This window comes from Schistocerca nitens, chromosome 3 (genome assembly GCF_023898315.1).
Source record: "Schistocerca nitens isolate TAMUIC-IGC-003100 chromosome 3, iqSchNite1.1, whole genome shotgun sequence".
Lineage (NCBI taxonomy): Eukaryota > Metazoa > Arthropoda > Insecta > Orthoptera > Acrididae > Schistocerca > Schistocerca nitens.
The window spans coordinates 91206771-91278859 of record NC_064616.1 but is presented as its reverse complement, the minus strand read 5'-3'; the positions used below and the strand labels follow the sequence as shown (position 1 = coordinate 91278859).

Sequence of the window (72089 nt, the reverse complement as noted above, 5' to 3'; positions counted from 1 at the left end):
CCAGGAGGCGGGTTACCGTAGGGGGAGGGATGAATTAATTGATCAATTTAATTAAGTTGTCAATCGAACTGATTAGAGTGAGAGGGGCTATTCCAATAACTCAGACCTGAAAATATACCTGTAGCAGCGAAAGGGAGGGGGTGGATTGAAGATTTCCTGAGGGTTGGGGTGGGGGTGGGGGACAATCGGATAAGGTCCTGTCAATCAAAAGGAAGGATCCGTTTAGCAGAACAATAGGTTAAGGACCTGTCAATCAAAGGAGAATATAGGTTAATGACCTGTCAGTCAAAGCAGAATAATAGGTTTGCCCCTGAGTGCATATCTCCCCTGATGTAAGCAACCCCTACTAACAAAATGCACCAAAAAAGGCCTTGTCCCCCTACTACTCTCATCTATTCGTAGATAGTGTGTTCACTTTTGGAGATTCGATCTTTGTGTTTGTTTAATAGTTCCCATTTGTCTGCATCTCTGAATATCTCTTCTAGTGTTTCTGTGGTAATTCGCGTAATTCGAAACGTTCCTCAAATACATAATCCCGCATCAGCAGTCGCCACTGTCAGCAAGCGAAACGTGCTGCAAATATGCTGGATAAGGGCTGTGCCCAGTTAGGAAGTAAACCACGCCACGGCTCGGATTGGCATGTTTCATCTGTAACTGCTCCCTGATGTTAGGGAAAAAGGTGTTCAGCCTATGACCCTAGTCACTTTGGTCCCATTCTCACTGCCAGATGTCAACCCATCAAAAGTTTAGTTGCCAGCCGGCCAAAGTGGCCGAGCGGTTCTAGGCGCTTCAGCCCGTAACCGCGCTGCTGCTACGGTCGCAGGTTCGAATCCTGCCTCGGGCGTGGATGTGTGTGATGTCCTTAGTTAGTTAGGTTTAAGTACTTCTAAGTCTAGGGGACTGATGACCTGAGATGTTAAGTCCCATAGTGCTTAGAGCCATTTGACCCATATTTAGTTGCCATTTTTGCTCGATATTTTCTGCTGTTATTTCCCTGACCTTATCGGATCTTCCCATCTTCAGTCTGTAGGATGCAGCTCGATATTTGGTGTTTACTGCAAAGAGACCCAATCTCACAAAGAGTGCCTCTATGCCTCTTCTTAACGCTCCCAACAATTCACGAGCACATTCCTCCGTCTGCACCTCACAGTTATCTTGCTCACCGCAGGAATGAGTCTATGTAGCCACAAACTTACAGTTTATTTGTAGTTAGTTTTATGTGATGGTTGAAGTAATATTTGTCATCAACGTCTATTCCCATGTATCATGTGACTGTTTCTCTTTTGATGTTTGGGTTACTTATTTTATCGGTGGGTGTCTACATCTACATCTACATACATACTCCGTAATCCACCATACGGTGCGTGGCGGAGGGTACCTCGTACCATAACTAGCATCTTCTCTCCCTGTTCCACTCCCAAACAGAACGAGGGAAAAATAACTGCCTATATACCTCTGTACGAGCCCTAATCTCTCTTATCTTATCTTTGTGGTCTTTCAGCGAAATGTAAGTTGGCCGCAGTAAAATTGTACTGCAGTCAGCCTCAAATGCTGGTTCTCTAAATTTCCTCAGTAGCGATTCACGAAAAGAGCGCCTCCTTTCCTCTAGAGACTCCCACCCGAGTTCCTGAAGCATTTCCGTAACACTCGCGTGATGATCAAACCTACCAGTAACAAATCTAGCAGCCCACCTCTGAATTGCTTCTATGTCCTCCCTCAATCCGACCTGATAGGGATCCCAAACGCTCGAGCAGTACTCAAGAATAGGTCGTGTTAGTGTTTTATAAGCGGTCTCCTTTACAGATGAACCACGTCTTCCCAAAATTCTACCAATGAACCGAAGACGACTATCCGCCTTCCCCACAACTGCCATTACATGCTTGTCCCACTTCATATCGCTCTGCCATGTTACGCCCAAATATTTAATCGACGTGACTGTGTCAAGCGCTGCTCTACTAAGGGAGTATTCAAACATTACGAGACTCTTTTTCCTATTCATCTGCATTAATTTACATTTATCTATATTTAGAGTTAGCTGCCATTCTTTACACCAATCACAAATCCTGTCCAAGTCATCTTGTATCCTCCTACAGTCACTCAACGACGACACCTTCCCGTACACCACAGTATCATCAGCAAACAGCCGCACATTGCTATCCACCCAATCAAAAAGATCATTTATGTAGATAGAAAACAACAGCGGACCTACCACAGTTTCCTGGGGCACTCCAGACGGTACCCTCACCTCCGATGAACACTCACCATCGAGGACAACGTACTGGGTTCTGTTACTTAAGAAGTCTTTGTATTGTGCCTATCATTAGTGTATAAACTGTTCTACATGACGCGATTATGATTTTTGTTTGTATTGCACCAATGTTGTATTGCGACTCTCTAATGCCGAGCTTGTGTCTGCTGATACCACTACCAGCCTGTCGTCAGCATAGCCTATAACTCCATATCGATTAGATGTAGGAGAGGTTCGAATGTGATATCCCTGAGCACGGGACCGCATATCAAGCCTTTGGGGCATCCTTTGTAGCCCTTTTGACAATACTGTTGGAGTACACCTGCTAATCTGCTACTCAGTTTATACAAAAGTCGTGGGAACTATTGTGCAGGGTTACGGGTACCTGAAGTTCACGGAGTTGCACTAACAAAACAGGCCACCAAAGATTGTCGAATGAGCCTGCAATATCGATTGAAATCGCTATTGTATATTTAGGTGGGGTGTGCCCTATAATCTGGAAAACGTTGTTTATTGCGTCTTCGGTTGATTTACCTGCTCTGAATCCGTATTGACGTGGGCTAGGATCGTAGAGCTCCCTGTGCGCACTGGAGCCGTTCCTGCACCTTAGCTAGAGAAATTAAAGGCTTATTGGCGTGTAGGATATGGTTCTGAAGGCTCTTTGTTGGCTGATTTTTAGTTATTACAGTACGAACTGTCGTCCACGAGTCAGGCACCCTGCACAGACGCAGAGCGACGTTAAATAAGTCTGTTAAGTGCAACTTGTTGTATTGTTTCTGAGTGTATTTTCTTTGTGCCTGGAGATTTCTTGTTCCTTAGTTTGGCTACTATTAATGCCATGTCCTCCATCGCGAATGCGAAGGTGACGGTTTCAGTTATATACACCGTGTTTGATTTGTCTCTTAGTTGGTGTTGCGTTGGTGTGTCTGTGGCTGGATAATCATATGATAGGAATGTGTATAGCAGGAGCGGCGCTGTATTTCTCCAACGTTGTGTTTTTGTGCCTTCTTCCCTCTTCAGTGTTGACAGAACTAACGGGGACTCAATTTTTTCCGCAGTTATTTTGTAGGGTTTGCAATTAGATGTAGATTACACTGAAGCGCCAAAGAAACTGGTATAGGCATACATATTCAAATACAGAGATATGTAAACAGTCAGTATACGGCGCTACAGTCGGCAACGCCTACGTAAGACAAAAAGTGTCTAGCTCAGTTGTTAGGTAGGTTACTGCTGCTACAACGACAGATTATTAAGATGTATGTGAGTTTGAACGTGGTGTTATGGTCGGCGCACGAGCGATGGAACACAGCACCTGCGAGGTCTCGATAAAGTGGTGATTTTCCAATAAGATCATCTCACGAGTGTACCGTGAATACTAGGAATCTGGTAAAACATCAAATCTCTGACATCGCTAGGGCCGGAAAAAGATCCTGCAAGAACGGGACCAACGACGACTGAAGAGAATTGTTCAGTGTAACAGAAGTGCAACCCGTTCGCAAATTGCTGTAGATTTCAGTGCTGGGCCATTAACAAGTGTCAGGGTGCTAATCATTCAACGACACATCATCGATATGAGCTTTTGGAGCCGAAGGCCCACTCGTATACCCTGGATGACTGCACGGCACAAAGCTTTCAGCCTCGCTTGGGCCCGTCAACACCAACATTGGACTGCTGATGACTGGAAACATGTTGCCTGGGTGGACGAGTCTCGTTTCAAATTGTATCTAGCCGATGGACGTGTACGGGTATGGAGACAACCTCATGAATCCATAGACCCTGCATGTCAGGAGGGGATTGTTTAAGCTCTGACGGCTGATGTGGCCGAGCGGTTCTAGGCGCTTCAGTCTGGAACCGCGTGACCGCTACGGTCGCAGGTTCGAATCCTGCCTCGGGCATGGATGTGTTTGATGTCCTTAGGTTAGTTAGGTTTAAGTAGTTCTAAGTTCTAGGGGACTGATGATCTCAGCATAGTGCTCAGAGTCATTTGAACCATTTGCTTAGAGCCATTTGAACAATTTGTTTAAGCTCTGTAATGGTGTGAGGCGTGTGCAGTTGGAGTGATATGAGACCCCTGATACGTAGAGAAACGACTCTGTCAGGTGACATGTACTTAAGCATCCTATCTGATCACGTGCATCCATTCATGTCCATTGTGAATTTGGACGGACTTGGGCAATTCCAGCAGGACAATACGTCACCCCACACGTCCAGAATGGCTTCAGAGTGTATCCAGGAACACTCTTCCGTGGTTAAACACTTCCGTTGGCCATCAAACTCCCCAGATGTGAACATTATTGAGCATATCTGGGATACCTTGTAACATGCTTTTCAGAAGAGATCTCCACTACCTCGTACTCTTAAGGATTTATGGGCAGCCCTGCAGGATTCATGGTGTCAGTTCCCTCCACTCCACTTCAGACATTAGTCGAATCCATGCCACATCGTGTTGTGGCTTTTCCATGTGCGTCACGAGGGCACTACACGATAGTAGGCAGGTGTACCAGTTTCTTTGACTCTTCAGTATGTGCTGAGACATGTTTCTCCCAGTACTGTTTCCTTGTCGTCTCAGTTCGTTCTTAAATATGTCCTCGGAGTTTCTCTAGTCCTGTAATCTTATTTGTCAATCTCTGGCTGTGACTGCTCCTTGTTGCCATTTTATCTTCTGTCTCATATCCTGTCTAAGTCTGATTAGTTTAGTGCTCCAAGATGCTTTTGTTCTTGGTCTGTTTAATATTCATGGTCTAGCAATGTTGTGCAGTTTGTAATATTTCAGCTAATGTGTGAGTCCTATAATCAACACAGCCAAAGGCCTTGCCGTAGTGGTAACACAGGTTCCTGTCAGACCACCAAAGTTCAGTGCTGTCAGGCTCAGCTAGCACTTGTATGGGTCACCGTCTGGGGCTGCAGAGTGCTGTCGGCAGGCGGGGTGGACTCAGCACTCGTGAGGCCAGTTGAGGAGCTACTCGATTGAGGAGGACTGTTTTGTTACAGCGACTCCGTGAACTTCATGTACCTGTAACCATGCCAGTGGTCGAGAGAGCAGTGTGCTGACCACGTGCCCCTCTGCATCCTCATTCGCTGACGCCTGAGGACTGACGATGACACGGCGTCCGGTAGGTACCGTTGGGCCTTCCAGACCTGTTCAGATGGTGTTTGTTTGTATAATCAATACAACTGGTTATATTACTGGTTCAAATGGCTCTGAGCACTATGGGACTTAACATCTGAGGTCATCAGTCCCCTAGAACTTAGAACTACTTAAACCTAACTAACCTAAGGACATCACACACATCCATGCCCGAGGCAGGATTCGAACCTGCGACCGTAGCGGTCGCGCGGTTCCAGACTGAAGCGCCTAGAACCGCTTGGCCACTCCGGCTGGCGGTTATATTATTGATTTGTTCCTCTTGTGCGTACATTCTCAATTTGTTTCATTCTGCTTTGCTGATAAAAAGTCAGTTGTGTGTGCGTGGCATCTATATTGTAACAGGAAAAGTTGGACAAGCTATACAGTAGGTTGATTTTTCGCTAATGCAGTGGCCCCTAGTGCACAAAGTAAGGAACTGCAACGTTACTTGACGTCAACACGATACAAGTTAATTATTTAGATCGCAGCTACATATGTGTGAAAGAAAAGAGAATGATAAGTTTCATGTTCACTACTTTCATTTAGATAGGGATGTTTTTTTATGTTAAATAAAAAGACAAACCTGCGAGTTTACGTGTTAACGGTAGAATTTTTTATTAAAACCCAAAAAACTTTCAAAATATAAGTGTAAGTTATTCCAGAATTCGAATCAAGAACAGCTTCCAACACGAGTAACGTAGAAGTAGGTATGCTCGGAGTAGTTAAGCAACTTAAATCACTTAGCAAAAGCAAGTATTCCAATCCAGATTGTAAACCAGCTACGTTCCTTTCAGAGTATGCTGATGCAATAGCTCCATACTTAACAATCATATACAACCGTTAGCTCGACGAAAGATCCGTATCCAAAGACTCAAAGACTGGAAAGTTGCACAGGTCACACCAATATTCAAGAAAGGTAGTAGGAGTAATCCACTAAATTAAAGGCCCATATCATTAACGTCGACATGTTGCAGGATTTTGGAACATATACAGGGCTATTACAAATGATTGAAGCGATTTCATAAATTCACTGTAGCTCCATTCATTGACATATGGTCATGACACACTACAGATACGTAGAAAAACTCATAAAGTTTTGTTCGGCTGAAGCCGCACTTCAGGTTTCTGCCGCCAGAGCGCTCGAGAGCGCAGTGAGACAAAATGGCGACAGGAGCCGAGAAAGCGTATGTCGTGCTTGAAATGCATTCAATGGTTCAAATGGCTCTGAGCACTATGGGACTCAACTGCTGTGGTCATAAGTCCCCTAGAACTTAGAACTACTTAAACCTAACTAACCTAAGGACAGCACACAACACCCAGCCATCACGAGGCAGAGAAAATCCCTGACCCCGCCGGGAATCGAACCCGGGAACCTGGGCGTGGGAAGCGAGAACGCTACCGCACGACCACGAGATGCGGGAAATGCATTCACATCAGTCAGTCATAACAGTGCAACGACACTTCAGGATGAAGTTCAACAAAGATCCACCAACTGCTAACTCCATTCGGCGATGGTATGCGCAGTTTAAAGCTTCTGGATGCCTCTGTAAGGGGAAATCAACGGGTCGGCCTGCAGTGAGCGAAGAAACGGTTGAACGCGTGCGGGCAAGTTTCACGCGTAGCCCGCGGAAGTCGACGAATAAAGCAAGCAGGGAGCTCAACGTACCACAGCCGACGGTTTGGAAAATCTTACGGAAAATGCTAAAGCAGAAGCCTTACCGTTTACAATTGCTACAAGCCCTGACACCCGATGACAAAGTCAAACGCTTTGAATTTTCGGCGCGGTTGCAACAGCTCATGGAAGAGGATGCGTTCAGTGCGAAACTTGTTTTCAGTGACGAAGCAACATTTTTTCTTAATGGTGAAGTGAACAGACACAATGTGCGAATCTTGGCGGTAGAGAATCCTCACGCATTCGTGCAGCAAATTCGCAATTCACCAAAAGTTAACGTGTTTTGTGCAATCTCACGGTTTAAAGTTTACGGCCCCTTTTTCTTCTGCGAAAAAAACGCTACAGGACACGTGTATCTGGACATGCTGGAAAATTGGCTCATGCCACAACTGGAGACCGACAGCGCCGACCTCATCTTTCAACAGGATGGTGCTCCACCGCACTTCCATCATGATGTTCGGCATTTCTTAAACAGGAGATTGGAAAACCGATGGATCGGTCGTGGTGGAGATCATGATCAGCAATTCATGTCATGGCCTCCACGCTCTCCCGACTTAACCCCATGTGATTTCTTTCTGTGGGGTTATGTGAATGATTCAGTGTTTAAACCTCCTCTACCAAGGAACGTGCCAGAACTGCGAGCTCGCAACAACGATGCTTTCGAACTCATTGATGGGGACATGCTGCGCCGAGTGTGGGAGGAACTTGATTATCGGCTTGATGTCTGCCGAATCACTAAAGGGGCACATATCGAACATTTGTGAATGCCTAAAAAAACTTTTTGAGTTTTTGTATGTGTGTGCAAAGCATTGTGAAAAATCTCAAATAATAAAGTTATTGTAGAGCTGTGAAATCGCTTCGATCATTTGTAATAACCCTGTATTATGTTCGAACATTATGAATTACCTCAAAGAAAACGGTCTATTGACGCACTGTCAACACGGATCTAGAAAACATTGTTCTTGTGAAACACAGCTACGGTAGCTCTTTGCTCACACAAAGTGTTGAGTACTATTGAGAAGGGATGTCAGATTGATTGCGTATTTCTGGATTTCTGGAAGGCTTTTGACACTGTACCACACAAGCGGCTTGTAGCGAAATTGCGTGCTTATGGAATATCGTCTCAGTTATGTGACTGGATTCATGATTTCCTGTCAGTTCGTAGTAATTGACGGAAAGTCATCGATTAAAACAGAAGCGATTTCTGGCGTTCCCCAAGGTAGTGTTATAGGCCCTCCACTGTTTCTTATCTATATACACGATTTGGGAGACAATCTGAGCAGCCGTCTTAGGTTGTTTGCAGAAGACGCTGTCGTTTATCGACTAGTAAAGTCAATAACAGATCAAAACAAATTTAGAAAGATTTAGGAAAGATATCTGCATGGTGCAAAAATTGGCAGTTGACCCTAAATAACGAAAAGTGTGAGGTCATCGTTATGAGTGCTAAAAGGAATTCGTTGAACTTCTGACACACGATGAATCAGTCCAATCTAAAGGCCGTAAATTCAACTAAATACCTAGGAATTACAATTACGAACAACATAAATTGGGAAGAAGAACACATAGAAAATGTTGTGGGGAAGGCTAACCAAAGACTGCGTTTTATTGGCAGGGCACTTAGGAAATGTAACATACCTACTAAAGAGACTGCCTACACTACTCTTGTCCATCCTCGTTTAGAATACTGCTGCGCAGTATGGGATCCTTACGAGACAGGATTAACAGAACATATCGGAAAAGTTCTAAGAAGGGCTGCACGTTATGAATTATTGCGAAATAGGGGAGAGAGTCTCACTGAAATTATTCAGTATTTGGGTTGGACATCATTAAAACAAAGGCGTTTTTCGTTGCGGCGGAATCTTTTCACGAAATTTCAGTCACAAACTCTCTCCTCCGAATGCGAAAACATTTTGTTGACGCCAACCTACAAAGGGAGAAACGATCGCCATAATGGAATAAGGGAAATCAGAGCTCGCGAGGAAAGATATAGGTGTCGGTTTTTTCTGGGTGCTATACGTTTTGCGACTGACGCCGGAGTGGGCCAGCCTGCAGCGATACGGGGCGCCGAACGCTGGCCACTGGCCTTTTCCGACCATTGCGCTTACATCTGCACGGTCCTCCTTCCGCCGAAATCTTGTCGCAAACAAGTCGCTGAGACGTGGAAAGCCTGCGAACGACGCCTTCCCCGCTATCGCTCGACAGTGACACGGTGGCTGGACTGCGCCAAACCGGCGATCCGGAGGACACTGAGTAGATACGGGAAGGACTTGGACGACTGGCATCGCAGCACTGCTGGCGTCTGTTATGCGGTTCTCCGTGATCTGGACACTCAGTTGCCAACACCAGACAACCATTGGGAATGGCAAAGAACTAAGGCGAGGGTAACTGCATTGCACGCCGGAAATTGCAAGGGGTGGTTTTACGGACGCGGCGCCACGATCATGCGCGTTTGGAAATTCCATCCGTGCATCATATAGTGTCCGACAAACGACAGCGTCGTTGGCAGATCATCAACACTCTGACCACGCCAGCAGGTGACCTATCAGAATGACATCGGTCACTCATTCGTCGAACACTACCGTCGTCCTTACAGGGAAGAAGATGCCGATACTGAAGCAGACGACTCCATTCTGCATTACGTCACGCGCATCCTCCCCCACACGGAGGCGGAGACTTTGACAGTGGCCGTCACACGAGACGAAGTCGACAACGCGTTCGATAAGAGTGCCGTCAACACATCGCCCGGCATTTACAGCTTACCGACTGAGTTTTACCGTGCCTTCCGCGACCTAATGGCACCGCGGTGGACGACTATGTATCGAGAACTGACGACATCTGACCTGGCAATCCCACCAGCCTTTGTTGAGGGCATCATCATTCCAGTCCTCAAACCAGCCCGTGGTTCGACGGTCACGAGTTACAGACCGCTCACCCTACTCAATGCCGATTACAAGATTTTCGCTCGTTTACTGGCAATGCGTCTCTGAACGATACTCCCTCATACCCTCTCCCCACAGCAAACGACGCCTGGGGGACAGGTTAACATACAGACTGCCACAGGGGAATGCCGCGACTTAATTGCGATGGCGGCGGCCTGCAGACTCCGTGCAGCGGTCGTCGCTGTAGACTTCGATAGTGCCTTTGATAGTGCCTTCGATAAAGTGCGCCATCGTTTCCTGTTTTCGGTGGCGGCTCGAATGGGAACCCCCCCCTCCGTTCCTCGGCGACCTCCGGCGTCTTTACGTGTCCAAGTCAATGGACGTTTAGCAGGGCCGGTACTCATCTACCGTTCCACACGGCTCTCTACCCTCCTGTATGCCACTTCCCTTGAACCCCTCATTGAGGACTTGACAACCAACCTCTCTGGCCTCACCCTTCGACAACATACTTTTCACTGTCGGGCATATGCCGATGACCTCCTCCTCCTCATTCGCTCCGGTTCTGCGATTCGAGCAGTCCTCGAATTGATCACCCGTTACGGGGCTGCCCCTGGCACCCCTGCCGCTTGTGCGGAGTACCGGTACCTGGGCATTACCTTTACTCCCACGGTCTCACGCACAGCGTCAACGAATTTCCGTCGCCTGTTACCCGTCATCCACAATGATGTCCGCCAGAACCTCCTGCGCCGCCAGGACACACTTCAACGCATTAAGTTTATAATTAGAATTGGTCCACATCGCGCAAGTTCTCCCTCTGCCAACGGCGATAAAGAGCAACCTTCAGACGGCCTTTGACTATTATCTCACGGCTGGTTCCATGTTTAAAGTCCGTTATGAGACACTTACCCTGCCCCCATGGGACGGTGGCCTCGTCACATGCGAGCTGCGGCCTTGTACATGAGTACCACGAGAAGTCAGTGGACCGGACGGGGCACATCTCTAACACACAGCTTGCTTGAGGTCCTCCTGCCTGCTTCCACCTCACCACCTCTCACCACCGGTGTCTGTTGGCCACATCGTGCCTCATTTGTCTGACATATCGACCTTTCTCGCGACTACAGTTTCACACATACCAAACACCCACATACGCACCCACTCAGGACTAAGGATTTTCACAGCCTACTATTGCGCCGTGATCCCTGGAATGTGATGGAGACCAAACGTCCCTCCATCCAGTGCCCCATAGTGTGAACTACGATCCACCAGCCCTTCCTCCCTATGGACGTCCGAGCACTGTGAATTACATGGTCAACAGGAAATTTGCCACGATACAGCGACTGCACAACGTTGGTGTGGCAGATTCCCCTCTTTGTCTCCTTTGCCAGCAAATGGACACTGACGACCACCGTCTGACATGCGGCTCTTCGCAAGGTGTCTGGCTGTTCGTGCAGCAAATCATTGCTTGCTATCTCCGAGTGCAACCAGACACAATCGATCCGTGCATGTTTCTATACCCAGAGGACAAACATTTTCCCGCCGCCAAATGTCATGCAATTACATGGGTCAAGGGGTGGGCGGTCGCTTATCTCTTTGATGAGAGACCTAAATCCCACCTCGACTTCTGGACCTATTTACGAACAGCCCATGCAGCTCTCGAAAACACGCCACGTTACCGAACATTATTTGCTAACTATCTTCGATGGGTCTTTGTTAGACCTCTGCTAAGATGGGGGATGCCTGGAGCTGAGGGCACCTACCCCTATCCCCGGCGGTATCTGAGTTGAAGCCACCTACGATAGATTCTACCTCTGAACTCGACGGATGGGAGAGCGCTTCGTAGATTGCGCGGATTTTATTTCATTTTTCTCTTCCTTTTTCTTTACCCAGAATTTATATTTTTTTCTCAGTCGCTGATGTATGTTCCACGTAATTTCATAATAATAGTGAATCTTACAAAAACAAAATGCAAATAAATAAACAACAATAACGTGTTCCACTTCTGTTGATTCCTGTGCCCCCACGGTCCACTATCCATAAAAAAAGCTATTAAGGCGAAAAAAAGGTCTTCTAAATCACGGGGAAAAAAAGAATTATAAGGCGACCACTGACGATAAGCAGGAAATCAGAGTTCGAGTGTTGGTCCAACATGTATTTTCATTGTCGTCATTCCATTCTACAGCTGATGGTTGTCCATATTCGCAATTGTGAATACATTTAATGTAACAATTTTCTCGTTCCACACTCCATAATGGATTTACTGAAACCGCACCTTACCTAAAAACATAGTTTCATGTTGTGAAAAGGGAACGTTTCGAAATTGTACAGTTTCGCCAACGACTTTCATCGTTGCGGGCCCCGCACGCGCAGTTCCTGGCAGCGCAGTTAAGAAACTTACTTTCGCAATTTAGTGTCTCCGGGTAAACTAGGCTTCAAGCTCTTTTTTAAAAAATTGGAGGGGAGTGGTGAGGACGAGAGCCCAGACAAGAGGAGCAGGGGTGAGTGTAATAGGAGCAGCTCTTTAGGAATCATCGACCAAACTCTAAATGTGCTGTCCACGATTTACCCGGTTAGGTCACAGTGGTTTTTTGATTTGTTGTAACATGAAAGACAATTTGTCGTTTTGGATCTCCCTACACCAGTGCTGCAGTTATGCTTGGGCTGTCTGGGGCTAGCATAATAAAAATTTAAAAATTCTTCCGAATGCAAGATTTCATGGCGACATGTTGTTGTTGTTGTGGTCTTCAGTCCTGAGACTGGTTTGATGCAGCTCTCCATGCTACTCTATCCTGTGCAAGCTTCTTCATCTCCCAGTACCTACTGCAACCTACATCCTTCTGAATCTGCTTAGTGTATTCATCTCTTGGTCTCCCTCTACGATTTTTACCCTCCACACTGCCCTCCAATGCTAAATTTGTGATCCCTTGATGCCTCAAAACATGTCCTACCAACCGATTCCTTCTTCTAGTCAAGTTGTGCCACAAACTTCTCTTCTCCCCAATCCTATTCAATACCTCCTCATTAGTTACGTGATCTACCCACCTTATCTTCAGCATTCTTCTGAAGCACCACATTTCGAAAGCTTCTATTCTCTTCTTGTCCAAACTGGTTATCGTCCATGTTTCACTTCCATGCATGGCTACACTCCATATAAATACTTTCAGAAACGACTTCCTGACACTTAAATCTATACTCGATGTTAACAAATTTCTCTTCTTCAGAAACGATTTCCTTGCCATTGCCAGTCTACATTTTATATCCTCTCTACGTCGACCATCATCAGTTATTTTACTCCCTAAATAGCAAAACTCCTTTACTACTTTAAGTGTCTCATTTCCTAATCTAATCCCCTCAGCATCACCCGATTTAATTTGACTACATTCCATTATCCTCGTTTTGCTTTTGTTGATGTTCATCTTATATCCTCCTTTCAAGACACTGTCCATTCCGTTCAACTGCTCTTCCAAGTCCTTTGCTGTCTCTGACAGAATTACAATGTCATCGGCGAACCTCAATGTTTTTACTTCTTCTCCATGAATTTTAATACCTACTCCGAGTTTTTCTATTGTTTCCTTTACTGCTTGCTCAATATACAGATTGAATAACATCGGGGAGAGGCTACAACCCTGTCTCACTCCTTTCCCAACCACTGCTTCCCTTTCATGCCCCTCGACTCTTATAACTGCCATCTGGTTTCTGTACAAATTGTAAATAGCCTTTCGCTCCCTGTATTTTACCCCTGCCACCTTCAGAATTTGAAAGAGAGTATTCCAGTTAACGTTGTCAAAAGCTTTCTCTAAGTCTACAAATGCTAGAAACGTAGGTTTGCCTTTTCTTAATCTTTCTTCTAAGATAAGTCGTAAGGTTAGTACTGCCTCACGTGTTCCAACATTTCTACGGAATCCAAACTGATCTTCCCCGAGGTCCGCTTCTACCAGTTTTTCCATTCGTCTGTAAAGAATTCGTGTTAGTATTTTGCAGCTGTGGCTTATTAAACTGATAGTTCGGTAATTTTCACATCTGTCAACACCTGCTTTCTTTGGTATTGCAATTATTATATTCTTCTTGAAGTCTGTGGGTATTTCGCCTGTCTCATACATCTTGCTCACCAGATGGTAGAGTTTTGTCATGACTGGCTCTCCCAAGGCCATCAGTAGTTCTAATGGAATGTTGTCTACTCCCGGGGCCTTGTTTCGACTCAGGTCTTTCAGTGCTCTGTCAAACTCTTCACGCAGTATCTTATCTCCCATTTCATCTTCATCTACATCCTCTTCCATTTCCATAATATTGTCCTCAAGTACATCGCCCTTGTATAAACCCTATATATACTCCTTCCACGTTTCTGCCTTCCCTTCTTTGCTTAGAACTGGGTTGCCATCTGAGCTCTTGATATTCATACAAGTGGTTCTCTTCTCTCCAAAGGTCTCTTTAATTTTCCTGTAGGCAGTATCTATCTTATCCCTAGTGAGACAAGCCTCTACATCCTTACATTTGTCCTCTAGCCATCCCTGCTTAGCCATTTTGCACTTTCTGTCGATCTCATTTTTGAGACGTTTGTATTCCCTTTTGCCTGCTTCATTTACTGCATGTTTATATTTTCTCCTTTCATCAATTAAATTCAATATTTCTTCTGTTACCCAAGGATTTCTATTAGCCCTCGTCTTTTTACCTACTTGATCCTCTGCTGCCTTCACTACTTCATCCCTCAGAGCTACCCATTCTTCTTCTACTGTATTTCTTTCCCCCATTCCTGTCAGTTGTTCCTTTATGCTCTCCCTGAAACTGTTATATCCTAGCCAGTAATGCCACCCGAGCCCGCTGCCAAAAGGTTGGCAGCATCAAAGTCCGGACGCCGTCCGCATAAGCAGCGCCAGCGAGACAGGAAATCGCCGCAAGTCTGCGCGCGCCACTGCTGGCTTCTGGCTTCTTAAGCGCTGGAGTCGCGAGCGCTAGGACAACGCAGCGTCCGCCCCCGCGCGGCCGCTCACATAGGCCAATCCTAACTGTGAGGCCAACCACTTGTTCCTGAGGTCCACACAGGAATAGCAGCTAGGACAGTTCTGTATTCGCCGCTCAGTTGTATACTCGCCACCGAATTGTGTACTTGCTAGTCAGTTGTGTGTTCATCGCAGCAGAGTTGTTGTTTGTCGTCAGCCGACGCTGACCTAGCCGCTCCGACTCGAACTAGACAGATTTCTGTAGACACGGAGTTCACTACTGCGTTCCTGTATCTTCGTTAATAAAGATAAGTACCGACTTTTATTTAATCAGAGTGTTTGGGTTTTCATCTTTCTGTTCACTGTTCCAGCGGACCGGTCGGCCCGCTATTAAAAGTGTGGCGGTGACTTCGTAAGCCGTTTCTACAGCGAATTGTTTGTCGCTACGAACGCCGCCACAAAAGAAACTCTCTACAACCTCTGGTTCTTTCAGTTTATCCAGGTCCCATCTCCTTAAATTCCCACCTTTTTGCAGTTTCTTCAGTTTCAATCTGCAGTTCATAACCAATAGATTGTGGTCAGAATCCACATCTGCCCCTGGAAATGTTTTACAATTTAAAACCTGGTTCCTAAATCTCTGTCTTACCATTATATAATCTATCTGATACCTATTAGTATCTCTAGGATTCTTCCAGGTATACAACCTTCTTTTATGATTCTTGAACCAAGTGTTAGCTATGATTAAGTTATGCTCTGTGCAAAATTCTACAAGGCGGCTTCCTCTTTCATTTCTTCCCCCCAATCCATATTCACCTACTATGTTTCCTTCTCTCCCTTTTCCTACTGACGAATTCCAGTCATCCATGACTATTAAATTTTCGTCTCCCTTCACTATCTGAATAATTTCTTTTATCTCGTCATACATTTCATCAATTTCTTCATCATCTGCGTGTAAGGGGTCCGCAGGCCCTTACTATTAAAATTTGCGATCACACAGGTCGACAGGGCAAATATCGAGTAGTGTGTGCAGGAAGCGCGAGCTAGAGGGGATTCCCCGGAGTGCCGAGTGGACGGCTTGGGTAGATTCCCGCGAGGCGGGAATAACTGGGCGGAGATGGTGGTTCAAATGGCTCTGAGCACTATGCGACTTAACTTCTGAGGTCATCAGTCGCCTAGAACTTAGAACTAATTAAACCTAACTAACCTAAGGACATCACACACATCCATGCCCGAGGCAGGATTCGAACCTGCGACCGTAGCGGTCACGCGGTTCCAGACTGAAGCGCCTTTAACCGCACGGCCACACCGGCCGGCTGGGCGGAGAGCAGTGAGAGTAGAGATGTGATGAAGTAAGGGTGTGTTAGGTTCCCGCGAGGCGGGCATAGCTGTGCAAAAGCCAGCAGAAATTAATACAAATTACCGGCAAAGGGAGTGGCCAACGCCGTGGTTTAACCCCTTTGTATCAATATTATGCGGGAAAGTGAGAAAGTTTTATTATAAAGTGATTTCAGTGAGATTGAGTGCCGCTGTTATACTTCCGCGTCTACCGCGCCGGCATTAATTGGATTACAGTGATTGGATATTGCGTGTGACGATTAAGAATAATTAAAGAGAGACCTGTGATGAGAGTAGCCGTCATTAACAGTGTATTGACGAAGGTAGTGGCTGTCTCCTTATTTTGGGCTTTTGCTGAGAATATAGATCTTGTCTGTGAAACTGTGTTTGCTGTCCTCATTACCACCAAACCGTACTTATTACCATATTTGCGAGGACAATACGGAATGTAACACCTCCTGAGCAGTCCAATCCGATTGCTAGCCCATTAGGTACACGCTCACATTAATTAATTATCTAATTTTGGGCTGCTAATCAGGTCCGCGAACGAGCGGATAACTAAAAGAATAAAAAGGACGTGTTACACCCTTTGCGTACCGTGACCAGGACTAGTGCAATTTTCGGATCCGAAATGTTACACAGTTGGCGAGCCGTGAAAGGACAACTGCAATTTTCGGACGAATCGTGTTAACACAGTTGGCTTACCGTGAAAAGAACAAGTGCAATTTTCGGACGAGAAAACAAAATTTTCAATGTGGAATCGGGACAGTGCATGAACGTTAAAATCGCGATAAGGAACAGTGTAATTTTTGAACAATACGAAGTAATAATATCGCAGGATTGTGACTAAACTGTTTTGCGGGCTATATTAAACGGTGTTGCAAAGTACAAACGCGAAAATCCGCGCGAAAAACTGTGAAAAGTGGTCGCTAAAGAAAGACACGTGTGAACAGTAAAATAGCAAAACGAGCTAAGATTTCGTCACAAAAGTGTTAGAAAGGTGCTTAATGATAACAAATTGACTGAAATTGTTTTTTGCACGGTGAAAATCGGACGGTTTCGTGTGGACCCATAAACTGGTATGCTGACGATAACGTATTGTGGCGACGCAAGTAGTGAGTGACGTCACGCAGAGCCACGTAGCAGTTGCACCAAAGAGCTTCGATCCGCGAGGTGATTTCACACGACAGCATGGCGAGCGACGCAACTTCGAGACGACGAGCGCAGTCCCGGCATCTAGCGGCCGAACTACAAACTACGTCCGCGTACAGCGCCACGGAGCGGCCGACGGGGAACTACGTCGCCTTCACACGAGCTCCAGCGGCGGCATGGCCACGCCCATCTAAAACGTCAAAACATCGCGACTCGCGGTAACGTCGGTTGGTGAGTGGAGCCGACGGGTTAACCTAACAGTAAATTGCAGTGTGCAGTCTTCGTGATAAATAAACAGTTTTAACTGATATTCACGTTAAGGAAAATGCTAAATTGTAGTAATTTCAGAAAAGTTGCGAAACATACTCGGAAGTCTAGCATGCCTATTTGTGCACACTGCATTGTATAAATGATAATTGTTTTGATGAATTTGCATTTTTAAATTTTGTGAGTGTTATGATTATCTTATTCAAAACATTTTTACATAAATTGTGTATGTGGAAATTGTTATTGGAAATTTAGGTTTTTGAGAGCTGTTATGTTCAATACTCGTGCATGTGGTATTATTTTGGGAATTAACTGAAAGGATTGCAGGTACTGTTTGAGTAGTTCAGGGTAATTAGGAGTGTTTTGGGTTATTGGAGATCATTTTGTATTACTTGCCTGGGCATTAAATATAAACCAAACATGTCTACTGAAGATAGGCAGGTCTGTGAGGCAGTAGTTGAAAGGAAAGGGGTAGGACAGAGAGACAGAGATGATTCAGGAATTAGTGATTGTGGATTGTCATTAGGAAGCCCAGCAGCACATTCAACTAGTTATCCTGAGACACCGGAACAAGCGATGAGAGCTAGGCTAGTTTCAGAGGATGCTGATAGGTGGTCGATGTTGGTAGACTTAATAAAGAAGAATAACGAAGCGTTAGAAAGGAATGCACAAGAAACGAGAGAGAGGGAAGAAAGGTTACGCAAATCATTAAAGGAAGAGTTACAAGAAAATAGAGAAGAAGGAAGAATATTCAGAGCAGCATTAGAGAAGAGTTCACAAGAAACAAGAGAATCGTTAGAGAAGCGTTTACAAGAAACTAATGCATCGTTAGAAAGGAATTCACAAGAAACGAGAGAATCACTAAAGGAAGATTTACAAGAGATCAAAACATCACAAATGAAGATGGAAGATAATTTGAAGAAGGAGATGCAGGAGTTACAAGAACGACTGAAGATGGACATCGACGAAAGAGAGAGGAAGCTACAGAGGAACATAAACCAAGTCCAGGGAGACGTGGAGAAGGTGGAAGAAAAGTTAACAAAAAAGATAGAAGACGATGTTGAAGAAACGAAAGCCGAGTTGGGAGAAAGAATCAACAAAGTGGAAACAAATTGCAATCACCGAATCGCCGAGGTGGCACAGATGCAGAAACAATGCAACGAGGCGGTTAATGGGATAGGAGAAAAGCAAAGACAATGGGCAGTAAATCTAAGAAATGCTGTAGCCATACAACTAAAAGAGGATAATAAGAGGGTGGAAATGGAGGTCAAGCAGTTACAACAGGGAGTGCAGCATTTGGAAAGCAAGACAGAGGAAATTGATAGACGAATTAGCAATGCCACCTTAGCCGTTGGGGAAGGTAAGGTCATTACATTGATGAGCAGTGATAATCGGTGCATCCAAAGTAATACAGGACAGAAATTTAGACCGAAAGGAGGGTTGCACCCAAGGATATTTATGAAATGGCTAAAAGGAGTTCTTCCAGCACATCTTAAGGACTCAGACAAGATTCAATTTGCAATAGATAGGATGGAAGGTGAGGCTTTCACTTGGGGAGTCAGGAACAAGGAAGGGACTACAAGTTATGACCAATTTGAGGAGGAATTCTTAAAGAAATACTGGTCTAAAAGCCATCAATGTGCAGCAATTGAGGACCTACTCCATCGCAAATCACTTAGTACATGGAGGGGAACGTTGAGAGAGTTTGCTGAACATTTGTGGGAATTGAACGAGACCCTGGAACAACCCCTGAGTGATGACGTAATGATATCGGCAATAAAAAGAAGGTTGAATCACAGGATGCAAGAAACTATATCCGGGAGCCTGATTGAAGATAGGGAGGCGTTGATGAAGATACTGGAACAACTGGAATCTGTTCGAGCACAGGGATACGATCAACCTAATGTTCAAAATCGAGAGGGAGGTAATGACCCAAGGAATCATTTCAATAATTCGTCTAATTATAGAGGAAGAGGTGGCGGTTATGGATACAGGAACCGTGGTGGTGGACGGCAATGGAGAAATGATTGGAGAGGAAATGAAGAACCAAGAGATCACGAGAGAAGATGGGATAGGCGAATGAATGACACGGTGCATATAGAAGAAGAGGAGAGACCGGAAAACTGAATGACACTCCAGATGAGGTCCGATCGGGAGTGAGAGCTACGAGGACCAGAATAAACCTACTGAGACATGACGATGGTGGAGACCTCAGAGAAGATCTACTAGAGGAAAGAAGTGAGATTCCCAAAGAACCCAGGTTACCCATGATAGGAATCAAGTTATGTGGGCTGAACATCGAAGCATTAGTTGATACAGGAAGTGAAGCATGTGCAATATCCAAAATATTGTATGAACAGATACTAAAAGCGAAGGTTAACTTGCCTAGTTTCCCAGTGAGTGGAGTGAGGATCGTGAACGCAGTAGGTGCAAAGAGTAAACCTATTAAAGAGCAAGTATTAATTACATTTGAGATAGAGGAAGAAGAATATGAAGCAACATTTTTGGTAGTGACCGGATTGAACACATCGATTATTTTAGGGATAGATTGGTTAAATGAAGTTGATGCAGTAGTGAGTTTTGATGAAGGTACTATCAAAGTTAAAGGAAGAAAAGGCGAAGAAAAGAGGTTGAAATTTGCTGAGGGAAAGGCGATCGAGGAAGAGGAAGAATTCAGAAGAATAAATTTATGTCACGAAGAGGAAACCACCACGGGATACGGGGAAGAGGAACCAGTAGCAGAAGTGTTGATATACCTTGAGGGACTAGCACGAGAAGATAGACATAAAGAGGACAAGATCAGAAAAAAATTGGAGGAAATGACGCACCTAGATGAGAGGGCTAAGAAGAAATTAGCTGCAGTATTATACAAGCATTGTAGAGTATTTTCTCAACGGCCAGGTATCATGCAAGGAGTGGAGTGTAAATTAAAGATAAAGAACCACAAACCATTCAATATAAAACAGTATCCCATTCCCCAGGCAAAACGAAAAGCAGTAGATGAAGAAATACAGAGGATGATGGACCTTGGGGTTATCGAACGGGCCAATAGTCAATACAACAACCCCCTATTTGTTGTTGATAAGAAAGATGGAAAAGTGAGGATAGTTTTGGATGCCCGGACGGTGAACAAAATCATCGAACCGGAGAGGGACAAACCAGAAACCATAGAAGAACTGATTCAAAAATTCCGAGGAGCTAAGGTGCTGAGTAGTATCGATTTGACTGCTGAGTACTGGCAGATACCATTGGCCACAGAGTCTCGCCAGTATACAGCATTTACTTATGGAGGAAGGTGCTATCAATTTAAAGTGTTGCCATTCGGACTTAATGTGTCAGTGTCTGAATTTATAAGAGCGATGGACAAAATACTAGGCGAAGAGTTACTGAAGAAGGTCACTGTCTACGTGGATGACCTCTTAATAGCAAGTGAATCATGGGAAGAGCATTTGGATAGACTAGATGCAATCCTGGCAGCCTTTGAAACCGCAGGAGTAACTGTAAACCTGGACAAGTCGGAATTTGGCAAATCAAAGATAAAATTTCTGGGCCATATAATATCCGAGGAGGGTATCTATCCTGATCCTAGTAAATTGGAGGCTATTAGGAATTTTCCAGCTCACCATGGTAAGAAACAGTTGCGAGCATTCTTTGGGGTGTGTGAGTTATATAGGAAGTTCATCAAAGGACCCATGCTTAATGCACCGAATATGAGAGAATTAACCAAGGCAAGGATGCCGTGGCATTGGAATACGGAATGTCAAACCGAATTTGAGAATATTAAGGAAGCACTATATAATGCAGATATCTTGTACCACCCAGATTTTTCCAAGGATTTTTATTTAGGAGCAGACAGCTCGGACTATGGACTAGGAATACATTTATACCAAGTAGAGATGAGCGGGAAAGGTGAGAGAATAAGAACTATAGCATTCGGTAGCAGAAGTCTAAATGCTTGGGAGAGAAAGTATTCAATTACTGAAAGGGAAGCACTGGCAATTGTGTGGGGGTTTAAGCGTTTCCGGTATTATTTGGCCGGGAGACATGTGAAGGTCGTGACTGACCACAAGGCCCTTACGTTTCTGACTACAAGCAAGTTAAGGCATAGCAGACTAACGCGCTGGGCCCTAGCATTACAAGACTATGATTTCGAAATAATTTATGAACCCGGAGCAACACACATAATACCTGATGCTTTGTCAAGATTACCAGCTGACTCAAGAGGAATGTTGTTGGACAGGCCGGAAGGAGAAGGAGTTAGAATCAACCTGATGAAGGGAGTGCAGTATGAAGAGTTTGTAAGAAAGTTCCTAAGGAATGTGCGCAGGGAACAAAACGAAGACGAGAAATTAAAGACAATTAAAAACAAATACAGGTGTGCGGGAGAAGAAAGGATTCGAACATTCTATTATATTCACAATGGAATACTCTATAAAAGGAACAAGGAGAGTGAAGAGAACTGGAAACTCTGTGTACCAGAGCATGTGGTAGAAAAATTAATTTGGTATACGCACTACAGTAATGCGCATTATGGACCGAAGAAGTGCTTGGGAAAGTTTAAATTGGATTGTGCTTTTAACAACATGGGAAGGCGTATACGTAAAATCCTGAGTACGTGTGACACCTGTCAAAAATCTAAGACGACCACAGTACAGCACAAAGGATATATGCATCCAATTGTACCAACAGCGATTAAGGACATAGTTGCAGTGGATCTATTTGGGCCACTTCCTGCCTCACGAGGGAATTATACACAAATCTTAGTAGCGGAAGAACTGGTTTCCAAGTACATAAAATTTTACCCGTTGAAGAAAGCTACTAGTAGAGCCATCATTAACCAATTTGAAAAGGACTATTTTCAAAAGGTGTGTATTCCTAAGCGAATATTGAGTGATAATGGGTCACAATTCAGATCAAAGGAATGGACAGAGATGCTAAGGGAGCACGGAATAGAACAAATTGCCATTTCTAGATATAGGCCCGCTTCTAACCCAGCGGAACGAACCATGAAAGAGTTGAACCGTTTATGCCGCACCTACTGTCATAGGAAGCATGGTTCATGGAAGGAATATCTGGAAGAATTTGAGCGGGTTAGGAATCATCTCCCACATGATTCCACAGGGTTTGCACCATGTGAAGTATTGCTCAACCAGGAACCCGATAGTATTTTTCGTGAGTTGGTAGTCTACCCACCAGGGAGTTCATTGACCTGGGAGAGGAAATTGGAGCTGGTGGAATTAAGTATGAAGGAGAAGGCCAGGAAAAGACAGGAAAGACACGACAAACTAGTGAAACCAATAACTTACCGAGTAAGAGATCTGGTATTAGTAAAGGTTCATGCTAAATCAAAGAAAATAAACTCTGAGATACATAAGTTTAACCATGTTTATAAAGGACCATACAGGATTATAAAAATTAGTCATCCTAACACTGTGGAATTGGAATATGCACGGACAAAGAGAGTGCATGGCAAAGAGCATGTGGAAAACATAAAAAGGTACTACTCGCACGAGAGTAGAAATAACCCAGGTGAGGAAGAGGAACTCAACTAGGGCAAATGAATGAACTGAGAGTGTCTAAACTCCTTGGAGTAATGGCGTAGGATATATTTAGGACAATTAGCTATAGAATGGACAATTGAAAGAGGGAAGTGTTTATTTACATTTGGGCTTTGTGACATATTACAATTAGAGTTGCATATTTCATGTCAAAGACTATCTCAGAATGAATATAAAACTTGTAATAACTATGTTGTAATAATAATCCATATGTTCTGTATTTAGGTAAGGAATTTTTGAGTGTATATGTTGTGTATGTTTTCATTTTTGATATTGGACTATAGACGACTTGCTGGTTAAAATGAAAATTTGTAATTTTGAACAATGCCATTTATGTGATGTAATAACCTTTTTGTAGAAATTGTTGTGGAGACAGCCCACTACCGGAGTCCAGGATTATTTTGACAAATTGTAAATTCATTAATGATTTGTATTGCATGTTTTGATTCAATGTAACTATGTTTTAAATCCCTAGCCGATTCTTTTTCACCTATGGTTCAAAAGAAGTTTTTGAGGGCGGGGATGTAAGGGGTCCGCAGGCCCTTACTATTAAAATTTGCGATCACACAGGTCGACAGGGCAAATATCGAGTAGTGTGTGCAGGAAGCGCGAGCTAGAGGGGATTCCCCGGAGTGCCGAGTGGACGGCTTGGGTAGATTCCCGCGAGGCGGGAATAACTGGGCGGAGAGCAGTGAGAGTAGAGATGTGATGAAGTAAGGGTGTGTTAGGTTCCCGCGAGGCGGGCATAGCTGTGCAAAAGCCAGCAGAAATTAATACAAATTACCGGCAAAGGGAGTGGCCAACGCCGTGGTTTAACCCCTTTGTATCAATATTATGCGGGAAAGTGAGAAAGTTTTATTATAAAGTGATTTCAGTGAGATTGAGTGCCGCTGTTATACTTCCGCGTCTACCGCGCCGGCATTAATTGGATTACAGTGATTGGATATTGCGTGTGACGATTAAGAATAATTAAAGAGAGACCTGTGATGAGAGTAGCCGTCATTAACAGTGTATTGACGAAGGTAGTGGCTGTCTCCTTATTTTGGGCTTTTGCTGAGAATATAGATCTTGTCTGTGAAACTGTGTTTGCTGTCCTCATTACCACCAAACCGTACTTATTACCATATTTGCGAGGACAATACGGAATGTAACACCTCCTGAGCAGTCCAATCCGATTGCTAGCCCATTAGGTACACGCTCACATTAATTAATTATCTAATTTTGGGCTGCTAATCAGGTCCGCGAACGAGCGGATAACTAAAAGAATAAAAAGGACGTGTTACATGCGGAACTAGTTGGCATATAAACTTGTACTACTGTGGTAGGCGTGGGCTTCGTATCTGTCTTGGCCACAATAATGCGTTCACTATGCTGTTTGTAGTAGCTTACCCGTATTCCTATTTTTTTATTCATCATTAAACCTATTCCCGCATTACCCCTATTTGATTTTGTATTTATAAACCTGTATTCACCTGACCAGAAGTCTTGCTCCTCCTGCCACCGAACTTCACTAATTCTCACTATATCTAACTTTAACCTATCCATTTCCCTTTTTAAATTTTCTAACCTACCTGCCCGATTAAGGGATCTGACATTCCACGCTCCGATCCGTAGAATGCCAGTTTTCTTTCTCCTGATAACGACGTCCTCTTGAGTAGTCCCCGCCCGGAGATCCGAATGGGGGACTATTTTACCTCCGGAATATTTTACCCAAGAGGACGCCATCATCATTTAATCATACAGTAAAGCTGCATGTCCTCGGGAAAAATTACGGCTGTAGTTTCCCCTTGCTTTCAGCCGTTCGCAGTACCAGCACAGCAAGGCCGTTTTGGTTAATGTTACAAGGCCAGATCAGTCAATCATCCAGACTGTTGCCCCTGCAACTACTGAAAAGGCTGCTGCCCCTCTTCAGGCACCACATGTTTGTCTGGCCTCTCAACAGATACCCCTCCGATGTGGTTGCACGGTACGGCCATCTGTATCGCTGAGGCACGCAAGCCTCCCCACCAACGGCAAGGTCCATGGTTCATGGGGGAAGCATGGCGACATATAGTGATAAAATTCTCTCGAGCCTCCAGCCGCGTCAAGTGGTTTAAAATCCACGAACTTTCGCCCGAGTATTCCTCGGCCATAGTCAAGTGGTGACGACCTTATTGGTTAATGAGATAATTAGGGAAAAATACGAGATGCCTTTTAAGATCCGTGGTCTAAGACAGATAACATACCGGGGAGGATTTTTAGCGGGAAATTATGGCGTCACTCACTAAAAGTTATATTGTAAGACAAAAGTGGTTTGAACACATTTATAAGTAGTTTCACCCGTGAGACGTGTACACGCGAGCCATTTAGCGAATAAGATTATCTGAGGCTTTCATTTTAAGGCTGATTGTTCGAGAAAGTATGAAATGAAGAATGAAATAGAAGTAAAATTTACTTGATTGTTAGTTTTCTTTTGTTATCTTGCATTTGTCTAACAAACATGTTTGTTTGTGCTTAGAGTTACAAAATCACCCGGTTTATCCGGATTCCGCCCAGTTATTAATGTCCTATTTCAACTCCCAGTTGTAAATTTCTGAAACAGTAAAAAAACTGAGTTTTGGACTTCCGGGTCAAGTTGTTGTTTGTGATTTCAAGTGTCACCTGGTGGATTGAAACTGAAACTGAGCATAAATTGGGAGAGAGAAAATCAGGTTGGCAACACTTCAGGCGGTCATTGAGTGCGATGGCAAGGCGACTTAATCTTCATCTTCGCTCCACAGTAGCGTACCACGCAACGAGTCGGCCAGGATCGTCGTTGATATTAGCTTGTAAGGTAGCAGATTTTGACCTTACATGATGCTAAATAAGTATTAATACACCGAACAATAATTGATAATTGGCCCACCGGTAGGAGAGAATAGACACAGAAAAGGAAGTTGTGTGTGTCATGTCAAACTAACGGGATGGCCGCGGCCGGACCCCTTTGTCGGCTGGCACTTCAGATCACCAAAGACGTTGGGAGAGGATGGGCCATCACAACAAGAAGTGAGAAGGAGCTATATGCGAAAGAGAGAAAGGCGATTTCGCGCCACAGTGGAAAATTTGCGGAAGACTGTGATGGGACTGGCGCAGCGCGTAGAGATACGTGTTAAAAGTTTGGCGGCAACAGTAACCGCGGGAGAATTCTGTGTCGTGGTTGGGAACAAACGCGCTCGGATACATGGTAGTCTGTGTCGTGATTGGTTACCAACGCGCACGGATCCATGCGGCGAAGAACGGTCAGGTTTGCAAAAACTCTGAAGGAGGACTCTGGGGTCGGCAGTGGAGGAGAGCAGTCGCGGTGTCTGGCTGCCCTGCTTGGAGAGCGAGGAGAGAAGTAGGGTGGAGAAGTTACCGACACTGAGTCCAGTGGTTACTCTCCAAGTATGAATAGTGTAGAGCATACGACTCCACACACGTAGCATTATCTGTTCCTCTGAGGAGAGAAACAGATTTGTACTAACTTCTGTTGTTCATATGCAATCTGAAGTGTACCTTTGCTGCCACGCACTTGAGTCGACCAACTACTCTTGGCATTAGTGCAAGTAGCTTGAGTATTGACTCGTGACGGACTCCGCAATTGAACACTTACGTACAGGAGTTTACGGACGCAAACCACGTCCACGTTGGAGGTTAAAGCCAAGCTCGCTCACGGGAAATACGGCATCACGACATTGGCAGGGCCTACCGTCGTAATCATCACGGAGAATTACGGTGATATTAGCAATCATCTGCCAAAGTAGGGCACTGTAATTCTAAATGAGTTCGTATTACGCTAGCTCTTTGACTGGCGCTCTCTGAGTCTGTGTCCGTTCAGGCAGAATTTCAATAGTCACTTGCGGGTTCAGTGTTGACTTAAGTAGTTAGGAAAAGAGGATGCATTGTGCCAATGATATGCTAGTTAGGTTAGCGAGTGTATTGGATTGTCATGTTAGGCTAGAAATGTATTGGATTGTCATGTTAAGCTAGAAATATTGCTCATCCTGTTTTCTAAATAAATCTTAATTTGGTATCATATGCTAATCATCGCATTATTGATTTCGTAGCTAGCAATCACCATATTTTTGTTTAATAATTAGAGTGTAATGATAATTTCGATGGAAATGATACTGGGGGCATAACTGCGCGTTTAAACAGAGCCAACTTAAGTCAGATAGCGACGCATGGTAGACTAAGATTACCTATAAACATTTTTCAGTATATCGATACTTTTACAATAAACTCCCCGTACGGTGCAAGCTGTTCTACATCTACATCTACACAGATACTCCCCAAGCCATCAAACGGTGCGTGGCGGAGGGTACCCTGTACGACTACTAGTCATTCCCTTTCCTGTTCCACTCGTAAATAGAGCGAGGGAAAAACGACTACACTGAAGGGCCAAAGAAACTGGTACATCTATGTAATATTGTGTAGAGCCCCCGCGAGCACGTAGAAGTGTCGCATCACGACGTGGCATGGACTCGACTAGTGTCTGAAGTAGTGCTGCAGGGAATTAACACAATGAGTCCTTCAGGGCTGTCCATAAAACCATAAGAGTACGAGGGGTTGGAGAACTCTTTTGAACAGCATCCCAGATATGTATGCTCAATAATGTTCATGTCTGGGAGTTAGGTGGCCAGCAGAAGTGTTTAAACTCAGAAGACTGTTCCTGAAGCCACTCTGTAGCAATTCTGAAAGTGTGGGGTATCGCATTGTCATGCTGGAATTGCCGAAGTCCGTCGGAATGCACAATGGACATGAATGGATGCAGGTAATCAGACAGGATGCTTACGTAGGTGTCATCCGTCACAGTCGTATCTAGACGTATCAGGGTCCCATATCACTCCAACTGCACATGCCCCACGCCATTACAGAGCCTCCACTAGCTCGAACAACTCCTGCTCACATGCAGGGTCCTTGGATTAATGAGGTTGTCTCCATACCAGTCCAGGTCCATCCACTCGATACAGTTTGAAAAGAGACTCGTGCGACCAGGCAACATGTTTCCAGTCATCAACAGTCCAATGTCGGTGCTGACGGGCCCATGCGAAGCGTATTGCTTTGTGTAGTGCAGTCATCAAGGGCACACGAGTTGGTTTTCGGCTCCGAAAGCTCATATCGATGATGTTTCTTTGAATGGTTCCCACGCTGACACTTGCTGATGGCCTAGCGTTGAAATCTGTAGCAATTCGCGAAAGGTTGCACTTCTGTCACGTGGAAGAATTCTCTTCACTTGTCTTTGGTGCCGTTCTTGCAGGATATTTTTCCGGCCGCAGCGATGTCGGAAATTTGAGGTTTTACCGGATTCCTGGTATTCACTGTACACTCGTGAAATGGTCGTACGGGAAAATCCCCACTTCATCGCTACGTCGGAGATGCTATGTCCCATTGCTCGTGCGCCGACTGTAACACCGCCTTCAAACTCACTTAAATCTTAATAACCTGCCATTCTATCAGCAGTAATCGATCGAACAACTGCGTCAGACACTTGCTGGCTTATGTAGGCGTTGCCGACTGCATCGCCGTATCTACTTGTTTTCTTATGTCTGTATTTGATTACGCATGCCTGTACCAGTTTCTTTTGACGCTTGGGTGTATATGTCCCTTATGAGCCCTAATTTCTAGTATGTTATCGTCGTGATCCTTACGCACGATGTATGTTGGTGGCAGTAAAATCGTTCGGCAGTCAGCTTCAAATGCCGGTTCTCTAAAATTTCTCAGTTTCTCGAAAAGAACGTGACCTTTCCTCCAAGGATTCCCATTTGAGTTCCTGAAACATCTATGTAACCCTTATGTATTGTTCAAACCTACTATTAACAAATCTAGCTGCCCGCCTCTGAACTGCTTCGATATCTTACTTCGATCCGACCTGGTACAGATCCCAAACACTCGAGCAGTACTGAAGAACAGCGTCCTATATGGGGTCTCCTTTACAGGTGAACCACTCTTTCCTAAAATTCTCCCAGTAAACCGAAATCGACCAGTAGCCTTCCCTATTACAGTCCTCACACGCTCGTTCCATCTCATATCGCTTTGCAGCATTACGCCCAGATATTTAAACGATTTGACTGTGTCAAGCAGGACACTAGTAATATTGTACCCGAACATTACAGGTTTGATCTTTCTATTCATGCGCATTGACTCACATTTTTCCACGTTTAAGTCTAGCTACCGTTCATCACACCAACTGGAAATTTTGTCTGAGTCTTCTTGTATCGTCCTATAGCCACTCAACTTCGACACCTTACCGTACACCACGGCATCATCAGCAAACAACAGGTAGCTGTCCATCCCATCCACCAAATCATTTAAGTATATAGAGAACAACAGTTGTTGTGCTTGTAGAGAACGTTTCGAATATGCTTAAAGGTAACTGTAGATGCAAATTTAAAGAAAATTACCTGAATGAATTTCCATTTCCACAAGAAGGAAGAACTGAGGCCAAACGCTTGATGTGTAGGTTAAGTCTCAAATATAAATAAATTTAATCATGTGCAAGGAACCAATGTCTGCATTGCATCTGGCATACATGCATGCATAGTATATTATATACATCTTATTACAATTGTCATTGTAAGTTTATTTACTTACATGTGTCTCTTCTCTATATCACGTTGTGGGGATCAGATATTATGGTTCTTGTGAATACCAAAAAGCATAAAAAAGTAAAAAAGCTCAAGGCACATCGCGGAGAATCGTTGAGTTCTTCTGGCAAACCTACAGTGAAAGCGATCTGAAGATAGCAGCAGCTGAAGCAGAATCTGCATCTCATACCGTAAAACACATTCAGAATTTTAGTTTAATATATTGTACCAATAAATTGCTTGGAAAGGCTTTCGATGACTTACGCCTGTAACTGCAAGAATTTTGCAAATGTACAAGGCTCTTAGATCTTAATTCGTGTCTGACAATAATGCAATCAATACGATTATGCTACTCCTGGAAAATTGTCTGGCTAAAGGATACAAACGTCTTTTTTTTTTTCACTGTGCCTCCAGTTACCTGCACAAACAAATACTGCGCATAGAATGTGAAAAAAAAAATAGTAGAAGTGTATTCTGTCCTGAGTGTTCGTGTTTCAAGTCTGCAAGAAGAGCAAAAAATAACTTCCTTCCATAAAAGTAAGAGATGTCATATTTAAATATGACAACGGCCAGTTTGTTAATATGTTTGGAAAAGATATGAATGCTTTTTATTCTGTTTGTAGCGATTTCAGTAGCAAGTGGACGAGGCAGTAAGATGAATTAGCTGTGTCTGACTGGTTAACTCTTCACAAAGAACTTGATTGGGACAATGTGGAAAATGCAGTAGCCTGTTTGAGAAATGGAGATGTCCTCATGGATGACAGTAAACTATTTGATGAAGTTAATCGCCTAGGTATGTTTTCTAAGTGAACAGTTGAAATCGGAAACCAGATCAACATTTTTAGACAAAAATGGTGTGATTTCCTAAGTGGTCGTTCTGGAGGTGAATGTACAAATCTTTTAAGATTTTGGAATTTTTTCTTTCAATCCCTGCCCACAATGCACCTGTGGAGAAGATGTTTTCCTTACTAAATATACAGTGGACTGATGAAAGAAATAGTGTTTCTGTACAATGTGTAAGTAATTTGTTGTTCGTCAGTTACAACTATAAAGATCTTACGTGTTCTCAATACTATGATAACATCAAATCCAAGAGAGAGTTGTTTAAGATGGTTGGAGGAAGTGAGAAACATGCTACTGTAAAAACGTAAGCTACTGTGGTTCACAAAAGATTGTCTGCGAAACCCCCAGTTTTTTCGTTTGGAAATATTGTAAACCCACCTGTAGTTCCAATACTTCTAACACGCCACCCGTCACTTATCTGGTTTCGGCGTGTGTTCATCGCAGCTAATTGATTAACAGATCAACAGAGAGTGCAAAACTGCCGCAATATCGGATAATGCAAAGAAAGTAATAAGGCCCTGTGACTCCTGGTTGAATTTCGGTGGCAGTGTTGACATTAATTGATTCAGAATTGATCCCTTTTATTTAAAATGGGTGCACATTGATGTTACATTCAGCCACTGAACACCAGATGCAAATGTTGAACATCAAATTAATTAAGAAAGTGACTTGGGATTGCAACTACTTGATTGAAAACAGGTGCAGTCGATTAGCACAAATTTATTTTAACTCACGACCTTCAATCATCACATTACATGACTCTCCTAACAGGCAATGGGAATAAATTGCGTTTACGTGGAGTAAAACGCGATAAATCAAAATTAATTCCTATCGACTGACCCAGGCGTAATGCGAAGTGCAAGAATAATTCTACAATACCCGGCCCATGAAACCCTCGTGGAAACTTTGCCGGCGTGATCCAACAAATTAATCAGTGGCGTAACTCAAGCCGGAGCGGGCGCAATATCACCGAATTCAGCGGGGTGGGGCGGCGTCGTTTTGCGGATGTCGGCCGGCCTCGTGGTGCTGCACGGCTGCGCTCGTCTATTCACTCCTAGCTATCTTGCTCAGTACATAGCTGAACCAAAACTTCCTATCGTTCCGTTTGCTAAGTCCTAAACTGCAGAGATGCTCACTCTCACTCAGGCAATCTGAGTAAAGAGCGCCACGTCCGCACTCTAGGCAAGCTGGGAACAGAAGACCTCTACGGAGACCTCCAGCAAAATCACTTACGCCAATTGCAGCGCCAGTTGCGTTAATTATGCGTCGCTTCCCAGCGCCGACCAATGCCTGCTCTGGGAAGTGAACAAATTCCCACAAAATTTCCCTTCCTCTCAATTTCTGCTATTTAGCTCCTCCCAGGCCACCAATCAAGGTTAGAGTCTGCATAAAACACCAATTTTTCCGAAATTCTGACTCCCAGGAGAGTACTTCAAATTCCTTGGTCCTACATTTTCATTGGAGGCCGGCGTTTTTCATTCTGTCGCTCTTCAACTGATTTACTTCAGACTCTGCGGACTGTGAATTCAGCGTGAAGTTGCTATAGTCACGAACACACATATTTTGGCCTCTGTTGACCGCTCCACCGTAGCTTTGCGTGACTTTCTCGCATGTTTCACTGAAAATGGGCCGATGGACATTTATCAACAGGTGTACCGTTTTCCGTCTGCTTCCCGGTACAAGAGCATGGGGTCAACCACCCCCTCGCTGTCACTCATCTTAAGGCAGTTGGAGGCCGCGCCCTGTTACCGCTTTCTCAGAGTTTGAGCCGCCCTAAGCTGCCTATTTTCGCTTCCCTTCACGCACCGTCACCCGGCCACGGTCAACTCTAAATACTTCCCTGGTATAAACTAGCTTCCAGTAAATCGACGTATTTCCACAAAGTTTTCACAGTGCGTGAATTACTTTAAAACCATCACCCAGCATTAATTATTCCAATACGTCCATACTATACCCTCTACAAGATGCATTGTGCCATGTCAGTCACTTTTGTTCAGCCCTACTGTTCGCTGAACGTGAGTTTAGTGATCTTTAATGACTTCATGTAAGGGGCATAGTTCTTGCCATCCTACAAACTGAAATGCTGATTCTTTTATGAATATGGATATCAAATTTTTATTCTATTCTTTTTTTTAAAAATGTAGGTGTTCATTGTGATTTTAATAAATCTAGTTGCATGCCTCAATTATTTCATTTCTTATTATTCCTATTAACCTTATCAAATCATCCTGCAGTTGTCATGGTCTTCAGTCCCAAAACTGGTTTGAAGCAGCTATCCACTCTATTCTGTACTGTGCAAGCCTCTTCATCTCCGAATAACTTATGCAAACGACATTTATTTGAACCTGTTTTCTGTGTTCATGCTCTGCTCTCCCACCACCCCCTCCTCCTCCCACTGTCCAAAACGACAATTCCTTCATACCTCAGCACGTTTCCTGTTAAATGATGCCTTCTTTTACTCAGGTTGAGCCATAAAGCTCTTTTTTCCCCAATTCGATTAAAGAGTAGTTCATAATCTGTTACTAGATCTACCTAAGTAATCTTCAGCATTCTTCTATAGCACCACATTTAAAAGCTTTCATTTCTCTTCCTGTCAGAAGTGCTTATCATACACATTCCACATCTGTACAAGGCTACACTCCAGACAAATACCTTGATTAAAAAGCTTCCTCACACTTAAATGTTCACCAATTTCTCATTTCCAGAAATGTTTTTCTTGCCATAGTCAGTCTGCATTTTATTTCTGCTCTGCTTCAGTCATCATCACTTAGTTTACTACCCAGAGAGCAAAACTCATCTACTGTTTTTAGTGTCTCATTTCTTAATTTAATTCTCCCAGCATAGCTTGATTTATTTCGACTGCATTCCACTTCGCTTGTTTTACTTTGGTTTATGTTCATCTCATAACCTCTCCTCAAAACATTCTTCGTACCAAGTCCTTTGATGTCTTTGACGTAATCACAATTCCCTGAACTTTAATTTCCTCTCCAAATTTCTCCTTTGTTTCTTTTAATGCTTACCCAATTTACAGATTGAAATACATCGGGGAGAGGGTACAACCCTGTCTCACTCTGTTCTCAACCTCTGCTTACTTTTCGTGTCCTTCGACGCTTATAACTGCAGTCTTGAAAGCTCCCTGTATTTTATTTACGCCAATTTCAAAATTTCAAGGAGTCAAGCTTTCACTATATCTATAAATGCCATAAACGAAGGTTTGCCTTTCTTCAACCTATCTTTAAGTCGCAGTACCAGTGTTGGATGGAGTGTTCCTACATTTTACCGGAACCCGAACTGATCCTCCCTGGGTCGGCTTCTATCAGTTTTCCGATTCATCTGTAAAGAATCTGTGTTGGTATTTTGCAACCATGACATATTTAATTGATAGTTCGTTAATTTTCACACTTGTCAATACAAGTCTTCTTTGGAATCGGAATTGTTACATTCTTATTGAAGCTTGAGGTTATTACCCAGGGAACGTACATTAAATACGTGAGCTCAGAATGGGGGCAGAGGTCTGGCAAAATGTCACCAAATCTTATTTTAAGGTTGGGGGGGGGGGATTGGAGATCTCACGTCAACTTTTTTTGTTTAATGAACAGTGCCCACCAATCTTTATGGCCTCCTTGAACTGAAATGAACGCTTTACACGATTGTATCCGTGTGATTCCCTTATTTGAAATAAGTGATGCATAAGTGTCAGCTTTCATTCGGAGAGTTCTCTGTCACGCTGCTCGAAATCACTGCGTGTCAGTGAGTCACATACAACACCGATCTTATTGTGTTCAACATGAATTTGTATCAAAACATTTACAATGTGTATGTTAAGCGGCATGCGGACAAGTCGAAATACACGTACGAGTAAGAAGTTAATAGTTTGTGGGAGGAAGCTAAGCTGAATTTCACCGGCAAGAATTCTCATAGGAGGTCATATAAATCAAGAGACCGAAAAGCTACGGAATCGTACGGTTCAAAGGAAGGTAGAAACAATGTTGTCTTTCATACGCAATGTAAGCAACTGTCAATACAACTATCAAGTAACGTCATTATGAAATAAACTTTCATAACTCGTCTACTTCACAAATAATTGCCCGGTAGAGGTTTAACGCCTACTTAGATGCGCCGACATCAAAGGGCAAACTTACAATGGTGTCCAAAATTAAAGCAACAAACGGGAATTTAGCAAGGTTGCGTTTATTTTGCCACAAAACAGTGTTAACAGGTGATAGTAAAGCAGAAACAATGTAAAGAACATAGAACGTAAACAACTGCAACACGCATAACGGCAGACAAAAATGTTCTTAGTTTCTTCCAACTTAACAGATTTCCACACACATTCCGACAAGCGGTTAATCTGCTGAGCATGGGGTGTTACCACGTCTGGCTGCAATACAGGCCTGACAACGACGGGGCATGCTGTGAATGATGTCGTGAGTCTCGTACTGATGTAATAACGCCTATTTTCCTGCAGAGCTGCTCGCAAGTCATGGAGAGTAGTTGGTGGATGCTGATGTGATGCAACTTGTCTCCCTAGCGCATCCCAGATATACTCTATAGGATTAAAGTCGGGAGAGCGAGCAGGCCAGGCCATACGTGCAGTATCTTCCGTTTGCAAGAAAACATCAACCACCCGTGCTCTATCAGAACGATATCACCTGGCAACAATCGCACATGACATCCCAAGATCTCGTCGCGATACTTGACAGAAGTTAAACCTTGCCGTTTCACCCGAGCAATTTCGTGAAGAGGTGTTCGAGTGGTCAATATAATCCCTGCCCACAGCATTAACGGTCCTCTTCGATATCGGTCTCTTTCGAGTATGTTTGGATTCCGAAATCGTTCCACGTCCCCTCCAGATACGAATGCGTGGAGAATCACTCTCCACATCAAATCGGGACTCATCTGCGAAAAAAACTTTGGCCCACTTCTCGACCGTCCAGGTGGCATGTTGACGACTCCACTCTAGATGTTCCCTTCTGTGAAGACGCGTCAGAGGTACACATACAGAAGGTCCCTGACAGTAAAGGCCACTCTGTCGAAGCCTTCTGTACACCGTTTGTCTCGATACAACACGTCCAGTGGGTGTTGTGAGGTCAGATGCCGGTTGTCGTGCTCTTACGGCCAAATAGCTGTCTTCACTTTTTGATATCACACGTGATCGGCCCTGCCACGGTCTTCGGGATACTGTTTCGTTCTCTATAAATTGTCGCCACATCCGGGAAACAACAGAACGCTTCACATTAAAACTTCGGGCCTCATCGGTTTGCGACTGTCCTGCTTCCATTCTTCTTATGGCCCTCCATCGCAGAGAGGCGCAGGTAGGCGTCTTCTTTGTGCCATACTGCACCGGCTGTGGATGTATACTCAGCGATTGTGGATGCGGCACTACCCGGCAAACAATACTCCGTCTGATAGGTGCCCTGACGTCATCGATGACGCTGTTGTCCATTGACAGGAATGACAGCAACTGAGTCATCGATGTCATGTGGATACTAAGACCATCTGATATAATTATTCTGAAGATGGCAATCACGTCGAAACAGGCCTCTTGTAATAAACAATATAATCGAACGTAGCAGCGTCTTGGGCTCATAGCATAATATACGACGGTTGGGACTTTAATACTGGCAACTATTTATTTACGAGCTCGTATAAAATACACTACTGGCCATTAAAATTGCTACACCACGAAGATGACGTGCTACAGACGCGAAATGTAACCGACAGGAAGAATATGCTGTGATATGAAAATGATTAGCTTTTCAGAGCATTCACACAAGGTTGGCGCCGGCTGCGACACCTACAACGTGCTGACACGAGGAAAGTTTCCAACCGATTTCTCATACATAAACAGCAGTTGACCGGCGTTGCCTGGTGAAACGTTGTTGTGATGCCTCGTGTAAGGAGGAGAAATGCGTACCATCACGTTTCCGACTTTGATAAAGGTCGGATTGTAGCCTATCGCGATTGCGGTTTATCCTATCGCGACATTTCTGCTCACGTTGGTCGAGATCCAATGACTGTTAGCAGAATATGTAATCGGTGGGTTCAGTAGGGTAATACGGAACGCCGTGCTGGATCCCAATGGCCTCGTATCACTAGCAGTCGAGATGACAGGCATCTTATCCGCATGGCTGTAACGGATCGTGCAGCCACGTCTCGATCCCTGAGTCAACAGATGGGGACGTTTGCAAGACAACGACCATCTGCACGAACAGTTCGACGACGTTTGCAGCAGCATGGACTATCAGCTCGGAGACCATGGCTGCAGTTACCCTTGACGCTGCATCACAGACAGGAGCGCCTGCGATGGTGTACTCAACGACGAACCTGGGTGCACGAATGGCAAAACGTCATTTTTTCGGATGAATCCAGGTTCTGTTTACAGCATCACGATGGCCGCATCCGTGTTTCGCGACATCGCAGTGAACGCAGATGTGTTACGACCCTTGGCTCTACCCTTCATTCGATCCCTGCGAAGCCCTACATTTCAGCAGGATAATGCACGACCGCATGTCGCAGGTCCTGTACGGGCCTTTCTGGATACAGAAAATGTTCGACTGCTGCCCTGGCCAGCACATTCTCCAGATCTCTCACCAATTGAAAACGTCTGGTCAATGGTGGCCGAGCAACTGGCTCATCACAATACGCCAGTCACTACTCTTGATGAACTGTGGTATCGTGTTGAAGCTGCATGGGCAGCTGTACCTGAACACGCCATCCGAGCTCTGTTTGACTCAATGCCCAGGCGTATCGAGTCCGTTATTACAGCCAGACGTGGTTGTTCCGGGTACTGATTTCTCAGGATCTATACACCCAAATTGCGTGAAAATGTAATCACATGTCAGTTCTAGTATAATATATTTATCCAATGTATACCCGTTTATCATCTGCATTTCTTTTTGGCGTGGAAATTTTAATGGCCAGTAGTGTAGATACGTGTTTCAAAGTTTTTCTGACCTTCAAAGTAGTCACCAGCATTGTGTATAGCCCGTTGCCAGCGATATGGAAGTCGTAGGATACTCTTAGCAGTGCCAGTTGTGTTGACAGTTCGAGCGGCGCAGTCTATTGCCCGACGAATTTGTAGCAGTTCTGAAGCGAATGTCGTGAAGTGTTTCCTTCAGTTTAGAAATCGAGTTGGACTTACGAGGGCTTAAGTAAGGGGAGTGCAATAGGTGGTATAGCACTTAGCAGCTCCATCAGTCAAACAAATCAGTAACAGCTCGCACTGTACGTGCTTGAGCATTGTCCTGCAAAATGATGGTCAGGTCCTGCAGAAAAAGTGCCATCACTTCTGTCTCTATGTCGTTCATTTCTGGAACACAACCTACGACCAGCTTAGAGACAGGAGTGATGACACTTTCTGCAGGACCTGACCATCATTTTGCAGGACAATGCTCAAGCACGTACAGTGCGAGCTGTTACTGATTTGTTTGACTGATGAAGCTGCTAAGTGTTATACCACCTATTGCACTCCCCTGACTTAAGCCCCCGTGAGTTCAACTCAATTTCTAAACTGAAGGGAACACTTCACGACATTCGCTTCAGAACTGCTACAAATTCGACGGGCAATAGACCGCGCCGCTCGATCTGTCAACACAACTGGCACTGCTAAGAGTATCCTACGACTTCCACATCGCTGGCAACGCGCTATACACAATGCTGGTGACTACTTTGAAGGTCAGTAAAACTTTGAAACACGTATCTACTTTGTACGAGCTGTAAATAAATAGTTACCACTATTAAAGTTCAAAACGGCTCTGAGCACTATGGGACTTAACATCTGAGGTCATCAGTCCCCTAGAACTTAGAACTACTTAAACTTAGCCGGCCGAAGTGGCCGTGCGGTTAAAGGCGCTGCAGTCTGGAACCGCAAGACCGCTACGGTCGCAGGTTCGAATCCTGCCTCGGGCATGGATGTTTGTGATGTCCTTAGGTTAGTTAGGTTTAACTAGTTCTAAGTTCTAGGGGACTAATGACCTCAGCAGTTGAGTCCCATAGTGCTCAGAGCCATTTGAACCATTACTTAAACTTAACTAACCTAAGGACATCACACACATCCATGCCCGAGGCAGGATTCGAACCTGCGACCGTAGCGGTCGCGCGGTTCCAGACTGAAGCGCCTAGAACCGCTCGCCCACACCGTCCGGCTACTAAAGTATCAACCCTCGTATAAGTAAGAAAAGATTCAGAGACATTTAATGTATATAATTACCAATAAAAGGTCAGTTTTCTTAGAGATCAATCAAAACGGTTGATACTATTTTAGTGGAGTCTTTTTCTCGGCCTGTCTTTGTCTGTCTAAACGTCCGAATGCTACTGAGAGTTGGTGTTTTAATCACGTTACAAATATTGTTTAATACACTTTCCAGATAAAAGATGGCTTTATTAAAGGGTTTCAATCACTATTTAAAAAAGTTTGACTTTTAGATATTTCTATCCGACTACGGGGTAAACCTCACTTGGGGGGGAGGGGAGACACCACATTTCACCGAATCTCACCAAGTGGGAAGCGGATCCAAGTTTTAAATAAAACTCCTCCCGTAATTAACGAACGATTAACCGATCTTACATTGCAGTCTCCGACACGTAGAATGCCGTCGAGTTATAAATAGTAGTAAACTTTTGTACGATTAAGTTGGAGCGATCACACAGATAATGCTGTGGGGAAAGCAAACCAAAGACTGCGATTTATTCGTAAAACACGTAGAAAATGCAACAGGTCTACTAAAGAAATGCTTACACTACGTTGTCCGCCCTCTTTTCGAGTACTGCTGTGTGGTGTGAGGCCCGCATCAGATAGGGTTGACGGAGGAGATCGAAAAAGTTCAAAGAAGGGCAGCTCGTTTGGCATTATCGCAAAATAGGGGAGAGAGTGCAGCAGATACGATACGCGAATTGTGGCGCCAGTTATTAAAGCAAAGGCGATTTTCGATGCGGCACGATCTTCTCACGAAATTTCGATCACCGACTGTGTCCTCAAGAGGGTACAAATACGTTGTTGGCCCCCACGCTGATAGGGAAGAATGACGATCGTATCAAAATAGATCATATCTCGCACGGAAGGATTTAAGTGTTTGTTTTCTCCGGCCGCTGTCCGAGGGTGGAACGGTTGTTCGATGAACCCTCTGCCGGGCACTTCATTGCGAGTTGCAGAGTTATCGTGTAGATGTAGATATAGACGAATAGATGACGGTTGCTGCTTAATAGGCTTTTAATTGCAAAATCGTGTTTTCGCCTTTATTCGTCGCAAATCTTCCCCCGTTCAGCCTAGAGGTGTATCCGGCGCTGCCTTCCACAGCGACCTTAAAGCACGTGCGGCCTGCGGCAGAGTCGGCGAGGCCGCATTTGATCTGAAGGAGAGGATGCGTCGCGGACGGCGGCCCCAGCGAGCGCAAAGGAGACGCGCTGATCGAAGCAGGCGAGCGACACTCGATGTCCGCACATGCTCAAGAGCCGGCGTCCGACCTTCTAAATGATGGCAGCGCGGCGCGCCGCTACTAGAGCACGTACAACACACGTGCCGCCAATTGGTTGTCAAATGCGGCCGGTTACCGTCTTGGTCCGGCCGCCGTGAGTCAGCGCGCCGCACAATGGTCGTTAGCACGGCGCGCCCTCCGCGCCGTAATCGCCGCCTCCCCGCTGCGCCGCCGCCAAATTGTCGATCCCCTCAATTACGGTGCGCACATCACCAGCCGCGGTCTTTTGCCCCCTCTCGTCCTCTCTGCATCTTCGTGGGAATCCGAAAACTCTCGCGAATACCCCGAGGTTGCTGCGCGAGGCAGAGTCGACCCCGTCGGGGGCGGCGACTGTCGGAATCTGGAGGCGACGACGGTCTCGTAACGAGAAACTACAGGGTGGCCGAAATTAAAGAGGCCCCACGTCTTGTAAACATCGTACAGACAATTCACTCGTTTACTGTGGATGCAGAAGATACGGCAGTAAATTATTACTACGAAAAACAACGCACTGAACATTCGATAGGTCAACAGTTCACTGGAGGTGTTGAAAATGTTTATCGTAAACTTCGATACACAACTCAGCATTCTCAACACGTTCCTGGAAACTTTTACCAATTCATTTGGTGTTATTCCCGCACTCGCATTGCGAATGTTTCTTTTCAACTCTTCAATTGTGCGCGGGTTGTTACTGGAGATTTTACCGTTTAAATTATCCTACAAATAGAAATCGCAGGTAGAAAGATGGGGCGATCTGACCCGCGTGTCGCCACTGTCAGTGATTGCAGACCGAGCGCCGCCACGCGGCAGGTCTAGAGAGACTTCCTAGCACTCGCCCCAGTTGTACAGCCGAATTTGCTAGGAAAGGTTAACTGACAAATACGCTCTCATTTGCCGAGACGATAGTTAGCATAGCCTTCAGCTACGTCATTTGCTACGACCTAGCAAGGCGCCATTACCAGTTATATTGAGCTTATTATTAATGTACCGTCAAGAGCGATGTACACCGATTATGGATTAAAGTTAAGTATTCTACCAGTTACCTCCTGTTTTGTTAGTCTTATTTCTCTGACCTGTTCCAGAACTCACGCCAGTCTGCGTGTAATTAAACGCGTGCATTTCGGCCTCCTCTAGCAACACGGTGTTGGCTCTTCTGCCAACACAGCAACAATGAAAACCGAGAAAGTATGGGCCGAAGCGCCAGCCTGCTGGACAAAACGCATACTCCTGTTCTTCCTCCGACGTCTGCACAATGAATGGTTGCAACACTTCCGTTTAGGGTGACCATATTTTCTTCGGACAAAAGTGGGACTTTCATACATTTTCTTGGCCAAAAAGTGGTACAATTTTTATTTCTCGTTAAATATCACTTTTAATTTCTTCTTCCTCTGCAAATATAGCCTTCACTGACATTTGTGTGTGTGTGTGTGTGTGTGTGTGTGTGCAAAACCAAACAAAGAATGGAAAGACTGGAAAGAAATTTACTTATTAAGAAATGTAACATTTATAACACAGAATGTAGAAAGACGTGCAGTAACAATCACTACAAAAAAAGTTCTTAGTGAATACAAGGAATTTATGGTTTTGACGATTCCACACTGCAATCATATTTCTTCGAAGATGAAATTTCATTCAGCAACTCAGGTTGGCCTAATAGGTATGAATAGAAGTCAGTGCAACTGTATTTACTGAAGTTTAAACAGGTCAGTAAAATACACTTAACGCTCCTCACCGTAAATCTATTCCTCTCATCTGTCCACTGTGAAAATAGTAAGCTGAAAACTCTTTCAACATTTGCATTGTGGGCAGGGAGTGAAAAGAAGTACTGCGCTATATTAAGCGATTCTCTGAACTGTTCATTACACTGGCAAGATCTGAAAAACCTACACCGTTTTTCATGTGCCGTCAACTGATTCCATTGTTCACGGTCTGTTTCCACTTGTTGTTTTACAAACGACTGTATATGAACTATTTCATCAAATAAGAGGCTGTCATTTACTAGAATGCCCTTTTCATTTACCCACATTAAAGTATTTTCAACTACTGACCATTCTGGTGGTTCTGTGAGCATCATCCATTAGAATACAGAAAACTCAGCTAATCCCTGTACCCATGAGGATAAACAGTCTACTGAAGCATCATAAAACGTTGATACTACTATGTCAAATTTCTTAACAGGCTGGTCATCACAATCATTCAGCAGTTTTTTTACACTTAGTGGTACAAAATGTTCTTGTTTCCTTGAATTTAGACTTGTCAAAGCTTTATTTAAGACTGCTAATACTTCACATATCGAATTATTCTGTTTCTCAATGCTCAGAATGGATTGTTGGAAAACACTCATTTGTGAATGTACAAAAAGTAAATAACATTCATTTATAGGATCACTGAAAAAACTCTTTAAGATTGCAGGGCACTTTGAGTTAGACTGTGACAAAAAGTAAGATTTCAAAGGTTCATACATTTTCAAGATCCTTTCTATGGCTGGCAACAATGAAAGCCACCTTGTTTTGGAAAAGGAAAGTAAATTTTTGTAAGTGACACCAACAAATTCACAGAATTCAGTGAGTTCTGCAACACGAATAAAAAAATATGAAAATGGTTGTATAACTTCATGACAATGCAGTCAATGTCAACAGGTAAAACATCACAAGCACTTTGAAGTGTGTTATGAACAACATGTGCTGGACAACCTATGCCAACAATGTTAGAGTTTTTTAATTTTTCTTTCAGATGTGTGAAAACATTATTACCCTCTTTCTTCATTAACCTCCCAAAATTACAGTTAGTATTGTCTGCACCAAATGGAACACACTTTGAGATGATACTGAATGACTGTATAACACGAGAAAGATAATTGGAAACTGTTTCGGACTTTTCGTTCTGCAATTCATCAAGATCAAGCAATTTCGTCTGCAGTCCACCCTCACTTACAGAAAAATACTGAACTATCACAGGAAAAATTTTCTGATGCCCATGGTTGTTAGCATCAGTAGATATTGAAAAGTATTTTGCACTGTTTACAGCAGCTATTACCTGTTTCTGGGAATGCGGAGCTATAACATTGTTGATAATTGCTTCACACTTTGTTCTTCGACACGAAACATTTTCTGCAATATTAGAATCAGGGAAAATTTTTTTGTATAGTTGAACACTGCAGTCATTAGGACGTTAGCTTTGGTGGTGTTTAACAACATGGAATGACAGGGTTCCTCCTGCTGGAGCTACGTTTTTCTGTTCCTGTGTATTTCAAGTTACAAAATATCTCGTAATTTTTTGCGAGGAATCTGCCGATCGAAGATTCTTCCTGTGTTTCTCTGTTTCCATATAATGCTTGAGATCTGCAGCACAGTTACATACGTTACATTTTGCTGAACAGTCATTGTCTGTAGCAGTGAAGCAAGGAAATTTCCTCTGAAGCTCTTCCGAAAACTTTGATTTTCGTTTCGGCATCGCCACGACGTGCTAGCACTTCCCGAAACTGATACTGAGTGCTGACAACAATGGCGAGCAAAAGCAAAGAAAATAAGAGTACGCAACAATTATAGTGCTTAAGCTGTACATTATCAGGGGGTACCTACGTACGGAATGTCAGTTTCAATTGATAGTTTATAAAATCGACACTCAGAAAATATTTTAACCAGTTTGTAAATGTCTGAAAATAATCCTTGAAAACCGGTACAAATTGCTTGTTTTTTATAAAAAGTCGGAACACATTTTTGAGCCTCAAAAAACGTGACAATCCCGATTAATTGCGACGTATGGTCACCCTACTTCCGTTACACTTGAAAGTACACGGTGTTGTTAAGGGGACTTGTAAGTGAATAACTGTCAAACAGTCAATATATTAATTTTTGTTTTAAAAATTCTCCGTAGTTTTCTGAATGAGAAAAAGTTTACTTCCTGGAAAATGGACCACAGAAAGTACCAAAATTAGAGGAATTTAAAAGTGGCTGCACGCACCACGACGTCGCCACGGCACACAGTCAGTCCTGTTAAAACTAAACTTTTGCTCCCATGTGTTTCCTTTTTATGGCGTTTTAGTCCCTTAAGTTGGCTAACCTATAAAAACGTTACAGTGGCTTATCTTCTGTTTGAGGAATTTGAAGGGAAGGGAATTAGCTGATGGTAAGTGCATTAGAGGATGTGGTCAGCTTACAGACGAAGAAATAGACAGGTTGCAGTATTATGATGGACAAGCCATAAGACAAAATAAAAATGATCTTGAGGGAATGAAAAAGGCTGCATGGGCTACATTCTTTCATAAATCCTCCACAGATGACGATCCATGTCTGCAGTGATTCGTGGCGTGGCTACCAGAGGGCTGCTACTCAAAGTGAGACCTACAACCATAAACATTCTTTGCCATTTACGATAATGGAAGTTATAAAACTTATATATAGGGATCTTAAGTGACACAACATTATTAGAGAAATGTTTACATGGTAGGACTCAAAATCCAAATGAAAGTTTCAAAAATTGTATATGGGAACGGATACCAAACACTGTTCTAGTAGGACTAAATACTTTGAAAATAGGTGTGGTAGATACTGTTCTATGTTTCAATGATGGTACTGTGCCAAGGCTTAATGTTATGGAACTGATGCTAGTGCCTGGTGGACTAAATATGCATAGAGCTCTAATGGCCATTGACCGAAGGAGCCTCTCTGAAACACAAAATTCAGTATTGGAAGCCACCAAAGAAGCAAGAAGAAGAAGAAGTAGTGTGAAAAAGAGAAGGGAGGACGAACAACACAGGAAACAAGATGAATATGGAGCTGGGATGCGTTAGTGGCATGCAAGTTTAATAGAAAAAGCAAGTTTTAAGTTTAACTTGAATTTCCCGAAAGTTAAATTATTTTATGTTCTAGTACACTTTCGCTAAAAACTGTTAAAGGCAGAGAGCTGAAATTTTGTATACTGTGTTAAAAAATGCTTAACTAAAAATAGACTAATTTTGTGGCTTAACTTTTAAAATAAAATGCGTTTTGAAGAAAAACCCTGAATTCATTTCCAAAATTTTTGATAATCATACTTAAAACCTTTTGTACCACAATGTATGACAGCACCATCTTACCAATAGTCTACTTTAAGGATAATAGTGCAAAGAACTTACGGGGAAAAAAACCTTCTACTTTGTTTGCATTTTGAGTAATGTGTACCTACGATGTACCAAAATAATTAGCATCGTTTATTTCACTTGCAACGAAAAAATACAACTAAAAAGTGTGAGAGCTAAAGCTGTGGTTCATACATAAAAATGATCCCCAAAGATGACTCAAAAGGTGGTAAGCATTATATGGGCTTACAAATCTTATTCTTTGATTTAGAAACCTGATAATTATTTGAAGGTTTCCCCAGGTATTCGCGGACCAGCCCAGTTAAAGAAAACGGGATCTACGTTCTATTGGCCTGAAACGACACACCAAAAGCCTACTAGCAAATCGCGCAGATGCACTTCTAAGCGCTCCCTGGGATTGTCTGTTGATCGTAGCGTGTGTTTTGAGAGTGGAACCGTGCTTCGTCTGAGTTGAATTAAGGATCTGGATCCAGATAACCATCAGCGACTTGCGCGAGTAACCATTCGCAGTAGTATTGTCGTTGTGCGTCAAAAAAATGGCTCTGAGCACTATGGGACTCAACTGCTGTGGTCATCAGTCCCCTAGAACTTAGAACTACTTAAACCTAACTAACCTAAGGACATCACACACAGCCGTGCCCGAGGCAGGATTCGAACCTGCGACCGTAGCAGTCGCACGGTTCCGGACTGCGCGCCTAGAACCGCGAGACCACCGCGGCCGGCCCGTTGTGCGTCACTCTTACTTTGTATCTTCGCATATGTAACAGCTTCAGCATGTTCTGGTATGACGTTCGTCTGATGTTTAGTTGGCACTTCCGTGGACTTCTTTTGCCATATGTTCGTGAAGAATTTCAATATTATCCGGCGAACAAATTTGCTTTACGCGCTTACGTTTGGCGTTTAGCGGCTGAATCTGCTGCATCTAAATTTAGTGATCAGTTTCTGCACAACACTTTTTGCAAGAGCAGTTATCTCTGGACATTTTATCGTGAACCTTTCACTCAACGTTTTAAACGATTTAAATTCAAAAAAATGTTTCAACAACAGCCGGCCGCGGTGGCCGAGCGGTTCTAGGCGCTTCAGCCGGAACCGCGCGACTGCTATGGTCGTAAGTTCGAATCCTGCCTGTGGCATGGATGTGTGTGATGTCCTTAGGTTAGTTAGGTTTAAGTAGTTTTAAGTTCTAGGGGACTGATGACCTCAGATGTTAAGTCCCATAGTGCTCAGAGCCATTTGAACCATTTTTCAACAACAAACACTCTTTGTTCGACTGGAAAAAGCATTCTGCAGAACTGTATTCACAACAAACTTCTGACTACTGATAAGACAGCACTGATTACTAAATCGGCGCTCGACATAACGTGACATCACCTGACCCCGCTCGAGCGCCGCCCAGCGTTAAGAAACAACAATATTCAAAGTGGCTTCAAATATCACCTTCAGTATAACACGAGGCCTCTTTTATCTTGGCCGTCCCGTAGTTCTGATTCTTGAAATACCTCTCTTTGCAGCGCTGTGCTAATGAATCTTCCAATATATGAATTGTCTTCTGTGGAAGCTGATTGTCGGTATCGTTCTGGGGGGAGAGGGAGGGGGGGGGGTTCAAACGTCTTCACCGTCACTTCTTATCCCCCCATTAAATATCATTTCGTCAGCTCCATCTTTAACGTGGAACAGATGCCTTGGATTTTAATAACGATAACAATAAAAACAATAAAAATGGTCAAAAGAGCATATCGCACCCCGGCATGATAGCGACACGACTAAAAAATGTACTACTTGAGATAAACCGACTTAAAGAATTCTAGAAAACTTATGTGAATAGCATAAGCGTCCTTTAAATTTCAGCTAAGTAATTTTGCCTGTGAATTCCGTTATAGTCTTTACAACAGCAGTATAGACATTCAGCCCTGTTCTCGTCAGATGTGAGGAGTTATCAGGTAATTATTAATTAAGTCTCTGAGTTGTGTCACTTCTCTTTTTGTTTTGCTAAAATATTTTCCATTTATATTATGACCTTTCATCTAATACTTTTACCACTTTTCGACCGCAAATAATGTTTTTTTTTTACTTACCGTAAAACAATACGACGTTTGTACCTGTATCAGGCAAAATTAATACTTAAGCTAAAATAAAAAATTAAAAACATGTTTAAATTGTTTTATTGGAAAATTACAAAACAAAAAATTTAACTTTATGGAAATTAATACAATTTAATATGGAAAATCAATTATGCACAATTTAAGGAACACAGTTAACGAAAACATAGAGTCATAAATGAGCTTATATAGTATAGGAATTCTTTCAGCCGAGAAAGGGGATTCACTATGAACTTTATTTATAGTAGAACTGTCCATTCGTGACGTCAACAATAGCTGTAATCGTCAAAACAGCGTCTGTTCCTTCAGACATGCATGCATGCATGCAGACATCGTAATGTAGTATAGAAACACTATATAAACGCAGATATTTGAATAATCAGTGGTATTAAAAATTACATTCAACTTACGTTACGCATGAGAAGTTTCACAACTCTTGCTGCACACTGCCAGTAGCAACGCTGAAGTGTCACTTCTTGCAGTGCAGTGCCGCTGATGTAGCGTGAAGTGAACAAATTGTGAGTTACAGATGTGACGCTTTTCGTGCACGTTGGGGCGCTTCGCACGTAGTTTTCAGTGACAAAAACTAAAAATTGCGGTTTTTAGACTTGTGTCACCTTTTCTGCCGCGGTCCGATACGATTCAATAGACGAAGAAATGTTATGTTACGTCTTTAAAGAGTTTAGAGTTGACAAGAAATCAGTTACAATCATAAAACATACATCAACAATCACAAAACAAAAAAACTGAATTTTTAGGTGTAATCTCCAAGGCTTTTGAGATAAAAAATGGATTAACACAAGGAGGTGGTTTGTACCGCCATTGTTCAGTTGGGTACTAGAAAAGCCAACCAACGAATGGAGTAAAAGAGCAGAAGAAGAAGGAATTTAAGAAACTAAAATTGGAAGAATAGGGGATAATCTGAAAATTGTTTGGCTGTAGCAGACAGTCTTGGCATCTTAGTTAACTCTATAGAAAATGTAACAATATAGATAAATCTCCTACAATAGAGACAGCTTCAAAAGCAAGCCGACATATATCTTTTGAAAAAAATAAAATAAAAGAAAATACCAGAGTATATGACAAACGCAACGTAGGTACCGAAATACAAGGAAATTGATTATGGAATACTAAAATATGGCCACAAAATTTAAATATCTAGGTAAAAGAATACAAAAGAATGCTTCGGACAAAGAAGCCAACTTAGCTTGGACAAGGAAAATGGAAGTAACTTTTCAATTGACAAATAACTTGTACAACAAGACACCTTTATCCACGAATGCAAAACTCCGCACTACAGCACTGTCGTTAGGCCAGAATACCTTCATGCTTCAGAGTGCCTTTAGTTAAATACAGCCACCCAGTTAAGTGAAACAGAAGAGAAGGAAAGGAACCTAACTAGGACAATCTTGGGACCAAATTGTGACAACGGGAAATGAAAAATAAGAAGCAGTGAATAAGTTTATGGAAGACTACAACGAATCTTAGACACAATGAGGAAGATCTCTACGAACACCTATAAAGGCTATATGGCAAAAGAATATTAAAAAAATTAAGTTTTTTTATAGACATTTCACGTTCCGTTGTGCCCGCAGCTTAGTATATGCCATTATAAGACATAATGAAAATGAAAGCTGCAGATCTAGCTGCCTATTTAATATTTTACAAGACAACTCTGTTTCAGCTTAAGGGCATTATCAAGTGACGTGCGAAAATAGCATTGGTAAGATCATCTATACGTAAATCGTGGCCGTTTTATGTTTACATTTGCATTGGTACTTACGCCTAGTTGGAAGTGACAAGCATATTGCATCTACTGTAAATTTTTTTTCTGTCAAGTAGCGGTAAGTAAAATATTTTTTGTAGTTACGTAACGTAAAAAATACGTTTTTGACAGATATTTTGACAGTTCAATATTTTGACAGTTCTTTACTACGACGCTCTTTGTTTGCAAGTATAAACAGCTTATCAGAGATAAGATTTCGTTGTTCTCACTTTCCTTTGAATTTTCTCTATGGTCTGTGCATGTTTTGTTTTCCATATGACTACCCCTTTTCGTATTCTATGTCAGTAAAGTTTCCGCGGTAGTATTTGTGTTTAAAACCTGTGGGTTCATAGAGAATTTCGTGCGGATATTTTCTTGTATGAATATATATATTTCCAGTTCTTCGAGAATATTCGTAGTAAGTACTTTCTGTACTGTGTGTACTGTTTCTAACGCATTTTCAAATTTCTCGGCTTTGTGGAGTTGAGTTTTTAAATGCTAGTAGAAGATAGACTGATTACTATCACTCATTCTATTGTTTTCTTTTGACAGGCATCCAAAGACCTCAATGACGTGGAACAGAGGAGTCTAAGCAGACCTGGGGGAAACGGAAATAATGGAGGAGGACATAAGAAACAGAGAAAAGTTTAGAGCAAAAGTAAACAGTTTCAGTGGCTTCCAGTAGGAAGCAAAGAAAAAGACAGACACAATATGGACAGAAGAAAGAAAAGAACAATATAGGGAAAGAATGACGACTACTGGAAAGAGAGAAAGGAGGAAATAAAGAAGACACAAGTTATTTCTTGTGGCCCTCAGCAGGACAAACCAATAAAAAACTAAAATATGTAAGATGTTTTAATATATTTGTATTCATTTGCTTACATGAGTGGCTAGTGCAGTGGTCATGCAGCCCCCCCCCCCCTTTTGCCCCACATCTGGACGGAGCAGCTATATCCTACTTGGCAAGCTGTCATCATCGTACGAGGACAGGGTAGTACGTCGGCTGGATAAGAAGATGGCGCTGGTAACGTGAAATTTTATTTTAGTTGTGCTGACTTACTGGGTCGGTGCGTAAGTTCGTAGCGTTTTTCCATAAGTTTAATAAACTAACATAACAGAGAATTAAGTCATCAGTACTGTGTTCTCCTTCACTATTTCCAACAGTCCGCCAACGCTGCGGTAACTTTTCGATGCCGCGACTGTCGAAATAACTTGGTTTGGAGACGAAGTCCTCGTCGATCCATGTTCGGAGCGTATTTTCATCCGGGAAGGAAGTTCCTTGTAGGTTGTTCGATGAAGAGCAGGCGGAAAAGGTGAAAATCAGTTGAATAAGGTAGGTGCGGAAAGACTTCTCGACCCAACACATGTGTAGTGTTTTTTGTCTGTCTAGCAGAATGCGGGCGGGTGTTATCGTGAAGTAGCATCACTTCACGCAGTCTTCCTGGTCGTTGTTTTTCTATTGCGTCTGCAAAGACGTCTCGGTTGTGAGCAGTGATGGTTACACACCACACCGTCGCTGCTCCACCAGATGCACAACAATAACTTGCGTGGTTGCACGCAATTCGTTGTACAGGGAATTGCTGCTTTGTGCGGGCTCAGCCATTCCTTTCTGTCTCTTATGCTAGCAGAAAGACTTGTCACCAGTAACAATACAGGATAGGAATGGTCAGTGTTGTTAACGAGCCGATTGGTGACGAGGAGGCAGTGATTTTGGCTCAGAGCATGCGATACACATACACCCGATTTCTGAACCTTCTCTACTGCATGCAAATGTCGCACTATGGTGAAATGATCACAGTCCATCACATCTGCCATTTCTCGAGTTCAGTGTCGTACACGTACACTCCTGGAAATGGAAAAAAGAACACATTGACACCGGTGTGTCAGACCCACCATACTTGCTCCGGACACTGCGAGAGCGCTGTACAAGCAATGATCACACGCACGGCACAGCGGACACACCAGGAACCGCGGTGTTGGCCGTCGAATGGCGCTAGCTGCGCAGCATTTGTGCACCGCCGCCGTCAGTGTCAGCCAGTTTGCCGTGGCATACGGAGCTCCATCGCAGTCTTTAACACTGGTAGCATGCCGCGACAGCGTGGACGTGAACCGTATGTGCAGTTGACGGACTTTGAGCGAGGGCGTATAGTGGGCATGCGGGAGGCCGGGTGGACGTACCGCCGAATTGCTCAACACGTGGGGCGTGAGGTCTCCACAGTACATCGATGTTGTCGCCAGTGGTCGGCGGAAGGTGCACGTGCCCGTCGACCTGGGACCGGACCGCAGCGACGCACGGATGCACGCCGAGACCGTAGGATCCTACGCAGTGCCGTAGGGGACCGCACCGCCACTTCCCAGCAAATTAGGGACACTGTTGCTCCTTGGGTATCGGCGAGGACCATTCGCAACCGTCTCCATGAAGCTGGGCTATGGTCCCGCACACCGTTAGGCCGTCTTCCGCTCACGCCCCAACATCATGCAGCCCGCCTCCAGTGGTGTCGCCACAGGCGTGAATGGAGGGACGAATGGAGACGTGTCGTCTTCAGCGATGAGAGTCGCTTCTGCCTTGGTGCCAATGATGGTCGTATGCGTGTTTGGCGCCGTGCAGGTGAGCGCCACAATCAGGACTGCATACGACCGAGGCACACAGGGCCAACACCCGGCATCATGGTGTGGGGAGCGATCTCCTACACTGGCCGTACACCACTGGTGATCGTCGAGGGGACACTGAATAGTGCACGGTTCATCCAAACCGTCATCGAACCCATCGTTCTACCATTCCTAGACCGGCAAGGGAACTTGCTGTTCCAACAGGACAATGCACGTCCGCATGTATCCCGTGCCACCCAACGTGCTCTGGAAGGTGTAAGTCAACTACCCTGGCCAGCAAGATCTCCGGATCTGGCCCCCATTGAGCATGTTTGGGACTGGATGAAGCGTCGTCTCACGCGGTCTGCACGTCCAGCACGAACGCTGGTCCAACTGAGGCGCCAGGTGGAAATGGCATGGCAAGCCGTTCCACAGGACTACATCCAGCATCTCTACGATCGTCTCCATGGGAGAATAGCAGCCTGCATTGCTGCGAAAGGTGGATATACACTGTACTAGTGCCGACATTGTGCACGCTCTGTTGCCTGTGTCTATGTGCCTGTGGTTCTGTCAGTGTGATCATGTGATGTATCTGACCCCAGGAATGTGTCAATAAAGTTTCCCCTTCCTGGGACAATGAATTCACGGTGTTCTTATTTCAATTTCCAGGAGTGTAGTTTAATGCGTTTAAATAATTATCATCAAACCCAGAAAGTCTTCCTGAACGTGGAGAGACACATTTGTGACGTCACAAGTTATTACAGGATATATTCATACCCCCTACGAATCTAAATAAAAGTGGCCGTGCGGTTAAAGGCGCTGCAGTCTGGAACCGCAAGACCGCTGCAGTCGCAGGTTCGAATCCTGCCTCGGGCATGGATGTTTGTGATGTCCTTAGGTTAGTTAGGTTTAACTAGTTCTAAGTTCTAGGGGACTAATGACCTCAGCAGTTGAGTCCCATAGTGCTCAGAGCCATTTTCTAAATAAAACGTATTAAATATTAACCGATTATTTTCAAACTTGGTATACTATGTTTTGTTATTCAGAAGAAGATGTCCTCTAAATTTCAAAGCTATACATATAATAGTTTAGGAGAGTCAGAAAATTACCTAAAACCCACCAAACCGACACTCAGGGTGAAAAATTCAGTTAGGAACGATTACAGTTTGTCTTTTGTTACCATTTGGAATCATTCACAGAGTTATCAATATATAAAATCAATTAGTCTGGATTTTTTTCAAAACTTTAATTATTCTTCATTTGGTAGTTTAAAAATTCAGAAAAAATTAGTATCTGTTTATTATGTTGTTGTGTGAGTAAATGAGAATGAGTGAGAGTGTGTATGTGGGACATACAAAAAAATTCAGTACTATATTGTGTACAACATTACGTAACTGGAACGTGGGAAAGATGTAATTTACCCACATTGCTGATGACGTATGTCTACGGGTGATTGCTTTCGTAAGAAGGCAGCCAGAATATTAGTTTGAAGTGCAATCGTTTTCTAAATTATTTTCGAGATTAATTTTATTTCGTTTTGTTTTATTGAATGAACATTGTGTTAGTATTTGCATTTTGGGATGACGTAAATTACTTCTGAACAGTGATTGGCTTAGGAGAGTTTTGCGGCGAGAATGATCTCGAAGGATCATTCTGATTGGTCCATCAGATTGATCAGCCAGTCATAATTAAGTAGTTCCCACGCACAGATAGTTAGATATGCTGAGAGTGAGGCAGTATCGAGAGAGTCGCTCGCCAGCTTCGGACGCGGAAGGACATGTTAAATGTGATGATTCTCATTATGTGTAAAATGAAGGAATATTGAGTTCCTCGCGTTTAATACGTGTCGTGACTAACGCTGATGTACACTCCTGGAAATGGAAAAAAGAACACATTGACACCGGTGTGACAGACCCACCATACTTGCTCCGGACACTGCGAGAGGGCTGTACAAGCAATGATCACACGCACGGCACACCGGACACACCAGGAACTGCGGTGTTGGCCGTCGAATGGCGCTAGCTGCGCAGCATTTGTGCACCGCCGCCGTCAGTGTCAGCCAGTTTGCCGTGGCATACGGAGCTCCATCGCAGTCTTTAACACTGGTAGCATGCCGCGACAGCGTGGACGTGAACCGTATGTGCAGTTGACGGACTTTGAGCGAGGGCGTATAGTGGGCATGCGGGAGGCCGGGTGGACGTACCGCCGAATTGCTCAACACGTGGGGCGTGAGGTCTCCACAGTACATCGATGTTGTCGCCAGTGGTCGGCGGAAGGTGCACGTGCCCGTCGACCTGGGACCGGACCGCAGCGACGCACGGATGCACGCCAAGACCGTAGGATCCTACGCAGTGCCGTAGGGGACCGCACCGCCACTTCCCAGCAAATTAGGGACACTGTTGCTCCTGGGGTATCGGCGAGGACCATTCGCAACCGTCTCCATGAAGCTGGGCTACGGTCCCGCACACCGTTAGGCCGTCTTCCGCTCACGCCCCAATATCGTGCAGCCCGCCTCCAGTGGTGTCGCGACAGGCGTGAATGGAGGGACGAATGGAGACGTGTCGTCTTCAGCGATGAGAGTCGCTTCTGCCTTGGTGCCAATGATGGTCGTATGCGTGTTTGGCGCCGTGCAGGTGAGCGCCACAATCAGGACTGCATACGACCGAGGCACACAGGGCCAACACCCGGCATCATGGTGTGGGGAGCGATCTCCTACACTGGCCGTACACCACTGGTGATCGTCGAGGGGACACTGAATAGTGCACGGTTCATCCAAACCGTCATCGAACCCATCGTTCTACCATTCCTAGACCGGCAAGGGAACTTGCTGTTCCAACAGGACAATGCACGTCCGCATGTATCCCGTGCCACCCAACGTGCTCTGGAAGGTGTAAGTCAACTACCCTGGCCAGCAAGATCTCCGGATCTGGCCCCCATTGAGCATGTTTGGGACTGGATGAAGCGTCGTCTCACGCGGTCTGCACGTCCAGCACGAACGCTGGTCCAACTGAGGCGCCAAGTGGAAATGGCATGGCAAGCCGTTCCACAGGACTACATCCAGCATCTCTACGATCGTCTCCATGGGAGAATAGCAGCCTGCATTGCTGCGAAAGGTGGATATACACTGTACTAATGCCGACATTGTGCATGCTCTGTTGCCTGTGTCTATGTGCCTGTGGTTCTGTCAGTGTGATCATGTGATGTGTCTGACCCCAGGAATGTGTCAATAAAGTTTCCCCTTCCTGGGACAATGAATTCACGGTGTTCTTATTTCAATTTCCAGGAGTGTAGTTACGAACAGTTTGATGAAACCAGAATGAGAGCGCGCGTGAGTCGTGCTTCGGTAGCACAGATGGTAGAGCACTTGCCCGCGAAAGGCAAAGGTCCCGAGTTCGAGTCTCGGTCGGGCACACAGTTTTAATCTGCCAGTTTGATGAAAGTTTGGGAGTTTCGGGAGTGTTTTGTTGGAAAGTTAGTTGCGTGTGAACTTTCGGCCTCTATAAAAATTCCGTGTGGCGTATTCTGTATTCAGTTATGGAGTATTTGGCGAGCAGTTTATTTTAAAGAAACTCACTGAAAAAGACCTAATGTGAAACTCATTTATAATAGCGGATCTGTGACTGTGAGATCGCGTCATCAATCGGGTCGGACTTGTGTAAATTTCTGGCTGCTTTGCGTGTGAAATTGGTTGTATGAACTGTGAACAGAGAACTATAGATACGTTAGTAAGGTAAATGTGGACTTGACAGCCCATTTTCATGTGTGCTAGAAGTAATAAAAAGGCTTATCTACAAATTTTTTGAACATTTACTGTGAGAAAAAATGCACCATATCACTAGCCGAAATCTTGGTATATGTGAGACTGAAGGAACTGAAATACTACTAGAGTTTACGCGGACTTCGCAGGACATATATTAGGCAGTGTTTTCTTCAACGCTGCTTTTTCGTCGTTAGTAAGTATCTACGCTTGCAGAGTGAAGGGACGTCGAACAGAAGTCGTACTGAGGTAGGTGGACGTTTATTTTGAACACTACGACGAACTATTTTTTAATCCACCCCGCCGCATGTTGTCAAAACGATCCTCTTTAAAACGAGGAAACCATCTTCTTAGCTTGCTCTGTCCAGTGGCATTATCCTCACACAGGGCGCAAATCTTTTTAGATTCCTCCGCTGCTGTCATCCCTCTATTGAAGTCAACGAAGAATATGCCGAAAACGTTCCGACTTCCTCACTTGGCACTCCATTTTCTAGCGTCCACAGCTCCATTCACTATCTCCAAATGACAAAACTACAATATGTCAACTCATATAGCAACAGGGATCTACAAATAAAAAATGACAATCGATAAATACGAGGCCTGTTCAGCAAGTAAGCTCCGATTGATTGCCAAATTGAAACCACAGTGAACATCAGAAATGTTTTACTTGTAACAATTAGCTACACCTTTCAGCTACTTCTCTACGTAGTCGCTGTTCTGACTTAGACTTTTGTCATAGCGTTGTACCAACTTTTCAATAGCCTCATCATAGAAGGCAGCCGCCAGTGCTTTCCGCCAATTCTCCACGCTGGCCTACACCTCGTTGTCTGTGTCAAAATGTTGTCTTCAAAGACAGCGGTTCATGTGACCAGAGATGAAACTCAGGGGGAGACAATTGCGGACTGTATTGTGGGTAATCTCACATTTCCATTTGAAAACGATGCAGGAGCGTCTTCATTGCCCCTGCAGAATGCGGCTGAGAATTGTCTTGAAGAAGAAACAGCACGACAGTTATGTAATGTTAGCTGCATAGCTTCAGGCGAAATTTCTCACCAGGCCCTCGTACTTGGCGGCAGACACTATTTTCTAGACGCACTCACTGCGAGCTCAGAAATGAGAAGAGCGACGTGATGCTAACTGGGGTTATACTAGAGACACTACCCAACACATCTGTGCAATGCTTTATCGGATTTTCATAGTCGTTTCCATTTGGCGACCGATCGGAGCTTACTTTCTGAACGCCCCTCGTAAACGCATAGCAATCGTTGTACCAACATGCAAAACAAAACAAAAAATGCTACGAACTTATGCACCAACCTAATATTTTGCACAATAAGGTAAATCAGATGTCTACTCAGTCTGAAGAACAATTTTGTTTAAGCCTGTAAAAGTAAAGTAAAGTATGAGATCTACCTGCGACAGGGACATAGCCACGATTTTGTCAGAGGGGGGATCCGATTTGTTGACGAGGACTGTAAAAAGATCATGTTTTTCATTTAAACTGAAAATTTTCATAAAAACAACAAATTGCTTTATTAGACAATGATCTTGGAATTTTCACCAAGCAGAGTTATTATCTCAATACTTAGGAGTGGTGTACTTTCGCAAACCTCTGACAAGCAGTCATTTTACACTCTGCTCCTTACAATCTGGATTTGAGCAGAGGAAGTGATCAGGAATGGACGAACGCGAATTTATGGGACACCGCGATCATTAACGACTGTGCTGTTAGAGTAGAGACATCTCTGTTCGAAATAGAAGCTAGAACAATTTTTGATGGCGAAAATACGAAGGATCTGGAATTATTCAACCTTACAATTCCCAAAATCTCCTAGTTCAAGTATGTGTCTGTCAATTCTTGCAATGCAGAAAGATCATTTTTTGCATTAAAGAATGTCCCGACAGACAAACGCATGAGCCCAAAAGAAAAGAATTTGGATAATTATTTATTTATCCTATGGCTTTTAGTGCCGGAAGTATCCGAAGGCATGTTCGGCTTGACTTGGATGCAGCTCTTTTCATTTAAGCAGACGGGCTGCATCTTTAAGGGAACTGGAATCTATTGGAAAGAAAGGAACTCGGAATTGGCTGTGAGAAATGGCTCTGAGCACTATGGGACTTAACATCTATGGTCATCAGTCCCCTAGAACTTAGAACTACTTAAACCTAACTAACCTAAGGACAGCATACAACACCCAGTCATCACGAGGCAGAGAAAATCCCTGACCCCGCCGGGAATCGAACCCGGGAACCCGGGAGTGGGAAGCGATAACGCTACCGCACGACCACGAGATGCGGACGGAATTGGCTATGGCCTATAATAAGATACCAGTCCCGACATTTGCCTAAATTGAAAACGGAAAAGTACAAAAAACCATTTTCAAGTTTGCTGGCGGATGGAATCGAACCACCTCGCCTACCGAATCCAGGAACTGCTAGCTCAGCAGCTTAACGAGCAGATCTATCCCTGTCGGTTGTTGTTGCTGTGGTCTTCAGTCCGGAGACTGGTTTGATGCAGCTCTCCATGCTACTCTATCCTGTGCAAGCTTCTTCATCTCCCAGTACCTACTGCAACCTACATCCTTCTGAATCTGCTTAGGGTATTCATCTCTTGGTCTCCCTCTACGATTTTTACCCTCCACGGTGCCCTCCAATGCTAAATTTGTGATCCCTTGATGCCTCAGAATGTGTCCTACCAACCGGTCCCTTCTTCTTGTCAAGTTGTGCCCCAAACTCCTCTTCTCCCCAATTCTATTCAATACCTCCTCATTAGTTATGTGATCTACCCATCTAATCTTCAGCATTCTTTTGTAGCACCACATTTCGAAAGCTTCTATTCTATTCTTGTCCGAAGTATTTATCGTCCATGTTTCACTTCAATACATGGCTACACTCCATATAAATACTTTCAGAAACGACTTCCTGACACTTAAATCAATACTCGATGTTAACAAATTTCTCTTCTTCAGAAACGCTTTCCTTGCCATTGCCAGTCTACATTTTATATTTTCTCTACTTCGACCATCATCAGTTATTTTGCTCCCCAAATAGCAAAACTCCTTTACTACTTTAAATGTCTCATTTCCTAATCTAATTCCCTCAGCATCACCCGACTTAATTCGACTACATTCCATTATCCTCTTTTTCCTTTTGTCGATGTTCATCTTATATCCTCCTTTCAAGACACTGTCAATTCCGTTCAACTTCTCTTCCAAGTCCTTTGCTGTCTCTGACAGAATTACAATGTCATCGGCGAAGCTCAAAGTTTTTACTTCTTCTCCATGAATTTTAATACCTACTCCGAATTTTTCTTTTGTTTCCTTTACTGCTTGCTCAATATACAGATTGAATAACATCGGGGAGAGGCTACAACCCTGTCTCACTCCCTTCCCAACCACTGCTTTCCTTTCGTGTCCCTCGACTCTTATAACTGCCATCTGGTTTCCGTACAAATTGTAAATAGCCTTTCGATCCCTGTATTTTACCCCTGCCACCTTCAGAATTTGAAAGAGAATATGCCCGTCAACATTGTAAAAACTTTCTCTGGCTGGCTCTGAGCACTATGGGACTCAACTGCTGAGGTCATTAGTCCCCTAGAACTTAGAACTAGTTAAACCTAACTAACCTAAGGACATCACAAACATCCATGCCCGAGGCAGGATTCGAACCTGCGACCGTAGCGGTCTCGCGGTTCCAGACTGCAGCGCCTTTAACCGCACGGCCACTTCGGCCGGCCAAAAACTTTCTCTAAGTCTACAAATGCTGGAAACGTAGGTTTGCCTTTCCTTAATCTTTCTTCTAAGATAAGTCGTAAGGTCAGTATTGCCTCACGTGTTCCAACATTTCTACAGAATCCAAATTGATCTTCCCCGAGGTCGGCTTCTACCAGTTTTTCCATTCGTCTGTAAAGAATTCGTGTTAGTATTTTGCAGCTGTGGCTTATTAAACTGATAGTTCGGTAATTTTCACATCTGTCAACACTTACTTTCTTTGGGATTGGAATTATTATATTCTTCTTGAAGTCTGTGGGTATTTCGCCTGCTCACCAGATGGTAGAGTTTGGTCAGGGCTGCCTCTCCCAAGGCTATCAGTAGTTCTAATGGAATGTTGTCTACTCCCGGGGCCTTGTTTCGACTCAGGTCTTTCAGTGCTCTGTCAAACTCTTCACGCAGTATCATATCTCCCATTTCATCTTCATCTACATCCTCTTCCATTTCCATAATATTATCCTCAAGAACAACGCCCTTGTATAAACCCTCTATATACTCCTTCCACCTTTCTGCTTTCCCTTCTTTGCTTAGAACTGGGTTTCTACCTGAGTTCTTGATATTCATGCAAGTGGTTCTCTTTTCTCCAAAGGTCTCTTTAATTTTCCTGTAGGCAGTATCTATCTTACTCCTAGTGATATACGTATCTATATCCTTACATTTCTCCTCTAGCCATCCCTGCTTAGCCATTTTGTACTTCCTGTCGATCTCGTTTTTGAGACGTTTGTATTCCTTTTTGCCTGCTTCCTATACTGCATTTTTGTATTTTCTCCTTTGATCAGTTAAATTCAATATTTCTTTTGTTACCCAAGGATTTCTATTAGCCCTTGTCTTTTTACCTACTTGATCCTCTGCTCCATTCACTGTTTCATCCCTCAAAGCTACCCATTCCTCTCCTGCTGTATTTCTTTCAGCCATTCTCATCAATCGTTCCCTAACGCTCTCCCTGAGACACTCTACAACCTCTGGTTCTGTCAGTTTATCCAGGTCCCATCTCCTTAAATTTCCACCTTTTTGCAGTTTCTTCAGTTTTACTCTACAGTTCATAACCAATAGATTGTGGTCAGACTCCACATCTGCCCCTGGAAATGTCTTACAATTTAAAACCTGGTTCCTAAATCTCTGTCTTATCATTATATAATCTATCTGAAACCATCCAATATCTCCAGGATTCTCCCATGTATACAACCTTCTTTCATGACTCTTGAACCAAGTGTTAGCTATGATGCTATGCTCTATGCAAAATTCTACTAGGCGGCTTCCTCTTTCATTCCTTACCCCCATTCCATATTCAAAAATGGCTCTGAGCACTATGGGACTTAACAGCTGAGGTCATCAGTCCCCTAGAACTTAGAACTACTTAAACCTAACTAACCTAAGGACATCACACACACCCATGCCCGAGGCAGGATTCGAACCTGCGACCGTATCGGTCGCGCGGTTCCAGACTATAGCGCCTAGAACCGCTCGGCCACTGCGGCCGGCCATTCCATATTGACCTACTACGTTTCCTTCTCTTCCTTTTCCTACTATCGAATTCCAGTCACCCATGACTAATAAATTTTCGCCTCCCTTCACTATCTGAATAATTTCTTTTATCTCATCACACATTTCATCAATCTCTTTGTCATCTGCGGAACTAGTTGGCATATAAACTTGTACTACTGTGGTAGGCGTGGGCTTCGTATCTATCTTGGCCACAATAATGCGTTCACTATGCTGCTTGTAGTAGCATACCCGTATTCCTATTTTTTTTATTCATCATTAAACCTATTCCCGCATTACCCCTATTTGATTTTGTATTTATAAACCTGTATTCACCCGACCAGAATTATTGCTCCTCCTGCCACCGAACTTCACTAATTCTCACTATATCTAACTTTAACCTATCCATTTCCCTTTTTAAATTTTCTAACCTACCTGCCCGATTAAGGGATCTGACATTCCATGCTCCGACACGTAGAACGTCATTTTTATTTCTCCTGATAACGTCCTCCTGAGTAGTCCCCGCCCGGAGATCCGAGTGGGGGACTATTTTACCTCCGGAATATTTTACTCAAGAGGACGCCATCATCATTTAACCATACAGTAAAGCTGTATGCCCTCGGGTAAAATTACGGCTGTAGTGTCCCCTTGCTTTCAGCCGTTCGCAGTACTAGCACAGCAAGGCCAAGGCCGTTTTGGTTAGTGTTACAAGGCCAGATCAGTCAATCATCCAGACTGTTGCCCCTGCAACTACTGAAAAGGCTGCTGCCCCTCTTCAGGAACCACACGTTTGTCTGGCCTCTCAACAGATACTCCTCCGTTGTGGTTGCACCTACGGTACGGCTATCTGTATCGCTGAGGCATGGGGGGGTGGAGGTTGGGGGGGGGGGGGGGAATTAGTAGCATCTGCTGTATAAAAGTTATGCTTATCTACATGTTTATACAACTTCAGCCACCGTCAATAATAATAATAACATGCACAACTTGCCTGAAAAAGGAAGAATTGTTATTGTGGAATTTTGATGTTTTGAACATAATTAAGTACAGTTTATGACAAGAATGAGATAATGTTTAAGCCTTCGCTATTCTCCTTTTCGCATTTTTGTGCAAGTGGGAGTTTTCGTGCTTCTTATTTTTCGGAAAAATGCACAAGATCCCTGATTGGTGTATTATTTAACGAGTTAACTTCCAACTTCTTTGTTAAATGTTCGCTTGTAGTCACGTTTATTGGATTTCGACACGTTTCAGACAACGGATCTGGTCTGGGAGGCCCTGCTTCCTTTGCGGCCAACTTCTCTCGGTAATTTTCTTTTCTGTTAGCGCTTAATACAGGTTCAATACGGTTCATACTGACGCTGCACAGGAAAGCCAATTCGTGCACAGTAAAGAACCGACTCCTGTGGAAATCATTAAATTCAAGTAGTGCTATCTACAACGAGGTCACTTGACTAGAATACAAATCAGGCGCTGAGGGCCGTAAGGGCCAAAAACACACCGTCTTCGACCCCCATATTTAAGTGAATATCAGAGGAACCGGTGAGACAGCGTTTCGTGAATGTTCAGATATGCGTACAACGTCGGCCTACGGTACAAATAAAACTGATTCACCATAAGACCAACAGATGTCAGGAGCATGAATAAATGCTACAGTCTCACAATCGACGACGATATTGTTTATGGTTCTCAGCGCCTCAAATGGCTTACTGTATGATAAAATCGAAAACTCAATGTGCTGTATCTCAATCAGAATCCCACAAAACCGGCTTTTCTATCAGTTAACTATAACATATACTGATGTCCGATCTAATGTTACTATATAGTGATTGAATTGGCATATCTGTGGAGTGTGCTACTGCCAGCAGGATTTATGCTAAGTGAACGTGGATAAAAGTCTGCTGCAGTGTGCTACCACCGCTGGCATTGTCGTAAACTTGTAGTTGAGTGCTAAGGGCTAGCAGTGCAAGCCGTCAACTGTGCGCATTACTTAGCAAATCCGTATATGTATCTGGCCCATAAGCGAGGCCCACAAGAAAGACAGAACGCGGCGCGCACGTCACGAAGTTACTCCTGAACTCGTTCGCTCGCTCAACTCAGCAGACAAAATTCGTTTATAAACCTGTTAACTCGCAGCTGGGCGTGTACGTACTAACGAGAATTGCATCTTCTACTGAAATCTGCTATTATGAAGTCTTACTGATTAACAGTACTACAACAAAATTTAATTGAAAATCTGTACCCGATATAAATGGTATAGCGGCATATTCACAACATTTAGTCTCTTCTGCTTAATAGTCGTCATTTCATACAAGAAGTGGTACCTTATGCAACTGATAATCATTTTGGCATGATTTTAATTTTATTGTACCCCAATACAGCTGTAGAAAATCGTAAGTAGGGCTAGGATTCCAATAGAAGATCCAATTCTCATTTGAACCACACACCTAGTTACGAGTTAACAGGTGTAGAAACGTAGTTTGTCTGCTGAGCTGAGCGAGCGCAGGCCTGCCTTCGTGACGTCCGCGCCGCTTCCTGTTCTTCTAGTAGGCCTCGCCCGTAAGGCTAATCCTCCTGTAAGTGTTTTTAGGAGCTCTGCCTAAGGCAATTACGTCACACCAGTTGCGCATGCGCAGAATCTCCTTAAATCGTGCACAAGTGAAGGTGTGCACGCGACCCCGTGTCTAGAGGAGCAATGTAGCACAGCGCGGTAGATTTAGTGCTGTGTATTTCAGATTACCGTATCTACATTACGTTTAACAGCATTCAAAGAAAAATAACAAATACATCCGCAAGGTGTCAAAAGTTAGGGTGTTCACGTGCTCTTGTGCTCTTACACAACAGACGCCACTGCTCACAGGAAATTATCGTCCCGTGCGGAGGCTGCGTTTAGTACAAACAATACTGTTGGAAGAACATCCGCAACTGAGCATTATAACAGAGGTTGAAAATACCGCTTCAGTTACAAATTACTTTATTTTTACACGACGGGCTTCGGACTGTTGTAAGCCCATCCTCATGTGTCGTAGCCTGCGCTCATAGGCAGCACATCGCGCCAGCTACACGCGGCGCTCGGGGACCACAACACAGCTACACCTGACGATGGGCTTCATAACAGTCCGAAACCGGTCGTATTAAAATAAAGTAATTTACAATTGAAGCAGTATTTTCAACCTCTGCTGACTGCGTTTAGGTTGGTGCCGTAACCGTCACGCATTTACTGTTAATGAATGGCGTCGCATTGTGTTTAGTGATGAATCGTGGTTCTTTACTACTTCGGATGACCATCATCGGTGAGAGTCCGCAGCTCGTGGTCTAGTGGCTAGCGTTGCTACCTCTGGATCGTGGGGTCCAGGGTTCGAATCCCGGCCGGGTTGGGGGTTTTCTCTGGCCGGCGACTGGCTGTTTGTGTTGTTCTCATCATATCATCATCAATCGTGACAGTGGCTCGATTGGACTGTGTAAAAATTGGAACTTTTTACATGACCGCGCAGTTCAGCGCTCCACGAACCGAACATCATCTTCATCATTGGGGAGTGATCCTGTTCTTCCTTTGTTTTGGAGGGGCTTAGCAGTGTTACTGCTGGCGTTATGGTACTGGGAGCGGTCAGGTATGACTTCTGGTCACTGATGGTAGTGCTTGAGGACACTGTGAAGGCACAACGGTACTTCACGGACTTCTTCAATCCTCATGTTTTACAGTGCCCTGGAGTCTGATAAGAAAAAAAGTCAGATGCCAGGCAAAGGCACCGTGTTTAGTGTCAAGGAGAATTTTACAATGTGGCCATAAAACTTGGTCGACGTTTGTATCTTTTTTTGGTGCTTGTCGTGCTAGCAGACACATGTTTCTCACCCATTTTCTAATGGCAATTATATTTCTTGCATAAATATATGCGTGTTGCATTAAAACTACACACTTCGCATAGAACTGAGGGGGTCATTTTAATTTTATATATCTCCGCAAGAGTTGGGTACGTTTCAGTAATGTTGTGCAGACAAATCGCTTTAATATTAGTGAGTAAAATCTTCTCGTGGACATTTCTCTAAACTTACGAACAATTTCTGTGATAATATTTGATTACATAGGAAATTCAGGAGTGCGTTGGACTAATAGTTGATAGGCTCTTGCTGAGGACTGCCTTAGTGAGTCCTCTCCTATGTACCTTATTTCTATGTTGTAGATGGATACATATCTGTAAAGTTAGTATTTTATTGGCAACTTGAGATCTGGACATCCAAACATTTGTAAAATCTGTAATGTGTTTGCCGACCGCGGTGGCCGAGCGGTTCTAGGCGCTTCAGTCGGGAACCACGCGGCTGCTGCGGTCGCAGGTTCGAATCGTGCCTCGGGCATGGATGTGTGTGATGTCCTTAGGTTGGTTAGGTTTAAGTAGTTCTAAGTCTAGGGGACTGATGACCTCAGATGTTAAGTCCCATAGTGCTTAGAGCCATTTTTGTACTGTGTTTCTTCTTGCGCCTTCCACGAGTATGTTGCTTGTTTGACTGAGGAATTCTGTCATGCAGTACTGGCTCGGATTTATCGACCCTAATCCACCGTCGATACATGGGATGGCTGTGTTGAGAAACGGCAGTCTGAACAAACTGAACCTCCAGAGATACGAGGGTGATCGGAAATAAAAGTTACAAGGCCGATATTCCTGGAGTTTCGTATCTTATGGAGAAGTTAGTAGTGCGTGGTAATGTTGATACGCGCGGTTAGCAACTTTGAGGATTTCCAGCCACCCGCCACCTACAGCGCTCGTTGTAGGTAAGCACAAATGGCGTCTAGTTTGGAAAATTGGTCTCGCGAAGAAATCCGCTCAGTTACTCGATTTCTGTGAGCGGAACTTGTAACTGCGGCCGGTAGAGAAAACGTCACCGGCTAAGATCGCATTGGACGACCCAACACGGCACCAACAGATTTGAACATGGCTCGCGTGGAGGAGCTGATATAGGACAACAGGACGACCATGTTACAGCATATGGCGATAGAAATGGGAATGTTGTCCGGAAGCGTTGGCCACATTGTTCACCATATACTGCAGTACCGGAAGGTTTGTTTCCGATGGGTTCCACGAAATGAGGGTAAGCGCATGGGGGCAAATCTGCTGCTTGTGTCATCGTCCTTCACAGAAGGGAAGAGTTTTCTTCACCGCATTGTCACGGGTGACGAAACATGGATCCACCACTACAATCCCGGCAGTAAGCGGTAATCAGTGGAGTGGAAACACCCCCTCCTCCACAAAGACAAAGAAGTTTAAGACGAGCCATCCGCCGGGAAGGTGATGGCCACAATGATTCGGCACAGTGCAAGTGTCATACTCGTGTAGTTTTTGGAAAGAGGGAAGATAGTGACCACTGACCAATACTAAATGGTTCAAATGGCTCTGAGCACTATGGGACTTAACTTCTGAGGTCATCAGTCCCCTAGAACTTAGAACTACTTAAACCTAACTAACCTAAGGACATCACACACATCCATGCATGAGGCAGGATTCGAACCTGCGACCGTAGCGGTCACGCGGTTCCAGACTGTAGCGCCTAGAACCGCTCGGCCACCCCGGCCGGCACTGACCGATACTGCGAGGTTACATCTTCTCTGTAGATCTGTGATTAGGTTGAGACATTTCAGAATTGCCTTATCATTCTTTAGTAGTAGACCAGTAATGCCTGCAGCTTTCTCAATCGTGCGAGGGGTTTTGTCTCTGTTGCTGAAATTTGGATCAAGCGCAAATTAAATGACTAATATCTCGAAAATATGAATAAGTGCAGACACAAGTGTCTGAATTTCTTAGATGTCAAACATACAAATAAGAAGGGAAGCTGCCGACACTGAACCACCTTTGCTCAAAGTTAACCCTGACGGAAGACCCTTTGTACGACGAGCATTGAGTAAGTAATACAACGCATTTTTTCTGTGTAAGCAAGTTGGTTTTATTTAGAAGTCGAATAAACCATATCATTCCAGACTCTTTTCGCTACAAACCCTATTTTTGAACATAATCTCCGATCAATGCGACGGCCTCACGCTAGCTTACTAGGACGACCTGAACGCCCGCACGATACCACTCTACTGGACGACGTAGGAGCCAAGGTCTTGCTGCGTCAATAACCTCGTACTGCTTCAAGAGGAGTGCATCCTTCATCAGGCCAAGCAGACGGAAGTCGGAAGGTGCGAGATCCGGGCTGTAGGGTGGTTGAGGAAGAACAGTCCAACGAAGTTTTGTGAACTCCTCTCGGGTGCGAAGAATCGTGTGAGGCCTCGTGTTGCGACGGAGAAGGAGAAGTTGAGCAGCGAGGTATTTGATCCGTCGAGCACCGCGAATGAGAGTGTCCACACGTTCCAACGTCACGAGAGTCACAGGCAGGCATGCGGGTTTGCACGACCGTGTTGCTACGGTGACATACGCCTCGCGCAGCGACTCACCTCGCTTTTGTTCACTGGTAGGTCTCTGTAGAGATTCTGCAAGCGCCTACGAGTAGCTGCGATGCTACGGTTTTCTGCCAAAAAAACTCATTGACAGCTGTCTGCTTGGAACCACCTCCGTCCCAGACGCCATTTTCAAGGCTACGTATAGCGCCGCCACGCATAGGAACTTCACGAAACCGTAGCAACAGATTCCGCATTTTTTTCAACCGAAACTGTCCGAGAAAAAAAAAGTATTGTATTGCTTGTCGAACGCCCCTCGGAACTCTATCTGTTCCGAAAGGTTATAGCTAATCCCGATTCAGATGCGCGCATTTCCTACACGTACACGGACGATTTCTACGAATTTCCTATAACATCAAATCCCATTTCATCCACGACTCTAAGAAGGCAGCGAAATTCTACTCTATAATGCGCCGTTCGCAAATCGAGGAATACGGTCGGTGAAGTTGGCTGTGGAGTGTGCAGAAGCTCGCTTAGTGGCTGCCACGTTACCCGGCGCTTCAGTGTGTTTGGCGGTGACCCCAGCGGCGCTGCCTTATTTTCGGGAGCGTACAAACGGCGCTGCCAGCGGCGCAGGCGGCGTCGAGAGCGGTGTCCGTGGAGAGGGCTAACAACAATGGAGAGGGGATAGTGGCGCGCTTACGGCGCGCTAATTGCAGCAATTCGTAATGAAGGCGGCGGCGCCCCCGCGGCGCACCTCGTTAGCAAACTGCTGCTTAGCCGCCAGCTGCGAACACGAGGCTGCAGCCGCGCCCGCTGCCTAATAGGGAAACAGAACCAGCCTTCTTTTCTCTTCTAGCACTACCTGCCTTCTCGCAGATAATATGCTTATCGGCGAGGGGCAAAAATTGTAGTGTTTTACGAGGTGAGCGTCAACTCTTTCCCCTATCACAGAAATTTATTTCTAGGTAACTATGCTAGACAAAGCAATGCGGTTCCTTGCAAATGGCGGCTTAACTGATAAATTTTTTGTCGATATACTTCCACGTGTGTTCCGTTTGTTGGCCGTAGTATGTCTAAGCCGTACCTTATCAATGACGTCAAGAAAGCTAGGAGAGCGTTTCTGCTAGGACGAGCAGAAAGCCAGTTGTTTAGACAGTGAATTGCAATCACTTAGTTCCAGTATGATGGTCATAGAGGGAAACTAAACAGATTGTAAATCGTGTTCTGGACAAGTATATGCCTAGTAAGTGAATTAAGGACGGAGAAGACCCACCGTTGTTTAGTAACGAAATTCGGAAGAAACTGAGGAAGCAAAGGTTGTTGTAATCTCGGTCCAAATGAGAACTCTTAAATGACGACAGGCAAAGGTTTGTAGACATTCGTGCGTCTGTGAAAAGATCTGAGCGCAAAGTATACAAAAACTACTGCAGCCGCACCTTAGCAAAAGATCTGGCCGAAAACCCGAGAAAATTCTGGTTTTACGTAAAGGCTTCCATCCAGTCGCTCATTGACTAGTCGGGTCTGGCAGTTGAAGATAGCAAAACGAAACCCAAAGTTCTAAATTCAGTGTTCCACAAATCATTCACGTAGGAGAATCGTCCAATTATACCGCACAGAGTCCCCAATCGATGACATAGTAATAAGCATCCCTAGAGTATGTAAACAAGTGAAAGAATTGAAAACAAATAGGCCTCTAGGTCTAGATGGAATCTCAATTCGGTTTCACAAAGTCTACTCTATGCCATCTGCCCCTTACTTGCATTTATCGCGAATCTGGCCCAGTGCAAAGTCCCAAGCAACTGGAATAAAAGGCAGAAGGGATCTGCAAAATTGCAGACCAATATTCTTAACATCCGTTTGCTTCAGAATTCTAGTATATATTCTGAATTCAAATATAGTAAATTCCCTAGAGACCAAAACGGCTACGTCCACGAATCAGCACGCTTTCAGAAAGCGTGGCTAATATGAATCTCAGCTTACCTTTTCCTCACATAATATACTGCGAACTATGAATGAGAGGCAACGGGTAGATTCCATGTTCCTAGATTTCCGAAAAGCATTTCAGACAGTACCCCAGTGACGACTGTTAACGTTAAAGAATGTACGAGCATACGAAATAGGTGCCCAGATATGTGAGTGGCTCGAAAACTTGTTACGTAATACAAACCAGTATGTTCTCGATGGCGAGTATTCATCAGATACAAGGATATCGTCAGGAGGGCCCCAGGGAAGTATCAGAGGACCGCTATTATTTTATATATACATAAATGATATGGCGGACAGGGTGAGCAGCAATCTGCGTTTGCTTGCTGATGATGCTGTCGTGTACGGGAAGGTGTCGATGACTTTTATTTGGCTCTAAATGTAGATGCAGACGAGTAGGGAAAAACAAACCCATACAGTGTTAGCAGTGTACTGCCTGACACAGTCACACTGCAAAGCGATATGAAATGGAACGAGCATGTGAGAATTCGGACAATTTTAGGAAAGTATAGTCGATCTGTAAAGGAGACCGCATACGGGACGTTAGTGGTACCTGTTCTTGAGTGCTGATCGAGTGCTAGGGTTCAGCCCAATATCGGATTAAAGGAAGACATCGAAGCAATTGACAGGCGGGCTGCTACATTTCTTACCGGTAGGTACCAACAACACGCACGTGTTAAGAGATCCTTCGAGAACTCAAAGGGGAATCCTTGGAGGGAAGGCGACATTCTTTTCGAGGAAAACTATTGAGAAATTTCAGAGACACGTCGTTTGAAGCTGACTGTAGAACGATTCTACTGCCGCCAACATACATTTCGTGTAAGGAGCAGAAAGAGAAAATATGAGAAATTAGGGCTCACACAGAGGCACAGTCGTTTTCCCCCCGCTTTATCAGCGAGTGGAACAGGAAGGAAAACGACTAATGGTGGTACAGTGCACTCTATGTAGATGTCGGTGTATATGTACTCAATTTCTCTCCATGCGAGATTTGTTCAAAAAATTCAGGAACATTCATAATTTTGCGTCAATGGTGTGTAGGAGTAAAATGCGATTGGCATCCCTGCACACGCCTCGTTTAATGTGTAACTGCCTTCATTGTTGTATGTGAGTTATTGTTCAGTGCTGTAGTGAGCAGAACGTTTTGTCGCACAGGTGGCAGAGCTAGGGGAGCGGCGCGTCTGCATTAAATTTCGCGTGCATCTCAATAAAACCTTTACAGAGACATGCCAAATGATTCAGGAAGCCTACGGTGATGAGTACTTAAGCTGTACTCGGTGTTACGAATGGTTCACACAGTTTAAAAATGGCCAGACCCATTAAGATGAGCCTCTTTCAGGACGCACTTCGGCGTCTATGACGACGCTCTTGTCAGGAACGTCAACGAAACTGTGCGTTGGTAGAGGTGTATCAATTGTGGAGGAGAGTACCTCGAAAGAGACCATGCACAATAAGTAAAAAGGTAAGCGCAGAAAAATTTTGTGGACAAAGTTTCGGAATTTTTTGAACAGACATCGTATGATTGGCAATACCTCTTTCGTCAACGCTTCTACAGCATCTCGTTTTTGTGCCGCAAGGGAACTAGTGAGCTGAGCAGTTAATCCCAGAGAAAAGTTCAAGAGGGGTTGTATCTGGAGCACCTCTAATGATCCATCTGTCCAGGAAAGTTCATCCAAGAGCAAATAACCCTCAGCGTGGCAGTGCACCATCTTGTTGAAACACTACCCGTGGCTGAAATTCCTGGAACTGAAGAAATCAGATGTTGTAAGAGCACACGTACAAGTCTACCTATAAGGAACTTCATGAGATAAGCTGCCATCTGCGGTAAACCAAAAAACCGCGTAGACATGTGGAAGTGTATCCATAAAAAAGTTTTTGAGTTCCACGTGCAACAAAACGCGGAGATGTATATATTATAGTTCCATGGAGTTAATTTTTTTTAATCAGGAAAAGACTTTGTGCTACCCCTGTACATTCAGTTAATTTTCTGCACGTTCAGGGAGACAGAGTACAGGGCCCACGGCTGAAAAATTTTGAGTATCAAATTTCATGCTTGCCGTTGTGGCTGTTCTTAGGAAAACCGAGGCACTAAATTAAAACGAAAACTCAATAATAAAATCGGTCTAGGTCTTCGAATATTTTACGAAGAAACAGAATATATTACACATATAAAAGATGTTCCAAATTTCATGAATATAGATTCCAGAAAAGTGAAAGGATCAATAAATTTAAGTACCTTGGTGAGGTAAAACAGAAGAACGGCCGTGACGGGGGGGCTATTAAACTCAGAACAAGGAAGCTGGAAATGGACTTTCAGTTGACTACAGATGTTTGCCATAAGCAGCTGAACGTCTGGATTTCACTTCGATAGGAGAAATAGATAACATGGAAAAGAAAGAGAGACAAATAGTAAGAAAAGTATTGTGTGCAATAAAACACAATGGTGAATACGGGATCAAGAGTACTGAATATCTGTACACGAAAACCGAACAACCAAATGTAACGATGAGAAAAAGTAGAATCATGTTTTATCGCCATCTGGCTCGGATGAATGAGAACAGGATGTGAAAGATTTTTTTAAATTTGTCATCCGCAAAACATCTCCCTGGTGCACGTAGCTCCAAGAAATCAGGACTGATCTGAAAGAGATGAGATGGAAGAACATGAAATTCTGAACAGAGACACGATTCCAAAGGTTTCATCTCCAGAGAAAACAAAGAAATAAAGGTGGAGGAAAGAAGTCAAAAGAACGAAACAAGAGCACTCTCCTGGAATGAAAAGTTATTGGTACAATCGCATGTTAAATCAGGTATTTATATATGTTGTCCACATGAGGCCTAAATCGAGTGTAGAAGAAAGTCCATCCCTAACTTGTCGAAAGAAGGATTCTCAGGAGGATGTTGGGATCTCGAAGAGCAAGGACAGTCAGTATAGAAGACGAGAGGACCAAGAAATGTATGCCTAGACAGAATCTCGAACAGCGTCAGAAAAAAGGAATGCCCACGCTATTCGGACACCTCCTTAAAGTGAACAAGGGAATGTTAACACGTTAGACAATGCAGTTTTTTCTGAACAAGGGAAGTACGCTGGACCGAAGAGGTTCAAAGGAGTTTGGAAGAAATGCAAATGCAGGTAACGCCGAAAAC

The 72089-nt window shown here is 44.0% G+C and overlaps 1 protein-coding gene across 1 annotated transcript; it reads left to right on the top strand.

The window, feature by feature from the left end:
* Positions 1–18232: 18232 nt before the first annotated feature.
* On the top strand, positions 18233–40100 carry LOC126249096 (calponin homology domain-containing protein DDB_G0272472-like). Its single transcript, XM_049950746.1, has 3 exons — positions 18233–18974; positions 20156–20486; positions 39956–40100. Exons 1-3 carry the CDS (start codon positions 18233–18235, stop codon positions 40098–40100), a joined length of 1218 nt encoding a protein of 405 aa, XP_049806703.1.
* The last annotated feature ends 31989 nt before the right edge of the window (positions 40101–72089 follow it).

Excerpts from the sequence above, each read along its gene's own strand:
- LOC126249096 (XM_049950746.1), top strand. The coding sequence starts at position 18,233 with ATGTTGGTAGACTTAATAAAGAAGAATAACGAAGCGTTAGAAAGGAAT. Across the intron at positions 18,975-20,155 it reads CACCTTAGCCGTTGGGGAAG|GGATAGATTGGTTAAATGAA; the intron begins GTAAGGTCATTA and ends CGATTATTTTAG. Across the intron at positions 20,487-39,955 it reads TTAGCTGCAGTATTATACAA|GAGAGGATGCGTCGCGGACG; the intron begins GCATTGTAGAGT and ends TTTGATCTGAAG.